Genomic DNA, 72,089 nt, shown 5'->3' with positions numbered 1-72,089 from the left:
CTGGGCAAGTGCGGCCCGCGGAGCAATTCTGAACGGCCCGCAAAAATCTGCTTGGAATCCCAAACATGAAACCGTTACAGCGATTGATACGACGTTAAATACTCCAAGAGTGACGGGGATCAAGATTCGACTTCGCCGAGACGCTCAATGGCGTCACAATGAGTACGAGGTGTTAATCGACCATTCAGCTCAGAATAATGGAAATTTCGAACTTCAAGGTCGATTTTGGGGGGTTCCAGTGCCCTGACAAGATTTTAATTTATATTTTCGGAATCAGTATGAAAATATCTTTCGATTAAGACCGGTTCAAATAAATTTTGCGCTCTGGTCGCCAGCTATAAGATTACCCTTATCAAGTGCTCTGAACGCAATGCGCAGTGTTGGGATCAAGTCGCTACCTTCGAGTCACGAGTCATTTCGAGTCATTGCACATTTTGACTCGAGTCAAGTCAAGGCAATTGATTTTCGAAGGTGACTGGAGTCAAGTCAAGTCAGTCGATTTTTGGAGGTGACTCGAGTCAAGTCACAATTCAAGTCAAGTTGCCTTATCGGAGTATGAGGCAAGATTACGTCATTGCAATTTGCTAGCTGTCTGAAATACAGATCGAGGGGTCATTGATTCTGTACCGATGAACTAATACAGAGTTGAATATACACCCGAATAGGCGCTATATCGTTCACATATACGTAGAACCGTTCAAATACGTAAGTAATTGCATAATCTCAGTTTATAGTTACCAGCCAAAATAAAGAATAGAGAAATGAATTCATGAGATGCAATATATATCCCATTTACATATTGATATGATACAATGGTTGAAGACTAGGGCTGGGCACAATGATTCGAGTACTCGAATCGAATCTGAATCCGAAGTCATGATCCTCCCACAACATTGTCACAAAGTGAAATGAAATCGTAGGATCAAAATAATACCAAAGTATCTTTAATGTGATGGATAACAGGCATTACATTCTTTGTGGTGGCATAAAGGTACATATTTGAACCTTGGCATCTTATATACTGATATTACGTCATAATGAGTGATACTCGAATACTCGACTCGACTCGAAGCAAATTACGTGATTCAGAATCGAATCACTCAAGTCCTCGATTTTGCCCAGCCGTATTGAAGAGTACATAAACTATATTCGAAATCAATTTCAATAAAACAAGAGGTTTGATAACGTAAAAACAGAGATCAGGAATATATATTTTGCTATTATATTTCTTTACTATTTGTTTACGACAAGGTAAGCTGTAAGCTTCGACAACTTCGTTTGTGGTTAATTTATTTGTGAAAGAACGTTGCAGGCTTAGTACAACACACGATCATGGAATGATTGTTCGCTCTCACGGTTTACACCAGCGTTTCGCAAACAATCCGAGCATAAGCAAGATACAGTGATTATTATCGACACCAATTACTTGATGACCTGAAATTGACTCGTGAATTTTGCTCCGAGTAACGAGTCAATCCAAATTTCTGATACGCCGAGTCAAGTCAAGTCGAGTCATTTTAGCATAGTGACTCGAGTCAAGTCATACGAAAAAGGTGACTCGAGTCATCCCAAGACTGGTAATGCGTACTACCGGTCCGTTGATATTCTCATGCTAAGCCTCGAAAGAGTGTCGTTACCCCTCACCGAATCTTTACGTGTTGTGGTTATGGCTTTGACATCATTTGTTAGTGCATTCATTAATGTGGGCTATGCATATCAACGAAACATGGGACATGCTTAAACCATCAATTGTCTCTGTCTGCAATATCTGTGACTGAATTTACAATCATTGATGTTCGTTACAACGGTTGGCATTTCAACTGTTCAGCCAAATACTATATCTTGTAATAATTCCTGATTAAAATTTGTGATACTCATTTCAGTTAATCTACGAGTTATTTTGTTGCTATATTTAGCCTTAATTTTACGATGGAGACTGAAGCCTTAAAGTGATCGCGATATGCCCAAATATCCGTATAAATCTGATGGTGAATTGAAAAGAATGAAGCGTTGGCGAAGGCAACAGTTTATAAAATATCGTGCTCTAAGCATTGGTTCAACCTGCTGCGACAATGTCCATGATCAGCCGATTATCACTACTAATGATATCTGACTGACAGTACACCGCGCGAATATGAGGCCAGTGGAATTACCCAGAAATCAGAGACAACGCCAGGCCTATACACATGGGAGAAATCATTCACAATTTGGCTCTAAATAAAGTTAACGTGTTACACAGTGAGCTGGCTGCTGATGGTAGCTCCGCGTTGCCTTGATCCTATTCTTACCGCCAAGGCACAGACTTGTTTGATAAACCAGATCTTGTCTGTATTTCAATTCAAGGTCGGGAATAGTTGTATCAAACTTGTCCCGGAAAGAAGATCTCACTGTATCTCGACCGAAATCAATATGTTGTTATATGCATTTTATATGACTGTCTGTCTGTATTTGACCGGTATTTTGAATGTATGATCGTAGTGGATTTTAATATAACTAACACACTAATGAAAACACATTTTCAAATTGTGATGTTTTGCAACATAAGGTTAATATATCTTCCAGAACGCAAAAATGATTCAGGTAGCGACAGGGTTACTAGCGGTTTTAAGCTGCATTAGCGAGAGGGTTAATGAACGGCAACCGAAGGGTTGATGAGTCCGCGGCTGAAGTGCAAAAATTGTATCTTCTGAAGCATCATTTTGACATCGAATACGTAGGATACGCCGGACGATCGCGTCCCATTTTGTTGACTGGGCACTTATTTACCATACGTTTCAAAGCTACCAAGAGCCGCAGCAGAAGCATCGAAGAGTGGCGGATTGACGATATTTAGTACAGGAGCTGCATCAACCTCTTTGCGCTGCAAAGGAGCTCCTGGTTAAAAGTTTATTTTTCATCAAACGATTTCTATATAAATAATGGCTGATATTGGATACATAACCCGAGAGTCTGCATAAACAAGTTGGGGTCTGAGAGATCAATAGATGGGAGTCATATAGAACTGAACATCGTATGGTGCTGACATTGCATGTAACATAACGGCGTCAACGACGGGCTCGTAATGATATTTTTGGAATTAGGCGCCTTAGCATACGGTTGAAATAACCGCAACAGGTGTGCAGTACAATCCACGTAATATAGTACATAAACAAAAACGTATCGTACTGTATGCATTACATCACTCACTGTAGTCGACTCGATTGCTTGTTTCATTCTAAATTATACTAATCTACGAAATAGTACCGATGTTCCCGACGAAATAGTCAATGCCCCAGACATTTTCTCGCTGCGAGATACAGAGATTCCGGTTCCACAATCCACACAGTCATCTTCTGTACTGTGTAGGTTTCTCTTTCTTCAGTGATATCACCCATGAAGAATGCTTTGGTTAAGATATTTCATCCATAGCTAGTTTCAACGCTCATCCGTCTGGTTTGGATGAGCGTAGTTATAGGCTATGTAGTATGTACCCAAAGGGTGAGAGACACATAACGATTAGGTGTCTTGAACTTGCAGATATGTTCAAGCGGCCTGCCACCTCGGGACTTCCATAAGTAAGCTCGCCTTCACACACTCACAATCAAAATTTATAGTGGTTCTTATTGTAATGCACGATCGGTGGTGAATTGAATCATCAAATCTACGGGCCTACGGGAGATAAGTTCAAGTTTGAAAATACATAGAAATCCTAATATAAATGCATCTTTGCAGATAGAACAAACGCCAGAAATAGATTATATACGGTGGTTTACCACATGTCCTCATTTAGTAGAATTTGTATTCCCATTTCAGGAAATAGAAAATGTCTTCCGAGGACGCATAAGTGTCATCCTCTTTGAGAATACGTCCTCTTTTTTAGATTTGACAGTAAGTTAATATACAGTCAGCGCCATGAATGATGCAAAATGTACAATCCGGAATTCGGCGGATCTTTCACAGAGGTGGTCAGTAACGAAGTACTTCTACTTTTTCGAAGTACTCAAGTAGTTTTCCTCTACTTCTGGTAGTTGCTCAAGCAGATCTGATTTTCTCTACTTTTACTTCTACTTCGTAATATTTTGTGATACTTTTGGCTATTTTCAGTTTGTCAAGTTGAAGTTGTTAAAACCTCCAATAAGAAAGATAGCCTGAGGAATTCCGGACTTGTTTCAACGGAGTACCAACTTTTATTATTTCTAAAAGTCATGTAAAGCCCAGAACTTGTGTCGCACTTCGCGCATAGTAATTATGAAGTGACAAATATGTTTTCACGAAAGTATTAGTGAATATAATTTAGGTACCGGATTGCGTGTTCCGCTCACGCCGCATTGTCGCCCATATCAAATATTTCATCACAGAAAATATGGCCACCATAATGTTTAAAACTGCCATTTTGCAATCTAGCAATTACCTATCATATCGTAATCTAGCAGCCCATGACGTGTCCTGCTAATACGGAAAAGTGGAATGCGGCCTTTTTATGAACGTTATAACTGTTTTGACAGACCACCTTTCAGGCTTTCCGGACAAATGACAATAAATATATTTTCCTATTTTTAGAAGTAGTATTTGTATTTAATTTTGAATGCCGAGCATCATATATTATTCAAATGCATAATAAAAATCTCTGAAAAAATCGGGGGTCAATTCGTAAATTCAAGTTGCATGTCGACGGCTGCTCAGTAGTGTTGTTCCAAAATAACTTATTTTTCCAAATTTCACTCGCTTAGTGATAAAATCGTCAGGTTGCCTGAAAAACGATCTACACCTAATTTGGGTGAATTGCAGCCAGTAAAGGCCGTGCAATCTTAAATTGAAATTTCGGCCATTTTTGAAGTTATAGTATTTATGGTGGCTAATTTCGACACTTCGATATGACGAAATATCGTGTTCCAGGCATGCCTGAAGGGAAAGTGAAGCTTTTTTTCACGGGTTTACATCTTGATACTGGTCTGTGATAGAGTTAAGATAATGAAATCGCTAATTATTGAAAAATTAATTTGACACCGATTTGCTGGAAATGAGTAAACAGCACCGTAACTGCCGCACCCCAAACCCCCCAATTGGGGGGGGCCGAGCTCGACGGGGGCCCAAAATTATTTCGTGAATTAGCAAAAATCATAGAGTATTTTTTGAAAATTTATGCAATTTTTCAAAATTTTTTCGCGCTGCGCGCGAATTCACGTAGCCGTTTATCATTCCTGTTGGGTATTGGGCCATTACCGCGCCACGACCCACCAAGACATACAATCAAGTTTTAGCCCATATAACATGCGACTCCAAGAAGTGTGCCAGAACGATTGGCAGCGAGAAAAGCTTGGCCGAAAAGGTCTATGCCCTTATGCAGATCAAAGACTTCGCTATATATACAAAAAACATATAGGTTAAATTGTCCATCGGCGCCTAAATGACTGGCGCCGAATGTTTCTGTCTTTGCAATCTGAACCTCACAAGACAAATACCATCCCGCTGGGAAAAATTTTTTGCCAGTGCAGAAATACCAATTTTAAATCGTGTGCTTCTCTTAGTTTAGAAGCCTACGTTTGGGCGGTTCTATATTTTTTGATATAGCAGACTTGAAGTCACGAAATAACATCATGTAACGAAGTCATATCAACGGTTCCGCCCGCCCGAAGATGTTTAATCATTATTTACGGGCCCTCCCGTTTTCAAGACACTTCACTCAGCTCTACCGGTAAATCTAATTACGTGAGTAGAGAGGACAATAAATTGATAGCATATTATATATGCAGTCGCCGATCTGTTTTACCGATTTTATCATAAATTATCGAAAATTTTCGCGCTTCGCGCTGGTTCTCAATACCGTACGGGTAATTTCGTGACAAACGCGAACAACGTGATGGGGGGGGGGTCGTTTTATCACCCTATGGGAGCCCAACACCCACGTTTTGGGGGCCTGACGAGGTGCTGTTTCGTTCCTGCCAACGGGTATACGCCCGAAGATGTTTAATTATTATTGAGTGGTCCTACCTTTTTAAACACACCTCACTCAGCTCTACCGGCAAATCTGATTACGTGAGTAGAGAGGACAATATATTGATAGCATATTATATATGCAATCGCCGATCTGATTGACCGATTTTATCATAAATTATCGAAAATTTTCGCGCTTCGCGGTGGCTCACTATACAGTACGGGTAATTTCGTGACAAACGCAAATAACGTGATGGAGGGGGTCGTTTTATCACCCTATGGGAGCCCAAGACCACGTTTTTGGGGGCCTGACGAGGTGCTGTTTTGTTCCTGCCAACGGGTATACGCCCGAAGATGTTTAATTATTATTGACTGGTCCTACCTTTTTAAACACACCTCACTCAGCTCTACCGGCAAATCTGATTACGTGAGCAGAGAGAAGATAAAAATTGATAACAATGTATGCAATTCCCGATCATACTGACCGATGAAATCATGAATTCTAGAAAGTTTGCGCTTCGCGCGCTTAGGCGTCAAAAGCTAACTCACTAAAGAAACTCCCAATGAATATGATGAATAGTGGTAAACAGTGTATCGCCGGAGGGGGGTCTGGGGGGCGAAGCCCCCCAGACGTTCGATCTATAACACTATGGGGGGCCCAAGACCAAAGTTTTGGGGGGGGGCTGACGAAGTGCTGTTACGGCCCTGTGAGTAAACGAAATTGAAACAGTGTTGTCAAATCAATGGTGATATATATTAGCAAATAAAATACTTTTAGGGCTGAAATCGAGCACCATGAAGAGTGAATGGACTGACGCACAGGCAAAATACAGCAAAATATATTCCCCATGTTAATATCGATACCCGAGAGAGAGAGAGAGAGAGAGAGAGAGAGAGAGAGAGAGTATTTATTTCATCCAACCAAAATACATAACACACGGCAGTGATGGTGGTACAGAAAATATGCATGCACAGTATTCGGTATTAGATAGGAATGATCGATAAGACCGTTAAAGTCATCTAGTCTGATCCCACCAGCATCAAACAGGTACACTTGACTCCAAACAGTTTGGCTGTAAAAAATGTTACTTAAAAAGGAAAAAAAAATTTGTGTGTTTTGATAAAAGTCGACCCCGCACACTCTCTGACAGCACAAGAAAAGGCACATAACCATTCCTCCTTAAAGCGCTGCCAGCTGGTAACATGACATACTACAAACATCCCATTGTTGGTAGGCGCGAGTGCACTACAGTACATATCTATGGCCTATGATGATGCAGATCCGCTAAAAATCGAAAATAATGCTACAGCATTCGTAATCCGCCTTGTAGAGGTATATAGGAGTCGTCAAAATCAAATATCATAATTAATTGCGAAGAAAACAGCCGCAGTCAAATATACATCGGCACGACAAAAGATACTTTCGGGACCTGTCATCTGGAATGCATTACCACCACATATCCGTGAATTGCCTTATAATAGATTAAAAAAAGACCTACTTGATCGCCTCTTGTCGTTATACTGACACTGTTTGTTTCCCCTGTTTCCCTAGACTAGATGACCTTAACGATCTTATCGATCATTCCTATGTAATACCGAATACTGTGCATGCATATTTTCTGTGCCACCATCACTGCCGTGTGTTATGTATTTTGATTGGATGAAATAAATACTCTCTCTCTCTCTCTCTCTCTCTCGGGTATCGATATTAACATGGAGAATCTATTTTGCTGTATTTTTCCTGTGCGTCAGTCCATTTTCTCTTCATGGTGCTCGATTTCAGCCCTAAAAGTATTTTATTTGCTAATATATATCACCATCGATTTGACAACACTGTTGCAATTTCGTTGACTCATTTCCAGCAAAGCGTTGACTCTATATAACAGTGGTCGGGAGCCTATGGCTCGCGAGCCATATATCGCTCTTTTAGGTGTGCCTTACCTCTCGTTTCGCGCTTTATTTTCGAACAATAAATATGTAAATTGTGTGATTTTGGGAGGAAAGTGATAATAATCTTTTCATTAATGAACTGAACATCGATAGAAAATACCAATATAGTAATTGAACATTTCACAATTTTCGTTCACTCATCCTGACGACAGGTGAGGTACTGCCTCACTTGCCTCCCCTGACCCGACGTCACTCATGTATTACAGCTTAGAGTAGGTATGGACATATACTGCTGTAGTGACCATGTTTGGCTCCACCTACGTATGTGACTAAGATTCTCCCATTTAAAGTATAACGCAGGGTTGTAACCAAGTCACAAGGCTCCGAGTCACAAGTCAATCTCACTTTTATATTTTTGACTCGAGTCAAGTCGAGTCATTTTCAATTCCCACCGAGTCAAGTCCGAGTCCAAGTCAGAAAACAGAGGATCGAGTCCGAGTCATGGTATTATGACTCGAGTCCGAGTCCAAGTCATTGTGTTGACTGCTCAGTTTCCAGGTAAAGTCTTCCTAAACACACTTTTATAACTCTGTTTGGTGATATTGAATGGTTCGCATTTATAATATATCAATTTTCCTCACTTTTAGCAGTTTCTGGTCGCATTTTCAAGCACCAGTACCAACAAACGAAATCCCAATAGTTTGTTGGCTTCGATATTACAATGAAATGTCGGTCTTGGCCGTCTGAATCTCGAGTCAATGACTTGCTTCGAGTCATGCGCAATGACTCGAGTCCAAGTCTAGTCAATACACAGATTGACTCGACTCGAGTCATTTCCGTAATTTGAGAAAATGACTCGAGTCGAGTCATCTGAAAATCGTGACTCGAGTCTGACTCGAGTCGAGTCATGACTCGAGTCATTACAACCCTGGTATAACGACGAACCTACGTTCTTGTAACTCCACTTTCAAGCTCAACCATAAATAAGGCAACCAGCAGGACTACTACGAATTTTTACAGAGAAGAATGTGGCGCACACGACGAATCCTATGTAGCAGAGATGCCACTGAGATATTTTGGAAAAACCCAGATTTGGACGTTAAAAAAACCAGAAAAACCCAGATCCTCTATTTCACTCAAATTTCTATGATATAGCTGTAAAACAGTGACTGAGAGTCATCAATGACAGTTATACGGACATAGAAGAAGTTTTAGCCCTTGATATTGAAATCCCAACGGTTCATTTCCATACTATAATATGCATGTTGCTCAGTTAACTGAGCGAATCCATCGAAATATGATGTTTTCCTCTCGACACATTGCTACCAGGCATTCGGTATGGGGGGTCAATACGTAGTGTATTATATATTCGTAATGTTAGTAACAATGCTAATCCCCATCTATCGTGAAGATGATTGTAGGGTGGTTCTAATGACTGCAAGCTGACCAGATAGATTGTAAATAGCTTTCGATTCATTAAACCTGGGACAAACACTTTTATCTGGGATGTTAAGTCGAAAAAGTAACTGCCAAATCATGAAATTAAGAGTACATTTGCATTTAACAAACCCCTCTCACTCTGAATAACTTGCCAGGTTGCCCAAAATGTCTCTCATTAAGTGTCCCTGTTGAAAGTGAATATACTCTGATGTCAACATGGTAAATTAGTTCGATTAACAACTGGTCTTTCCAGGTGCATAAATTGGATACTTTACAGCAGTTACATACTATTTACTGACACACAACGAATTTGTTGCAGCGCTACCGGTAGCATTCAAGTCCTAAATCAGAGTTGCCCTGTGAACATGAGTTTCAGCGGCCTAGTAGTCAGTATTCAATGAAGCTCTATCGCATCACGCCAAGACCTCTATTTTAATAGTAAATGGGTCTCTTTGGAGTCGAGGTCATGTCACCGAGGTGATGCTCGAAAAACCCAGATCTGGGTGGAAAAAAACCAGGAGTGGCATCTCTGCTATGTAGTGAGTTCGAATTAGTGCTACCATGACATCACGGAATTTGAATTGTGACGTAACAGTTGATTGACATGTATGGCTCTTTGGGAGCTAAAATAGAAAAAATAGGACCAATATAGCTCTTTAGACAAAAAAGATTCCCGACCACTGCTATATAAATAATGGCTTGATATTGGATACATAACCCGAGAGTCTGAATAAACAAGTGCTGTAAACAGAAGTAGCGCTTGTTTTCATACGGGATCTGACGGAATGGGTCATAGAGAACTGAACACCGTATGGTGCTGATATTGCATGCTACATAACGACATCAATAACGGACTCGAAATGATATTTTTGGAATAGCGTACTTCAGCCTACGGTTAAAATAACGGGAACAGGTGTGCAGTACAATTCACATATTGTCGAACGTAAACATACAGCATTACATCATTCAATTTCGTGACCTTCTACAGTCGACTCTAATTGCTCTTTTTATAATAATTATAGTGATCTAGGAAATAGTAACGATGCTCACGACGAAACACACATTGCACACAGGTTTCCGCTTCAAGATAACAAGGATTTAAATCTCACAATACAAAGAAAAGTATTCTCTACTATTTGGGTAGGTATTCTTTCAGTTATATTGTACATGAAGAATGCTTTGGCAATTATCTGTGTTTCAACCATCACCTTAGGACAAAAAATGAAAAATGAGCCCTGAGTCCTCTACAGCGGATGCTGGGAACGTTCTGCCCAGCCACCAATAGGTGTTACCTACATATATGCCAAGGGCAGGACCGAAACAGCACTTCGTCAGCCAAACACGGAAAACTTAATGCTTGGGTTTGATGGAAGAGGGCGACGCCCAAATACCCCTCCTTCCGTGCTTACGATAATGTTTATCCCCACGACATAACGTAACCCAGTTACCACGCGGATCAATGGATTTCACACGTAGATGAAACCATTGTGTAACTATGACCTAGGTCCTAAACCAGGATTGGGCAAGCTTTTTAGCTCGCTGACCGCATTCAACATTTGTATCCATTCGCGGGGCTCAGTATATAAAATTGGGATACTAAGCCAAAATTCAATCTTGGTTTTTGATTATACAGTGACCGACGACATGGAAATACTATATGTGTATTTGTACATTTAAAACGAACCAAAAATTGATTTGATGATAACGTATACACGCGTTAGAAACATTGACGAGAATTGATAAGCTGGTCGTCCTCATGGTCAAAATTAGGGATGAGAGTCGGTTTTCCCGATTCTTAGAACTGGGTGTAAATTTGAATCGGTGAGCAGCAACCTGTTTATAGATTTACTGATTGTACTTTTGGTTCAACTCCAGGACACACAATGCTGACAGCGTCATTACCATTCTACTTTTAGATACGCTTTACAATATATAAATATTATAAATATAAATACTCCCACACTTACAAGGAACAAATCTATCTAGCTCACTCTCGAATCGTTTTTTTCCAAGCACAGCACTAAAAGTAATAAACTTGGTCGTGTTACCAATCAAAAATCACACTACTGGTCCAGATTTAGTTATTTGCGTTTCGCTACCAGTAATATTTAGCAATTGAAACCATTCAAAATGCTGGGGCCTCGAAGTCTGGCTGTCGTGCCGTCAATAAATTAAAATATAATATGGTAAGAATTTAACTAATCATCATCAGGTTGAAATGTATCGGGAAAAAGTTTAAGCAAGTATGCACAGTTAGTTGATTTCTAGTACACATTTTATCAAAATTTTTCAACGTTTCTTGAGGCTTTCGCGGGCCGACAAAACGGTGTTGCGGGCTGCATGCGGTTCGCGGGCCGTAGTTTGCCCACCCATGTCCTAGACCATACCACACCGATCTTTGTTGAATCCAAACAAACTATTCTTGGAAACGATGGCGAAGTAATATGGCTTAGGGTTGCATCTAAAACAAAAACCATATTTGAAACAAACATGTTTAAAACAAGGCTCTTGTTTAAAGCATGCTTTTTATTGTTTTGTTTTTAAAGCCATGACGTCACGAATATTCAATTGTGATGTGATCGCGGATTGACATTGACAATTGAAAATATAGGGTAAATATAGCTCATTTGACGAAAATTCTACGTACTGTAGCTGTTGAACCGACTATTTTGAGGGTTCCCGCCATCCCATATTGGGTTATAATCAGAGCTGGTCAAAGTAGTCAAGAAAGCTACTCAAGTAGAAGTAGAAGTAGCGACGAAAAAATCTACTCAAGTACGAGCACAAGTACTTCTTCCATGAGCAACCTAAATCTACTTGAAGTAGAAGTAGAATTTGCTGACTTTAAAAGTACTCAAGTAAGTAAGTAGTTGTGAAACTATCCTAATTCGTTCACATGGATTGTCAAAAGGTGCAAATTGAGCTATGCCAGGGGCGGGCAACTTCTCCACCCGACGGGCCGGATAGGGGTACATGAAGATAAGGCGGGCCGGATTCCTGAATTTTTTTATGAGTTTGGAGGCGCTCCCGCCGTGGGTACCCTTTGTACATACAATTCAGAGGCGCACGCATTCTAGAAGATGCGAACTATATCTGGTATTAGGCGACGAACTCACGGCCGAGCCTGAATCGGTGATATAAATGTGATAAAAAATCCGAGTGCATGTGGCTTCCAGTCGCGCCAAGCGCGAAATTTTTTTGAATAAATGAATGAATTTGATCAATGATATTGGTGATTGTATAAGCAAGTGGTTTCTTCGAAAATTTATGGCACGTAATTATAATTTTGAGCATTAATCATGCCATAAGAATATTGTCGCAGAGTATTCACTTCGGGAGGGTTAATTCTTAATAATTACTTCATTCAAGACTTCTGCAACCCCACGGCCTCGGGCGATACTGGTATATCTATAATACTGTATTCTCACTATCAAGACACGTACGTAGAGACACTAAATCGCGCATAGCACGCGATTTTTTTTAGTTTGAATCCATCTGCCCGGAAATATTCTACTATTTATGGATATTACGAATATTCTCGAAAAAAGTGGGTGTGGCATTGCCCGATTCGCCCCTGGCTACGCCAATGCGGTAGCCATCAGTTGTATTAGAACGTTGCTTTGTTTTGCTAATGTTGATGGTCGAAAATGTTTGCGCCCAAATGCCTGCAGACGGCGACGCGGGCCACATCATCACGTAAGACCGCAAACTGTCGGTGGGCCGCACAAAATCTCGTCGCGGGCCGGATCCGGCCCGCGGGCCGTATGTTGCCCGCCCCTGAGCTATGGGAAAGGTGACGAGCTTGAATCATATTGATGCATACCAGCAGTAATCCAATTTTCCATAGCATAAGCATTCGTCCACATCATGGGATGAAAATGATAGTATTGATATGGAAATGCGATACTAATCCTCTGTTTACTCAAAGAGTACGTTTTGGAAAGGATCCTGGTATTGCGCATTCTCCCATAATATAAGGCCTGTATTTTAGTCGAAGAGCAATACGAAGAAGTTGTGTTGGATACGATGTAAACACTTTGTGCGATTTGTAAACGTTAATAAAAATATGGTGGACCATAAAAATGCTATATTGTGTAGCTTTATTTCTGGAAATTGAAGGGATTACTAAACTTTCTTTTATACTTCAACATGTACGTTATCGAGACAAAAGTACTGATATTAATTAGAAATCAAAATATATGGTACTGGGTATTGAAAGTGAAATATATATCTAAAAACGGAACATGTACTTGAAGTCTTTAGTCCGGGAAGTTTGGAAGGTTGATATGCTAAAACAGCTCTAAAACTCAAAAAGAAGTCAGAGTCCACTTTTCAGATGAGGACACGACATGGACAGCTAGACTACGATATGATAAGTAAATGCTAGATTGTGAAACATCATTTTCAAACGTTATGATAAGCCATATAGGCTATACTGTGATGAAATATTTGATATGACGAAGGGCGACAATGCGGTATGAACGGAACTAAGCCTAAATTATATTCGTCGATACTTTCGCGAAATCACACTGGATACTCCGCATTGAGCGCGCGCGAGGCGCGACGAAAATTATGGGCTTAACTCAACTTTTATGAAAATTAAATGTCGATAGTCCGTGTAAACAGCCCCGTAATTTCTCAGGCTATCTTCATGATTGGAGGATTAAACTACTTCTACTTGACAAACTGAAAATAGCGAAAAGTAAGTAAGTAGATATCAAAATATTACGAAGTAGAAGTAGAAGTAGTGAAATTCAAATCTACTTGAGTAAGTACCAGAAGTAGAGGAAAACTACTTGAGTACTTCGAAAAAGTAGAAGTACTTCGTTACTGACCACCTCTGGTTATAATATTCCGTAGGTTCCTGATCCGCTTTAGCCACATCACCATTCTTAGTTATTGCTGACATATCACAAAGCTTATCAGATAAGATTTGCATAATGCAATTTCGCAACTTAGCCTTGATTTGCATATTCTTATAGTATTGGCATTTTGGCAGGTAGAAGATCATTCATATTCCAAGAAAACACGCACAGACCATCGTCGACTTGTTGGCACCCTCATAGAATATTGCCTTGCAACCTGGCCAATAATATCCCTCTGGTTTCGTTTCGTTATAACATTTAACAGTCACTGGTTTCTTGTTTGTGTTGTTTCTGAAGGAAACAGTTACCTCCAGTTGAAGTGAACTCAATATATATGTGTACAACTTCGATCTCTACACTGGCATCTCGCCGTTACGCTTATAAACAAGATGATAACTTTGAAAAGTGTGGCTACATTAAGCTGTCTGTGTTCCTTCTAGTCCTGGGTAGGTTCAAGCAACTTTTGACAATAGTGTCAACTGGGACTTCGTTTGCTTCTCCAGGCGTATACAACCACATTCACGTAACGTTGTTTCAAGATGAATTACATCGGACTCTTCATATTACTATGCTTGGCAAATGTATAGATTATAGAAGAGGTGTCCTGTCCTGTCCTTGCCTAAATATGAGACGCCCTTGTACAAATACTTGGTAGCAGCAGCGTCCACCATCTGACATTTTACCCCAATTATTTGCTGGCATATCGACCATGTAATGAACGAAAACAATATTATCTTTATCGAGTTTACACATTTTTTACTCCTTATGTCAATAGAAAGCTCATGACTTCCATAAACCTGTTCCTCGAGAGGGTCTGACTAAACATAAGGCACTCAGTCCTCATATGCATTCAATTTACTAGATCCAGCTCCCTCCCCCCCCCCCCCCGAAGATCCATTTCGTAGACCAGAGCAAAGGCCCTTTGCCCTTGTACAACCCTAGTATATTAGTATGGACAATACAGATGTCGGCTTGGTCTAAAGCAGTGGTTCCCAACGTGGGCGATATCGCCCCCAGGGGGCGATTTGGCGGTCTAGGGGGGCGAAAATAACGAAGGGGGCGATAGGGGGGCGAAAATGGACAAAGGGGGCGACAGGGGGCGAAAATAGCGAAGGGGGCGATAGGGGGGCGATGGCGTGTTAAAACGGCTATATTGGAGTCAAGTCGGAGAAATGACCTTTTTTTATTTTTTTTAGTCAACTCACGAAAATTTAGCTGCAAAAGTGTATAAGATCGAGGTCGAGCCGAAAAGTTGACTTTTTTTTAGTCAACCCGCCGGTGATTACAGTTTGTATGCCCATTTTTCGGTTCACAAAATTTGGGGGCGATGATCGGTGTGGAGCTTGAAAAGGGGGCGATGAGTCGAAAAGGGTTGGGAACCACGGGTCTAATGGTAGATTTCAGATGTCATGTCCTGTAACACGCTGAGCTTTAGAAATATAATATTGCAGAGCTTTGGTGACTCGGAACGAGGAAGATCCACGGCCTTCTATTACAAGGGATGTTGTTGCTAACACAGTTAGACCAAGTCGATATTAACAAAGTTCTGTTGTTGCAAACGACTTTTCTGCGTTTAGCAGATACATAACCACTTTCAAGAATATGAAACTGCGATGCCTTAAGGTAGAAAAACTGTAATGCGTCAAAAAAGCCACTCGGTAGTTCTAAGTAGTTCTGTGTATAACTTTTTTATTTGTACTAGATGAGTGATGAAAATCATAGGTAAGGTGGCCTACATAAAATAAATAAAAGTCAAGAAGTTTCAACCGAACAGCGTGGGATTTGACTGAATGCCAACTCTTCAAAAATGAAAATGCGTCAAAAAAGCTACTTGTTCGTTCTAGTGTTAAACAAAGTGTTTTAAACAACCATTTGTTTTAAATGCAACCCTAAATATGGCGCACGTGAGTGGCGAAATAGAGTAGTGGCATAGTCCACAGCTATAATAGGGCCGCGAGGTCGATTCCAGGATACCTACCTCAGTGTTGGAGGTTTATCTAGGCTCCTCTCCGCAATCTCATCCTCGTAAGCGGTGTCTTAGAAAAAGCCTGGAAGTGGGCCGTGCTACAATTCGGCAGCTACGGAATCAAAGTAAGGAATATCGGCCAGGTGTAAACGACCATTGTAGTCGACAAACACCACGAATCCCACACACAAACAGCAACAATGACGCACATGAAATCAGTCGCAAATAATGATTCTTATCCACCTAAGGAAAGCCTCCTTATATAGAAGGAACTTTCCAGTATTGTTAGCTTTTAGCAATTGTAGCAACGATCATATTCATGATTTTATCATAGCTGTATAAATGCTTACGTAATTAGAGTCACATCTTTTTCGACTCGAACTTATAGTTCAAAACCCAGTCAAATGAACTGCGGTGGGAAACAAACAGCGTGAGTTCACATCTGGATTCAGAAGTCACACCTACGAATCCTATTGGACTGATTATGCAGGAAGATGACAGCGTGGTCAAGTCCCCTTCAAATACTCATTGACTTACCTCCCTTTTTTCGAAGCCATTTGCTTGACGTAACCCACTCAACCCGCTTGCATTTCTTGCTTGTTTTGGGACATCGGTGCATAAATACAGTGGGTTCGCGGCATCAAATTACTTCACTGTTTATCGCTACTGTGAAACATTCGCCTTTCGATACCTCAAGCAACGAAGAAAGATGCAATTCATTTTGATGCTCGCTATGCTTGGCGTGACTTCGGCTGCCTACTACTCTGGATCGCGTAAGTTGAACTTATGATCGTTTTCAAAGAACTGTATGCAGTGACTGCATGCTATCAGTGCGGAAGTATGACACTGACAAATGTGTATCTTTATCAGCTTATGGCTGCTCGTACGGATCAGGCTATGGCTGCTCGTACGGATCAGGCTATGGCTGCTCGTATGGACATCAATCACCCTACGGCTATTGTTCTGGATATAACTCTCCCCGATGTGCCTACAGCCCCTCTCCATACTACTCTAATCCATGTTATGCTCCTTCATACTGTGTTCCGCAGCCAGCTTATTGCGCCCCAACGCCTCCACTGAGGAATTTGATTTGCTCTGACCCGGCGCCAGTTATCGAGCCATGCGCCCCAGCCCCTGTCATCGAGCCATGCGTACCAGCCCCTGTTGTGGAACCATGCGCCCCAGCCCCTGTTGTGGAACCATGCGCTCCAGCCCCTGTTGTGGAACCATGCGCCCCAGCCCCTGTTGTGGAACCATGCGCCCCAGCCCCCGTCGTTGTGCCATGCGCACCAGTCCGTGCCGTCAAGCCATGCGCTCCAGTCAGAGTGTTAACTCCAAAAGCTCCTCTTCGTAAGTATCCTTCATATATTTCAATGTATCCGCTACTTGAACTCGCATGCTCAATTCCTCTCCACAAAATCAATTTCGATCGGTAGACTAAATGCTCAGCGATTGAGACCAGTCATTCATCGTATTCACCGTAATCAGAGTTGTAATGACTCGAGTCGCGGTTTTTCATTGACTCGACCTGACTCGAAATGGAAAATGACTTGACTCGACTCGACCATATTTGCGTATTGATTCGAATTGTACTCGAGACATTGCACATGACTCGACCATGTCATATAATTCCAGATACATAATAATTGATTAAATGCTCATGTATCAGGGCCGATACTAGTAGAATAGGCGCATAAACCCTAATTTATATGTTTGTATAAACAATAAAACATGTTGAGAGTGAGAAAAATGAGTATATTATTAATGCGAAGCCTTCGATCTCATCCGACTGTTTCACAGAACCGGTCTTGACCTCGATAATTAACAGTGAACACCATGACTTGAATTCGGTCTTGATTCGAGTCAAAAATATAAACGTATAGAATTTACTAGTGACTTGGTTACAACCCAGATATTAATAGAATCGGTTGGTGTTAAATGACGAATATTTTTGTTCCGCAAGGATGCGTGAGACCAGCCCGTAGACCTCGTCGTCGTCGTGTTAGGCGTATCAACTTCGGTGGTGTGATTCGCTGCTAGGCTCCTCGGTAAGTAAAGTTGTTGTTTTAGCTGCATCCGACATTAATGCTGCATTTATTTCGATCTTCAGGATACGACGATTTTATCGAGATTGGCGGAAGATTCCGATTGAATTTACTACATTCAGATTTTGAGAAACGAATGATGCCGATAATGAAATCAAATAAAAAATTTGCCCACTGCATTCATTTATTCGTACCCTTTTTTGAACTTATAGCAATGATTACGAAACGCTCGTAGCACATTTTGTGACTTCTAGAAATGAGTAAGTTAGCACATTGGCCTAGCGGAGTCAGGAATCAGAAGCATACGTGATTGCAGGACTGACGTGACATCATAGGGAATGAACATGCGGTATGCTATATGCAGGGTTGCCATACCGTCCTTATTTCTAAGATTTGTTCTTATTTTGAAGGACCAGGTCATAGAAAACTCAACTGTTTTTTTTTTAGAAATGTCCTTGTTTTTGACTTGCTTCCTTATCTCGTCTTATTTTCAACAATTACAGAACCTCGATCGTTTTCCTCTGGTATCTGTGTTGCATAATGTTCTACAATTATGCTTTTGCGTCGAGATTTTGTGACATCATAAATGAAACGAGACCCAGGGGCGTATACACCGCAGTGTTTGACTTTTAAGTGGTGAGATAGCTTTGACAGTGACCCGGTGAGTATAGCAGTTGCGGCTGTACCAGGGTATCTCAGCGGACTTCATTTTAGCAATAAACAGCAGTCCTAGGTTTTTGCTGTTCAGTGTGCAGCAGAATCAGTGTGCAGCAGAATAAGGTGCGGGAAGGCAGCATTTATTGCATAGTGAAAACAGGCGCGTTGTAGTCGACACTTGGGTTGAAAAGTAGTACAGCTATAAATCATTGATAAATTTATTTAAATTATACCGCACATATAGTTTAGCTACTATAAGGCTATATAGCTATAAGGCTAAGTCTGATTAGTTAAAATGAGCAAACGTAAAAGCGTTTTCGTGACGATTATGAGAGAGAATTCAAAGGTATTAGAAGAAGCTTGAAGGGCGAGTGTATCGCATGCGCATTGTAATATCTGCAATTGTGACATTAACCTATGGAGGAAAGACTGTTAATTCAAGTCACATTGATACCCAAAACACAAGAAGTGTCATCAGCTCAACCAGAATATCTGATTATGTTGGCTGAGAGAGAGTAATACAGAAATAACAGTAATTTAAGCAAGAACATTATTGCCTAAATTCATTAAATATAATGCCCGGTTAGCGCGTCTGCATAACTAATGCCCACTGACATTTAAAATCAATAATAATTGAGAATTTCACGCGTAGTAAACCAATAGAAAGAAAGAGCTTGAGTGCTTCAATGTGCCATCTTTTATTCCATCCTGAATGTGCCAATCATTACGATGACAGACAATTTTCTATGTTTGCTCGTGGCCGTTGACTTTCACATTTGGAGGTCCTGGAACATGCGATCATAAAGCCACGAAAGCCGATTCGCTTTCGCCAGAAGGAACGTCTCTACAAGTCTAGTTCGAATACTTCAATAATATTATTTGTTTTTTTTTTCGGGTATTTATAACCGAACATGTAGGCTACTCGTCAACGTTTGTTATGTATCTGTTATGTTCTTGATCTTGTTTGAACAATAACTCAATGCGACGAGGTTGCAATAAGAAATCAGTATATTATCAGCAGTATAACTTTAAGACAGGCGACACGATCCAGAGCTCAGTTAAACGAAAGATGAGTAAATGACAGAACACAGGGTATAAATACAACGCAAGGCACACGAGGAAATAATGATTGGCGCTAATTACTAGTCCTATACAAAATAGAGTGAAACGATACCAACGTAAATACACGAACATAACAGTATCGTTGACGTTATGACGGTGTCCCGCCTGTCTATAGCAGACAGTAAAGTCTCATTTCTTACAAATAAATACAATCACAATCAAGTTTATGGTCTTTACCAGGACCTTGTCACATATAAATATCTAATAACAAAAACACCGCATTACATGAAGTTTCCAATAGTACATATGAGTTGAGTATATATTTGTCGTAATTAAATTTGTAAAGCTTCTTGGGGGTACAATTGAATTTGTGGTTAACTCGGATCTTTCAAAGTTCCCCGGTTCGCAGCATTTGTTTTGAAGTTTTACCGGTCATCGAGGTCAAAAAGGTTGAGAGCCACTGCTCTATAATCTATATTTTATTGACGAAAAAATCGTGGGTCCATTCGAGCTCGCGCCTAAATTGGGTGGTTTGGGGTGCGGCAGTTCTTACGACCCTGGATGTGTATTTTGGTGTATTTCTGTTTTCATGACTCAGCTAAAATTTGGGGTTACGTGAATACTTTCGGATTAGGGATAGCGCTCAGAAGGTGTTGAGAACCATTGGCCTTGAGAGATCAATGGAATTACACAAATGCTCCTGGTAACACACCTAGGCGAATGGTATAATAAGTCGAATGCAATCGCTTTCAAGCTCGTTAATTTATCCCGACAAAATATGTGGATTCTAACATATTCATATAGACAGCTCCGACTGTGCATACCGCCATGTATACGTCACTGCGAAATCCCAGTTATTGGCCTTGAATTCCGAAAAAAGACGAACCGTTAACATCGCTGGTCAACCTATTTCTAACTCAGAAAATGCGAAATACCTTGGGGTTTTACTAGACTCGAACATGTCCCGCTGCAAAAACTACAACATCAGGTCCCCCGTATCATAGCTAGCGCCCGAAAGAGACCAGGTTTTGTGTGCAACAAATCACTGTTCAAAAGATTCGGTGTCCTAAACACAAAAGATATGTTGAAACTAGGAATTGCCAAGTTTATGTATCATTTCCACTGCGGCACTGACCTGAAAACTTCAATTACTTCTTAACGTCGCTATCAAAAGTGCAGAAGTACGACACACGCGCGTCCACGTTGTCCAACTATCATATGATGGACAAAAAAGCTCATCGCTCCATCAAATATCCCGGACCTGATTTGGGGAACAGTATCTCACCGGCTACTCGACGACAGTCATCGAGTATGTTGATTTGAGAACAGCATTGTCATACAGGCGCCGCCATGTCTGCTTCTCTCTGATCAAAACACGGTGCAATCCCTAATTAAGATTCCAAGGTGTTCTATAAGCCCGGTACTCCAAATTTACCAAGATATCCATTCATTAGGATTAATATATGGTAAAAGCCGATAATGCCAGGCTTCTCATTCCGACGAACTTGCACGTAAGCTCAACTCCCACATGCTGCGCACACACGTATCGTAATATCATACAGTCACTAAAACTGGACGTTTAAGCAAGTAGTGGGTAATTTCGGCAGACTGGGGCCATGGGCCACATTATCATGTAAGACCGGAAACCGTCCGCGGGCCGGACAAAATCCCGTCGCGGGCGTATGTTGCCCATCTCTGTTTAGGAAGTGCAGCTCGCCAGCTTTTAACAACAGCTACCCAGGGCACCTAGCCTTGGGCTACTGCCAAAGCCATGAAGTAATGATTGACTTACACGTGCGAATTGCTCTAAATCTTGGAAAAATATCAAAAATTTACTCAAATGAAGTTGAAATCAGCTTATACTCCGTTGAGCGTGGCTGCTGGAGTTTGTATTTCTTGAATACGAAATTAGTTTCATCTTCAACAATCGCATTCTCAGAATGGTTGTGAAACGCATGTTTCGTTACAATTTATATAGACTTTGTCAATTTCTCGCCCCCCCCCCCTGAGAGACCCCTCCGACCACCAAGGGGGGCGCGCCCATCAGGTTGACAACCACTGTTCTATACCATACTTGACAAATTTCCATACCATAGAAACATTCTTCCATACCATATTTGATACTTTTTCTATACTTTCACAATTTGCCCAACCTCTCAAGTGATATTCTATTTTTGATATGTGGAAATGTTGCGGCGTTTTCATTCTAATTATTTTGGATAAAATTATCCATTTAAACAGCCCTGATCCACCAATGATATTCCCAGTTTCTTTATGTCATATGTCGTCAGAAATGTATGGTGCCTAATCATCGAAGACGGAATGTATAATATATAGGCCTACACACGGGATTATTTGGAAATCACAGCAGAATCTCGTGACATGTAAATTTAGTGTGGTAACGGACTGCTAGCAGTAGCATCATCTGTAAAATTACATAAACCAAAGGTATGGTGAAATTAGAAGATTGGTTCGCATCACTTTATTTTTGTTTATTCCCCACAACCTGAAATCGATATTTCCCCCTTTAAATTGCTCACTCCAATAAAATTTGGCGAGACTTTGTTCTGTAAAGACTTGAGATTTGTGAAAGTTAAGACCCCCAGAATTGAACTGCACGCAATGGAATGAATGATCAGTGAACTGGTAAACGTAAAGGTAATGTTGCGCCCCCGTCATATGTATGTGCAAACCGACAGAAAAATAGGAAGGGTTTGAAATAGTTCCAACTGCAGCGAGGTAGCATCAATTTACATGTACAAATGCCAAACAATGCATGGAGCTGATAAACTTCCTGTTGTTAGATATAAGCTGTCATAAGCTAGACTTTCGCACGCTACATGGCTCGAAAAGAAATATGTCATCTCATCTGTAACGAGTCCGGCTATGCTATCAATTAGCGAGTCCGCGATCTCCCTGTATACATATTCAGTTATTCACATACATATGAACTCTTGTTATAATGAATCAGGTGATTTCAATCAGACCGTTTTGCATACGACTGAATAACAACGTATATGGGGGGAGATCGCGTGCCGCTGTCCTGTCGATTCTCGCTAATCGGAGGCACTGATAATGATAATACGAATTGCTGAATGGCAAACGAGCTAATAGGCCTAAATATTAGAGATACGATCAAGGTTAATAATGTGATTTTTTTTACAAGTGAGTCCATATACTAGGGTTACCATACGTCCTCTATTAAGAGGATTTGTCCTCTTTTTTTACTTTTTTGAAAGTGTCCTCGGAGGACGCCCTTTTGTCCTCATTTTGAGATTTTGTCCTCTTTTCTGAAAATTTAGGTAATATTTAGAGCAAAATGCGAGTGATATGCCGTAAATTAGCACAGAAGAGAAGCTCCGGCTGGGCGAAAAGTTTACCTTTCTTTTTTTTTAGTCGACCATCCGGCAATGTGGAGGGAAAAACGGTATTTTGAGCTCGGAGCGGAAAGTTGACCTTTTTTTAGTCAACCGATCACAAAGTGGGAAAAATTCACCGATTTTTGAGAATTCTTATCCGGTTTTGCAAGCCTCAAATTTCTGAAAAAGTGTCCTATCTTTTTAGATTTCCAAAATATGGTAACCCTACCATAATATGTTCGTCGCATCTGCACTGATTTTCTTTTGTTGTTTTGGTGGAACATTTCCCCTTTCTATTCCCTCTAATCAACAATATTGTCAGAAAATATATCAAGATGACTGTAGAGGAAGTGAGATTTAATCCTCATGTTTGCTCCAAGGTTTCGATATGCAGATACCAATTCCCGGACCAACTGTTTGTAGTTGGGTGCGTTGTGATCTTCCAAAATGTTTTATTTACTACATCCTAGAAGGAATTCCATGCAGTGAGCACCTTTCTAAATATTAAATTGTAATTCTTAATCCGTATTCGAACCTGAGATCCAGCAAAGATTCTACATTTAAGCTTCTCGTTTGATATGGATACCATGTATACCCACTTAGTTGCTTTACGAAAAATTATCCATTTACAAGTGGATGACATGAGATGAGATGCATATGAGTATTTTAGATAAGCTTTCCAGGGACAAACTTGATAGCTTTATACTCCTCTTTCATCTTTGTAGATTGTAGAATGACCAATTGGTACAGGAGGAAATATATTTATATTTTTAGGCTTGAGAAACTATTTTTTTAACAGACAAAGTTCTCGTATCAGGTCATGTTAATATTGATGGAATAACCGAGAACGACATTAGTGTTCATCATAGTCTATTATCCCTTTATGCGCAATATAAAAGTAGAAAAATCTAAGATTTACTTCCTACCAAGTGAAATATTCAGGGGTAAATACAGTGATTTTAAGCCTTTTTGGGGGAAATATAAATATCTTATCTACTAGAACCAATCTGGTAAAGTATTCAAAATCTAGTTATTCATGATCATCATTAGAAAATGCCAATCAGCCAACTCAAGTCGCGCACAGTAAAATAAGGCAACAAGCATGGTTAGTACGAATTTTTATATGGGAAATATCGCGCACACGACGAATCCCATCTAGCGTCGTGGCTTCGAATTAGTGTTGGAATAACGTCACGAATTTTCAATTGTAGCGTTACAGTTGATTAACGTCATTGGTTTTTTTGGAAGTCACATAGTTAAAAGGACAATTGGACATATAGCAGGGGCCGACAACCTTTTGTATGCAGCGTGCCAAAATGTCAAAAAATGTCAAATTCTTACCAGCTTGCGTGTCAAACATTCAATTTATTATTATTTAACGTTTCAAGCAAGGAACACCACCAACCGTTTTTCTGCAGCTGGCAACGGCATCCGTTACGCCAGTGATTCTTGAATTATTGGTCGCGAAGGACATAAATTTGGCGACCTATTGCTTACATGTACGTAATATTTTCATAATTTATTTTCAGTCGCGCAATGATACATCTTCTGTGTTCTCGGAGGACGCCCAAATGTCCTCTTTTTTGAGAATTGAATTTGTCCTCTTTTTTAAAAATTTTGGTTAAATGTATGTTAAGAAATCAGTACTGAAGTGACGGTCCGGCCCGACTTTCGAGAGATGAGCCAGAAAGTTGACTTTTTGTCAAGCATTTAGAAAATCGCAACAAATTTGCCAATTTTTCCGGAATTTATTCCGATATTGTAAGTCTGGAAATTTTTGAAAAGTGATCTCTTTTCAGATTCCCAAAATATGGTAACACTACCATATACCCGACCAGAAACGCCGAAATTACCCACCACTGCATTAGAATATATCTTGGAATATAAATTTACATCACCACAATCATATTGGTACAGTGGGTCGGATGTCCATTTTCCCGCCAATCTGTGGGCCACACATTAGACTCATTAGCCAAGATCAGGGTGTCTATTCATTTATCAGAGATAACCAAATTTAATGAAGTTACGATAAGTCTTGAAGGCCGGCATATCGTAACGTCGCTTCAACAAAAGCTACTCATTTTTTAATTACAATGATGGTTATGTCAAATCGATATTGCGTGATGATCATCCTACCAAAGCGCAGAAAATTATTTCCAAGTTCAACAAATTGATAAAAATATTCTTGTAACTGTTACATTATCAGAATTTACGATTTTAAAACTCCCTTGGTAGTTTACGGAGTGGAAGTTACGATAAGCGAAATGCAAGTTGTAACGCGACAGCGGTGGAATATCATTCGATTTTATGATATTTAGATTTGATTTGATTTGAATATTCATTATTAATATTATTTTCCTCCACATATGCGTAGCGCTACTTTGTTGTTTTCAAATAGATGTCGACCGGGGTGGGTGTGTGATAAATCGCAATGTCATATATGAACATAGACAGTGAGCGATTTTCTGAGGTATGCAACCAATTTGGCAAATCGAAAGTAGGATTATTGTTATGATTCTGGCTAAACTGCCAAAGTAAGGAAAAAGTATAGAAGTATGGAAAGAACATTGCATACCATACTTGGGAAATTTCCATACCATACCATACTTGTACTCTTCCATATTCTATACCGAAATTTCGTTCCATACCATACCATACTTCCATGCTATACTTCCATACCCTACCATACCATGCCCTGGTCAGTAGCGAGGTCGGGGAAATATAGTTCCATGTATCCCTCAACGAATTACATCTACTTTTCGAATTAGGCTACTCCAAATAGGTTTTGACTGCTTTCATTGCCTACTAAAGTTGTTGTTGTTCTGAGGTGGTCAGTAGCGGAGTACTTCTACTTTTTGAAGTACTTGAAGTAGTCTTTTGCCCACTCACATTACTTTTCAAGTAGTTATGATTTTAGACTACTTCTACTTCTACTTGACAGTTTTCAGTTTTGTACGCAAAAATAAGCGTAGGATACCTACTTACTTACTTACTTGTGAAACACCACTTCTACTTCTACTTGAGTAGAAATTCCGACGTAACTTCTACTTCTACTGGAGTAGCGACCGTGACTACTTTGACCACCTCTCTGGTTGTTATTATTCTTATACTGCTTTCACTTAGGTCTTTTCAGATAGGCAAAACTAAGCCTAGAATACTGACTTTTTACTTACTTACTTCTACTTTTACCCGCGTAGAAACTTACGACATACTTCTTATTCAGGGGTGGGCAACAAGCGGCCGTAGAAGGAAATTTGTGTTGACAGCACTGAGCAGCCGTGGTCACTTGCGGCCGTCAACATGCAACTTGAATTTACGAATTGACCGAATTGACAATTAAAATAATTGTTATTAACGTATACTAATCGCGTAAAGTGTTGAAACCGTATCCGATACAACTTCACCGTATTGCTCTTCGCCTAAACTTGGGGCCTTATAATATGGGGTACAGACATGGGGTGATTACTTCATGAATGTAATCGGTTGCGATTACGATTACTCTGAATCACGCGATTACGATTACGATTACAGCAAAATCAGGAAGTAGTCGATTACGATTACGATTACATTGTAAAAGTAATCACGATTACTCACGATTACATTTATTTTGCATCTTAGTAGTTATATTGGAAGACAATACCTGGATTGCGCTGAAAAGGTCTAATGAGAAAACAACTTTATTTAAAAAAGATGCGACATTTGCTTGTTACGTCATAATTTACCCATTGCCCATTCTATGGACTATAGAGGACGATTTATCGCACCCAACGATTTGCATTCTTGCTAGGTCCATAACTCCCGAACCCCAAATTCCTTAATAGGGTGGGGAGCGTGCTCGGAGAGGACTCAAAAGTATTTCGTAAACCAACATAAATTAGAGAGTATTTTTGAGAGATTTCATTAACTTGAAAATTCTCTTTGAGTTTTGCGATTTAAATGTCTCCAGATAGCTTGATTTTGAAATGCATATGTGTCCCCCTAAAGAAATGAAGCATGTATAATTCATAGCAATACGCATTTTTGTGCCAGTCAATACTGCGCCCCCAGGCACCAAACGACATATGCAGTTTCGGCCAGCATGCGACTCCACGAAGTGTACTACATTGGTCGAAACTTAGGGTATGTGTCCATTGTCAATAGCCGCGCCGGGTGGGCGTGACTAAAAGTCCGGTCCTTTCAATCTGTGCCGACGATGCACTTGGACACCCTCTGAGCATTAGACATGACAATTTGTGTGTGCGTCTCACGCAAGTTTTCCTTTTAGTCTGCTACGTTTGGGCCCAGGGTTGTAATGACTCGAGTCAGACTCGAGTCACGAATATTTGGTGACTCGACTTGAGTCGAGTCGAGTCATTTTCCCTTTTCAAGAAAATGACTCGACTCGACTCGAGTCAATATTTGGATTGACTCGACTTGTACTCGAGTCATTACGCATGACTCGACCCAAGTCATTGACTCGGCATATTTTATATGACTTGAAGATGAAGAAATTTGCGAATCGTACTGGCTAGATCAACGCATATGACGACTTCTGCCGATATCGCTATTTGTCGCCACTGCTTTCGTTGCACTCGTCTGATATCAGATATGCCGCCGTAAAAACAACAGACAATGGCACAGTAGCAATGCATTGTACAAAATCATCCTGTGATGAAGATCCTCCGCAATCAAAGTACTCGAGACTTTTCAATTATAAAAGCAAACAATCGAAGCAAAGTTCAATTAGAGGCAATGAAATGACGCAGATGGTCAAGTACTTGGAAGAGACTGATGAGCTCATGTGTAGATTTGAAGGCGATGATTCTTTGCATTATTGGGCGACCAGAACTAATGAGTATCCAATGCTCTTCAATGTGGTTCAAAAATGCGTGTCAATTCCTGTATCTAGTGCACCAGTGGAACGTGTTTCAGTAGATGTGGATTTATTCTAAGGCCATGCCGCTATAACATATATGAGGATCTCCTTTCCACTTTAGCATTTTTGAATTGTACCTCATCATTGATTTGATCTGCTGTCAGTGAAAACACACAATACAATCCATCTATTTGACGTATTGTTAGGTATGTGCATTGTGCATGTTGTGTGATGTTTGTACAAGGGTTGTTAAAAAATAACTTCTTATTTATTTTACTGGGTGCCTACTTGGTAAAATTGTTATGTTGCATAAAAGGAACACTGAATCTGGCTTAATTTTAAAAAGTAGAATCAATGATATGAGAGGAGAAAATTTTATATTTGAAAATAAGGGAGTGTTTTTCGTGAGAAATTATTTCATATAATATAATTATATGCCAGTAGTAAGCCGACTATTTTTTCATATCCAAAATATTCCACTCTAATAATTTCGCTTTTTCTAGTTGGAATTGAGCCAAATTTGCTATGAATCATATTATACACAATATAACAATATCATGAGGCGACCGGTAAAATTCGAAAATCTCTATTTGTAGTTAATCCAAAATCTCCTCTCATATTAGTAACGCTCCGGCGGCTATTTCGGGAGCTGAGCAGGAAAGCTGACCTTTTTGTAGTCAACCAACTGATAATGTGAAAGAAAAACTGTACGTCTACATAAACATGCATCTGTTGATTCTCTATCAGCTGGTATCTAGACGTGAATTCGTTGGTTCTATATCAGATAGCATGTATAATGAATTCGTTGATTCTCTATAAGCTATAAGCTAATTCAGGATTGAAAACATGAGTTGAACATGACTTCAATACTGTGACTTGGACTCGACTCGATTCATAACACTATGACTCGGACTTGACTCTTTAAACGGTGACTTGGACTCGGACTCGACTCGGTGATGAATTGAAAATGACTCGACTTGACTCGAGTCAAAACCACAAAAGTAAGATTGACTCGTGACTCGGAACAATGTGACTTGGTTACAACCCTGTTTGGGCCACTACAATATCTTTTGACTACACAACAGACCGGAGGTCACGAATTAACAACATAGAATAAAGTAATTATTGCAAGATACCAGACGTTATAATTATGAATTACGCACCTCCTGTTCTTCAGGTAAATCTGACCATCGGTGGTTGAGATAGGATTTAAAATGCCATATAAATGCAATTACCAATATTATTGACGAAATTAAATCTTCAACTTGAAAATTGACTACCCAATGGGGGCCCAAGACCAACGTTTAGAGTGGGGTACGATTTTGCTGTTTTGATTATGATTCTAGCTACGACCCACACTAACACGGTAGCCTATATAAGCCGATGGCTATGACGGCAGGTACAAATGTTCAGTAAAGAATTGTGAAATAGCGATTGGCGCCCGTTTTGAGTAGAATGATATGAGAATAAGAAAAGGTGGACATAAAATTCTGCCTTCAACCTAATACAGATAATGCAATGCAAGGTGTCATTACGAGAAACGGCAAAAACAAACGACTCGGTTATGATATATATCAGCAGCTGTTGATTTTTGATGCTTTGTTGTGGAAACAGTAATGTTTTAATTGACGAGTTGGCCTACAAAATTTTGTACCATTGTCTTATGTACGTTCGTACCACATAGGCCTACTGCTCGCCAAGCAGCAACGGTCAAACTGCGTTTAAGTAAGAATAATCAAACACCAATGCAGAAGCTGCTATTTTAAACTAGGGAGAGAGGTGATTAATCATCCTGCTGCAAGGTAGTGGCGTCTGAAATGTATATTGATAACCCGATATACAGCACGGTGGGTGTTCTTACAATCACACAAATGTACATCGAAGATCTAATTACTATGTGTGGAAACTGCTTACGCAAAGACGAGGAGAGCTAATAGGCTACTTCTGACGTAATAATGAACAGTGGCATTTGAAAATCAGACGTTTGTGCTCTCAATAACGGGTATATTACCTCTTCCTTGTTCACGAATGTTCAGTTTATGGCACAGTCCTTGTACAAATAAAAAGTAATCGTTCTTTCACAGAGAAATCGATTAAATATGGAAAGTAGTCGATTACGATTACGATTACTTCGGATTTTTTTCGAATGTAATCGATTGCGATTACGATTACTTGAAAATGCTGTAATCGTCGTAATCGATTAAGATTACTAATCGCGATTACCCCATGTCTGATGGGGTATAGGGTGCCATGCCATGATGTTCTCTAAAACGGGGCCTTCCAGTAAACAAAGGGTTAGTATCGCATTTTCATATCAATTATTCTGTCGAAAACTGATACCTCGTGGGATGCATCAATGCGAATCAAGCTCTCTGCACCTTCCGCATAGCTCAATTTGGAGCTTTTGACAGCGGTCTATGCGAACGAAAAAAAAACTGTTTTCAAATCTACTTGAATTGATTTAAAGTAAGTGAAGTTTACTTCTACTTCAAGTGGTTTTAGGCGTATTATGGAAGAAGTACTTCTACTCGTACTTGAGTAGATTTTTTTCGTCGCTACTTCTTGACTATTTTGACCACCTCTGGATTGGAACAGAGCCTTATTGTCTTGTTTATGTTAATGGTCGAAAATGTTTGCTAGCAAATATATATGTAGACCCGAACAGAACGAGTAGTTTCATGAACATTTTTTATCAGATTGGCAAACTTGGATACATTCTGTGACGCATAATAATTTTCAACACTTTCACGTTCACAATTCCATTTGTGTGCCTTGGAGTCGACTTTTATCAAAATACACCAACCAAAACTTTGTCAACAAAAGGAGTTCGTGTACGACCTAAAATAGTACGTTGAACGCTCTCTCATTCACGAAATTTCATGCTGGTGATGTCATATTTTGTGATACGATTGTTGATATACAATGTTCTTTCCAATTCTCTACTAGTTGCTGACGATTACCCCTGACGAGTGTCAGCCGAAAATATTCGGGTTTATTTCAATATGAATATACTGTTCAATTGTACACTTTCAGATTATAGAATTGCATTTTCAGGCTAGAAACTCTCTGCGGGACGCTCAATATCCCATAGCGGGCCATATGTTGCCCACCCCTGCAATAATGGCTAGTTATCATCGCCATGATTCCGAGTCTGAGCGGAACATTCCTTCAATATCTTTTTGGCCTCATCTTGTGAGTATTCCTCTTCAAGAAATTCTTCTAAAGTTGTATCATTCTCGCTAAATTCGATAGGATTGTCATGTCGTGGTCTTGCCTTTGTGATCTTCAATTTCCCCAATTCGTCCCTTCGAATCCCTGTGCATAATGCTTTTGCCGCAGCGAACCGATGAGGACCGCTACTATATTCCCTTGAGAAAGCGTAATATAAAACCGAGCGTTTTTCCTGGTCATCAGTTGTTGCGTCTTCAGTCTTTTTGAGATGGATATTTGTCACGATATCTTGAACACTTCCTGGGTCGCAAAATCGTAGCAAGTTGACGATTAATTCGTTTGATACTTTGTTATCTTGGTACATTGTACGGATGATCTCTTTCACGTTTTCTTTAGAATCTTTATCAGTCAGTGGACATTGCCCGGCTTTTAAGGCTTTTATCATACCAGTTAATGTTGACGGGTATGTATGATGACATAGCCTCTTGTGGACCGCCGCTATTACTTCTGGTGTATCTCCAAACAATATGTTTTTTATTCGGATGAGTTCGTAGTCTTCAGCTTCGACAATGGGTAACATGTTCGTGGCAAGATAATTTTTGAATTCTGTCGAATAAACGTAACGGACCATCTTGCTGAAGAGGCCCGATTGAACTGGGCTGGCGCTTTCCCAGAACATGACAAGCAAAAGTACGGACCGGTTTCCTAGAGGCATGTCGTGTTCCGCTATTTTCTCCAAGCCTTTCCATTTTAGATAAGGAGCTGCAAACACGACAGTTTGCAAAAGCAGCGTTACACAAAATATAACGAGGAATATTAGAATAGTTTGCGCGCAATCAACGGCGCAGAGGAACTCATTGGGCGAATTCACATACTCGCTTTCTTTTAAGATACATGTCGATGTGTTTTTCCAGTGTCCTAACGTCGCCATCAGAAAAATAAACACACCGAATATAATCCAAATCGTGATTGACATGGCTATGCATCTGATACGGTACCAAGTGAATATCGTTGGCTTTCCAACGTGATATGCAAGCGAGCGCATAGTATCCCGCACGGATTTATGGGCTGCTCGCTCATGCTCGTCGGCGTCTACATTTTCTGTCAGTCTGAAATTATCAACGGATTTTTTCACTTTTATTTGTGGCTGACGACACAGCCTCTTCATTCCTTCAAGAGAAAGTACTTGTTTTAGAAATTTCTCTCTTGTCTCACTGAATGTGGTTATGCCATCTTTTACGCTTTCGATGTGAAGCCAAAGTGACGACCCAAGAAGAATAAGGACAACTATCCCCAGCATGATGGCACCGGAATATCTTAGAAAAACCAAATGATCTTGTGATGCACACTGCGAATTGACGTATGCTGTTTCCGAGACGGACAAATCCAAGTAACCATTCGTTTTTTGTACCTTTTTTTTCAATAATGTGTTCAATTGTCGTGTGAGCATCGTCCCATATACACCAGTGGCATTTTGCGATGTCCCATGCATAATTTTCAATTGGGAAAGGTTTAACGATACGTAGTTTAAATTCATGTTCGAAGTCAGTCGTACATCCCCTGTATTATGTTTAGGAACGCAGTGAAGCACTAACCCGTCCAACGTCATGTAGACTGGGAAAAGGCTGCAAGCGATGCTTCCGGCGAAGAAATATCCGCGCCATTTCTCCCATACTGGATTAAGGTTCAGCTCACCAAGCAAGTTAGTGGAAATGATATCACTTATAGCCAAGACAGACATACCAGACGTGTCAAGGTAATACTATCTATTTAACCTAACTGCAATGGATGGAAATTTTTGATCACCAAATTACAATATGCCAAAGTCTCATTGCTACTAGGGATGGTGTAAACGTGAGGTTCACGTTGGCGTTCTGTGTGTGAACCTCGGAAATTTAGAGGTTCACGTTCACAAACGAATCATGGTAGGTTCTGCACTGTGAACCTTTTTCATATATTACAATTTTCGCTTCATCATAACATCGCTGGTTGAAATTTATTGCATTTCAACTGCGGGCCACTCTATGCATGGTGCTGACAGCATAAAAAAAAGTCAACACTAAACGAGCATGCACCTTGACAATCTCAAAAATTTTACCTGCTTTGTTACAAAAGTTTGCTCGAAATATCCAGCTTTACGTTTGTGAATATTTAGTGACTCTCTGGTGTGAGCTTGACCCGCATTAACACAACATCAAGAGCGAAATACACTACATGTAGGTAGGGCTGGACAAAATCGAGTACCTGAGTGATTCGATTCTGAATCACGTAAAATGCTTCGAGTCGAGTCGAGTAATCGAGTATCACTCATTATGACATCATAGCAGAATATTATTTGTCAAAGTTCAAATATGTACCTTTTAAGCGACCACAAAGAATATAATGCCTGTTATCCATCATATTAAGGATACTTTGGTATTTTTTCGACCATACCGATTTCATTGCACTTGGTGACAATATTGTGGGATGATCATGACTTCGGAAATGTGCTATTTCCAGTAACGTTCGTAGCTTTGTACTTCATGTTTCGTATGCTACGATACGGCCAATCAAGGTTTCAAGGCTTCAACAGTGAAATTAGTATAAACTCGTTGATCGTTGATAAACTCCTCGTTGATAAATCAACTTTCAGTGGCGAGGAGCGTATAATTTCAGTACTCGAAAAAATCGTCTTTTATTACTCGACTCGAATCATTAAAATTAATACTCGATTCAGATTCGAGTACTCGAATCATTGTGCCCAGCCCTACATGTAGGTAGTCAGCGAATGATGCTTATTCAACCAATTAATGAAATTGATATCGTTGTATGATGTAAAATATCCAGTGGCGGCTCGTGACAATATGGGGTGGTATGGAAGGGCTGCGAGCGATTTTTATCAACATGACGTCACAATGGCGTTTTCCAACGTAAAAATGTAACTTTATGATGGTTACATGAATTTCCCGACAACAGTGATTTTAACGAACGTAGGTGCCGCGAGAGGTTTGCCGGTGAGCCGTGACTTGAAGTGTGGTAACAAATGTTTTATTCATTTTTTTTTTCAATCAAAGGATTATTTTACAAAATATGCGTGAACTAAGAATCGTCCCTATGCCACGAATCAATTATCAGGTCATCCTTAGTAGCATGCGTTGTGATTTCATGGTAGAGTTAGAGATTAAGCAAATCGATAGGCCCTAATTTTTCTAAGCCCGTCCGAAAGTGTTTCGTACACGATCCTCGGTGTGTTACGACCACTGAACTGGTGGTTACGACTAGGGCTGGGCAGTAGGCACAATGATTCGAGTACTCGAATCTGAATCGAGTATTAATTTTAATGATTCGAGTCGAGTAGTAAAAGTCGATTTTTTTGAGTACTGAAATTATACGCTCCTCAGCACTGAAAGTTGACTTATCAACGAGGAGTTTATCAACGATCAACGAGTTTATGCTAATTTCACTGTTGAAGCCTTGAAACCTTGATTGGCCGATGGCCGTATCGTAGCATACGAAACATGAAGTACAAAGCTACGAACGTTACTGGAAATAGCTCATTTCCGAAGTCATGATCATCCCACAATATTGTCACCAAGTGCAATGAAATCGGTATGGTCGAAAAAAATAACAAAGTATCCTCAATATGATGGATAACAGGCATTATATTTTTTGTGGTCGCTTAAAAGGTACATATTTGAACTTTGACAAATAATATTATGTCATGAGGTCATAATGAGTGATACTCGATTACTCGACCCGACTCGAAGCATTTTACGTGATTCAGAATCGAATCACTCGATTTTGCCCAGCCCTAGTTACGACCAGGTGATGGGCAACCAAAGCGGAGTACCCGGCGTACGATTGGATCAATGGACTGGACAATTTCTAGACCTCTAATTTTCGCTCTAAAGGCAACTGCGTAAACTACGTACGGAGCAAACATTCAAAACGATTCATGTTCGCACTTGACTTGACCAGACTAATTCCAATGACTAGAACTCGAGAGATTGCGTAAGCCTAACAGCCAAGGTCAACGAGTTCGGACACATACGCAATTGTTATCTCATAGATTGGGCCTGTCATATTGAATCCCGAACATCAATTTGAATGGTCTTTGAAGAACTAAAGGCAGCAGCCTCGGAACTTCGGTCTCGGAACAACATATCACATTTTGGCCTTGAAACTGGAGACTGTGACACAACACATACGGCTTACACTCTATAAGTCTGCTGCGAAATCGCCGTTGGAAAATATATTAATCAATAAATACATGAATGAAAGCCGTAAACTTAGTTTACTGTTACATGAAATCATCGAGAAGTAGCATTCGCAATCTCATAACCCATTCCGGCATGGTACACTGTCAAATCAATACAAACAGACGAACACCGAAGTTTGAGTAAAATTTGAAGGCCACAATTTCACAGTGAAATGGACATTGGCGAACATAAAATTATGTGAAAATTTGAATGCAAACCGAGAATCTTAGTTAGCTGTTTCATGCGATCATCGAGATATACCATTGGAAATATCATCACCGATCTCGTTATGGAACTCAGACTAGATTAGCACAGACAGACACCGGCTTTTGCGTGAGATTCGCAATGATGTAGGTAGGCTAAGTATCAGATCAGCGCGCATCTCTACCATATACTCGACCTCGAAAACGAAATAACTGCCTCATCCTTGAGTGTCAACTTTAAGACTTGGCACCGCGCTCGATACTAAAATCAAGACATAACGTGCAAAAGCTCATGACAGATCTAGGTATGGAACATCGTTAAAATCAATAGAGACCAATAACGGCTTTTGCGTAAATCTGTTAGCGATAAATGAAGAGTCAGCTTTCACTCGACTTTGGAAACGAAATTACCACCCACATAGCTCAGTGACAACCTTCAAACTTGTTACAGCGATCGATACTAACATTAAGACTTACCGTGCCAAATGTCATGACCGATCTCGGTATGGAACATCGTCAAAATCAATGGAGACCAATACAGGCTTTTGAGTAAAATCTGTTTGCTGTACAATGTACATGACAGATCTGCACACACTGAACTTCGGAAACGAAATAACTACCCTTATCTTTAAGTAGCAAGCCTGAAACTTGGAGCAGTGCTAAATACTACCTTCACGACATATCATACCAAGTTTCAAGAATTATCATGGTGCGAAACACCGTCAAAATCGACCTATACCAGCAAAGGTCGACTCAACGCATATTACGGTAACCGAGTTCAGATATAGATACGATTGCTACATCACACCTTAGGGGCAAACAAGCAAACAGGTCCCACTTGCTCGGCCATTTTACGAATAGGAGAGAGTAAATCAGCGTTTCTTTATTGTGCGCGGCTTTGAGAGAATAGACAGTGAAAGCTTGTTATGAGCGCTACCAGGGCAAGCCCCGGCTAGGCATTCACAAAGCGAAAACACAGAAGAGAATTAGATTTTCGCAGAGACTTCGCCATGTATGGGCATTTGCAAGCGAAAGCACAAGAAGAACGCGGGTTTCGCTGTGATCTCGGTATATATTGATCGCTGCATGTGCGTCTATAAATGGTTAAATTGTTATTGAACAGAATTTTAGGTGGGGCAATGCCCCAGTTGCCCTATAGGACGAGCCGCCAATGAAAATATCTAGCAGGCGTACGGGGTCAATCCTGATGTTTATTGTATCATAAAAACCAAATCCGTGCCATTGGTGTGTTGGCTACTGCTGTAACTTGTTGAGGGGGTAATATCGGAAGCAAGTAGGCTACAGAATCCCGTTTTACACTCTGCTCAATATCAACGTAGCAATACTCAGACTAGCTAGAGCAGTGGTTCCCAAACTTTTTCGGTGTGAGGGCCAAATTTAGCATTTCAGAGTACGGTCGGGGCCGCACGAATACTACGGCTATGAAACGGACCCAAACAGTCATCATGGCTATTTCGGAGTAGTTTTATTGCCCTGGCGATATTTCAAAACTGTACACTGTTTACCGCTACGCCTAGTTATCTGCTGCATTGGGTGCCCGTTGAGTGAATCAGCTTTTCTCGCCTGAACGCGCGAAGCGCGAGAAATTTCTTTAGTTTAATGACTGAATCGGTCAATATGATCGGGAATTGCATGTAATAATTGCAATAATCAAGATATGCGACAAATTGAAATCGCGCAAAGCGCGAAAAATTTTTGAAAAAGTTGCATAAATTTTCAAAAAATGCTCTATATCATTTATGCTAATTCACGAAATAATTTTGGGCCCCGTTCGAGCTTGGCCCTTTCAGTTGGAGGGTTTGGGGTGCGGCAGTTGCGGCCCTGACTCTAGGACTACCAATTATGCTGCTTTTAGCCGGCCAAGCAGTATGCATCTCGGCGTATTCAACCTTGAGTCACGTGTTGCACATCTAGTTATCATATATGGTTACCATACGTCCTTTTTTAAGATGATTTGTCATCTTTTCTGATTTTTTTAAAGTGTCCTCGGAGGACGCCCAAATGTCTTCTTTTTTGAGGATTTTGGTTGCATATAGGGCCAAATTCGACTGATATACATAAAGTCAGTACTGTAGGAACGCTACGGCGGCTATTTCGGGAGCTGGACCGGAAAGTTGACCTTTTTTATCAGTCAACCACCTGTTAATGTGAAAGAAAAACTGTATATTCCGGGAGTTGAGCCTCTTTTTCTTTTTTAGTCAAGGGACCACGAAGTGGGAAAAATTTACCATTTTTTCAGGATTTTCCTCCGGTTTTGAAAGTTATCAATACCTATTTATATCTATAGCTACTGCTCGTTCAACTGGAAAGTTAGGGCACATTGCTTTGAAACAGCAGTGACGTAACGTTAGCAGTCTATACTCACAACTTTCCTGCAATTCTATAATTAAAAACTACAGAGGCCAAGCCAAGCATGAGTATTGTATAAATATAAATTTTATTTCTTGTCATAAATCGGTTTCTTAATATATTTTGGGGGCCGCAAGAAGGCTATCTGGGGGCCGCGCTTGGGAATCACTGAGCTAGACCGTTAAGGCGTAAGCTTATATTCCCTTGCAAGCCCTCGTCGAAATTGTTGGCACACCGACGGAAGATATGCATTTTATGGGTTTATTAGATCATTTGATTGCCCCAGTTGATACACTTGGCGACATTTAAAACGTCAATATGTACTTCATTATTGCGGAATTATGTGGCCCGAGTCGTCGCTAGGTATCGTGCACATTAATATAGGCTATCACTTCACTGAAATGTGGGGTTGGAATTAGCAATATGACGTCACGCGACGTCATGAGGTTCACGTTCGCTAGGGTTGTTCAGAACTGACCGACTTTCAAAAAGTCATGGTTTTCAGTCCGTTTCCCACGCCTTATCCCTTAAAACATATTCTAGCTACTTTTTCTGTAATTCGTCCCTTGCATCTGCGTGCATGTTGAGCTGGAAGAAAATGGGCTGGAAATGGTGGATTCCCCTAAAGATTGAGTGCCTCGATTTTACCTAGCCAACTAAAATGCCATATATGTCAGGGTTTAAGCAACTGTTTTGGATTGAGGTGATGCAAAACCTCACTGTAGATATTTTTCCGAGTTCAGGACATCATTTTCATATTGCACATTGCCTTGGAAATCCTCAAACTTACCACTTGGCATAATTATACACGAGTAACCATGTAAAAGAATATAACTGTAAATGCACCATCCAATTGCACAGCAACATTGTAAATATTTTATTATTCAATAGAACGCAAGAATAGGACTGGGAAATGGATAACGGAACGAAATAACATAGCAAAGAAATAGATTAATTTGACAAAAATCCAATACCAATAAGGTGGATAAATGGGTTGATTGTACGAAATCTTGGAATCTTTGCCGGAGATCTTCCACGGCTTGTAAGAGACTGGCTTGTGTTTTCTGTCGCCAGGTATGTACGTAGCGTAGTCGGTATTTATTTTCATCATATGCGCTGTTGCGCCGTTAAGTTCTTGACCCCTATTCACGACTTCCGGAGCACTCGTGAAACGCGTATCACTATCACCATTCTGACATTGGAAGACTCGACCTGATGGTGTTCCAAGGCTATAGCATCAATAACAACCACGATTCTGTCCAAGTCAAATACATAATTAATAACATGGCATGGCATATGTCTCTGTATTGAATAGGTTTACAGGAGCTTTGAGAGTCACAAATGTAGATGAATGATCAGATCACATCGAAATCCATGCTGGGGATGGGGTCAGCTGCTTGTCTAGGGAATATAGATGTGCTCTAGCTGTAAGTTCACATTCGTTACTTCATGCTGATGCAGGTCGTCTTCTGGTTATGTTCAGTCTTATTCTTGTTGTCTGATTTTAACTTTCAAGACTGCATCTTTGCCGTCAATCGTTCCTAATCTGGGACCTCCCTAACCAGGGTCGAAGATACTGTTTTATTGTTCTTTAATCGTCTCAAATGAGCATTTTTGCATCAATTTTCGAAATAGCTTCAGGAGTTCTTTCCTATAGGCTATATCCCATAGCTTACGCAGTAGGCTACAAGTCACTTTGTGATGTTGCCACATATATTTGGTCAGGGGATGTTGAAGCAAACAGCCTTTTTGCAGATGGTAAAGAACTTTGAAGTCATAGCATTTTACCTTGGACAGGGTTCCCAGATTAGGAACGATTTGTGCCAAAGATGAAGAATTGTTAGTTAAACCCGGGCAACAAGAAGAAGACTGAACTGTTAGAGGTGTACCGCAGCAGCAAGTGGCCAAGTAAACATACAGAGAACTCTTCTATATCTGCACAAGCAGCTGATTCTCCCCATAGCAGAGACTTTGAAGTTGCGCAATATTTATCCAATCATCCATCTAAATTTATTACTCTGAAAGCCACTGTAAACCAATTAAACGACAGAGATATATCCCAGGTTTTTCATCGTTGATTTGTTTGAGACGGCTTCTGCGTTCATGCTGATGGTATGGTGGTAAACACCATTGGACGAGTCTTCCAGTTTCAGAATGGCATAGTAGTCCTGTAGAATTTGGTCTAAAAATGGGTCAACCTAGAAAAAATTCTTATAATGACGTATTATATACCGTTGGAAAGATAATTTTACCAGCTTTTCAATGATAGGTTTTGTCACTTTTTTACCTTGGGGAAAAAAGTTATGACCAAAAACGTGCCAAGGGGTAAAAATTGAAATTAGGGAAAAATTAACATAAAAATATGAACAAAAGGCTAGAAACTAATGAATTATCAACAGAAAAGCAGGATATAGATGCAAAAGGAGTAAATGAAAACAAAAATATAATTATATATCTGTTTCAGGGAGTAAGAGTGAGCAGGACAGGGGGATATGGGGGGGGCGCAAGTAGAGCTGTCGTTGTTCGTTATAACTTCATTATGTTGTTGTTTATTTACTATGGTCCGTCTCATTTTCCTTGCTTGTTTTTTTAGATAGTGCTTAGTCAAAAAGAAACAGCAATTTGCGTCAAGGGTATAGAAAAGGCTTTCGTACTGGAGATTCAATGTGTCCCATTGGAGCTTATTTCTGCGAGAGTGATAGTACCACACACCCTTTGGGCTAGAGTTGCATTTAAAACAAAAATCAATTAAAAACAAACATGTTTAAAAGAAGGACCTAATTTAAAACATGTTTTTTTGTTTTTAAACCATGACGTCACGAATATTCAATTGTGACGTCATGGATTGAAATTGACTATTGAAAATATAGGGTAAATATAGCCTCTTTGACTAAATATCTGTACTACAATTGTTGAACCGACTATTTTGAGGGTTCCAACTTCCATCCATCCCATAACGATATACGTCGGCTAAATTAGGTGGTAATTGTCCGTGTGCTCATACAACATGATTTTGGAGAGTATTTACACAATTATGGCATAATTTTATAATTTAAAAAAATACAATTTTGTTTTTTTTAATATGGCTTTTGTTTAAAATATTTTTTAAACATATTGTTTTACAACAGTGTTTCTTTTAAATGCAACCCTACTTTGGACACTATAATTGGTCATACATTGAAACTGGATTGTGAAACACTGATCGCAACTTTCCAGAAAAATTAAGAAAATAACCATATTACGTACATCCACACATCATGCCGTAATTTATTGGGAAACAATGCGAGATCCAAGAAATGTTTGTGGTGGATTTATAGAAAAATTGGTATTTCTTCACTTGCAAATGATTTTTCTCTGAGAAATGTTATTTGACCTGTCGGGTTCAGATTGCCACGATAGAATAATTAGACACGAGCCATTTAGGCAGCTATGGACAATTAGATAGGCTTATATTTATTTCGAAGTTCACGGTCAACATAAGGGCAATCCTTTTCGGCAAAGGTTTTCTCGCAGGCGATCTATTGGCACACTTTTCAGATTACTATATTGGCCAATACTTCGCATGTTTTTGTGCATCGCGGCGTGGTAATGGTCAAAGTCGCAATGCCTATTTTTATTTTCTATAAATCATGCTTTTTTCGTGGGGGAAGGGTACTCAATAATCAAATATTTGGCAACATGAAATCCCGTCCAGCGCGAAAGAAATTGAAAAGAGTTGCAAAAATTGTCAATAAGAGATGTATAAATAATTTATGTGCATTCACCGACATAATTTCGGGCCCCCTACGAGCTCAGGACCCTCAATTGGACGATTTGGGATGCGGCAGTAACGGTCCTGGTACGAGATCAAAGTTCGGTCGCCGTTTCCTGGTTGAGATTTTACTATTGGAAATATTTTGCGCTTCAATCGCATATATATATATTATTTGCATGTGGAATAGTCGGGGTCAAATCAAAGTTGTTATAACAGCCATCGCGGTCGGGCTCATGCCATGTGCTTCGAATCAGATGTACGCAATCCGAATTCCCATCTGTGATTGGCAATACGGGAAATTAAATGTATTGGGTTTTGTTTTAGTGCTTTGTGTGACTATATAGTAAATCAACATGGGAATGTCATGGAGATATCTGCCCACATTGAATTTGGTACTGCACCTAGTTATTCATTTTAACACGAATGTATTCCAAACAAAGCTCCGCTCCTCGATGATGTTGACTGCGTATGATTTCTTAAATATAGTAGCCTTAACAGCCCCTAAAGCACGGTAACTGAATATATTTTCGAATATTCTACCAATGCATGGGTATTGTGTTATTATAAACATTTTGCGTTAGCCGAGAAGATACATGTTGCGATTTCGTATGTAGCCACCTCCGACTAACTGTCGAAAGTATGCAACCACCCTCCCCCCGACCAAATATAGCCTACTTAGATATTTCTGCCACTTGAAGTAGTTTTCACGTGTCTTAGAAATTACTACTTATACTGTTAATTGAGTAGAAAATATAGGGCGTTACCTGTGGTACCTTTAGCAACACCAATCACTTTTACAATCTCTAGTTCAGTGGTTCTCAACCGGGGGTCTGCGAAGCCTCTAAATTTAAAAAAATAGTTGATAACCTAATTCATATTTTTAAAATTAGGAAAATCACGAGGCTGCAGTTTTGCTTCATTGCAGTAGAACTCACATCAACAGGAAGGCCGTCTGAGATGGAATATCCTGCGGTGTGGACTCATTTTAGTTGCTAAATTGCCAATAGCCCACTGATACAAATATTTGGCTGTATAAACGTGTTTTGTTGGGCATTGTGCAAAAAATAAATGGTTGGATTAGTAAAGTCAATCACGAAGACTTCGTAATATTCGCAAAAATCCGTTTTCGCCTGTGATATAGGCCTACATAACCATTTTCCCTAATAAGTCCAAGGTGAGCTGCTAGATATAAATTAACAGGCTTGACGTTATATGTTCAATAAAAAAAATTGTTTGTCAATTTTGGTGTCATCATTGTTGCGATCATACCCAAATGTGTCGTCGGAAGCTTTATGCCCTATTATTACATTCGCCACCACCTTTCTTTGTCTAAATGGATTTTCAGCACTCGTTGATATGAAATCGAAGGCGCAGATTTTAAAGACACGACCACGTATTTCAAAAAAAGCAGTTGGATAATTAGCTTTGAAATAATTAAAGTCAACCTAATTTCTGCATACATAGAATGCTGTTATTTTCAAGAAAAACAATTTTGTTGCGGTTTATCACTAGCCTACAGTTATCATTTGCACATGACAGATGACGATTGTACGATAATTGAGCTAAATTGGAACTTGAACTTCGTGGGGTCCGCGGGGGTCCGTGACGGTCCAAAAGGGGTCCGCGAATACAACAAGGTTGAAAACCACTGCTCAAGTTCATATTAAAATATTACGGCAAATCAGAAACCGCCAAAAAAGTAAAGCTTCTTGTATATAGAATTGGCGTTTAATATTGCAAAACACAAACAAAAAGCCTCGATACCATTTAAAAACATCTCTGCCTCTGTTCCAATATGGTATTTGGTGTGCGTTGTTGAATTTGTTTACCAGTGTAATTTTATGTGTCGAAAACAGCTTCTGATTGAACGATGATAGCGAATCACTGTAGCCAAGTTCACCGAAAACTCACTCATTCTGCATTACAACAACCCATGTTTCATGATAGATGATTTCAATAACAATATTTGAATTTTTGCTACTGTATGCTGACCGTGATGTCACTAACGAAAGCTGAAATTTGATTAATTTATGAAAATGAGAAAATTTGATACGGAACAAATCTGACGTGATGGAGAAATTATTAGCACAGAATCGGATTCAGCAACCATAAATTAGCCTATATCAATCATTGAAATTTTTGACCCTAATTTTTGTTCGAAATTTGTAAACCAGTGTTATCTCCGTCTCGGTCAACTTTTGCCCCCTTAACGTATCATAAATACCTCTTACATAAAGTTATGTTTCATTGTTTTGCTGTTCGATTGTTAGTTTGCTTTACTGGGGGTGATATTCCAATTTATGGTGTTGTATTCTGATACGAAGGTATCGTATTTTAGCTTATAATTATATTTTATTGTCAGGCAAAATAGTGCTTTATCCCCTGGCACGTTTTTGGTCATAACTTTTTTTCCCCAAAGTAAAAAAAGTGACAAAACCCATCATTGAAAAGCTGATAAAATTATCTTTCCAACGGTATATAATACGTCTTTATAAGAATTTCTTCTAGGTTGACCGAAAATTCTACAGGACTATAGTGATCCACATTTCACGAGTGCTCGGGAATTAGTAAATAATGGTCAAGTACTTAAAGATCCAGCGCAAAGTATTATAAAATTAAATACCGATCACGCTATGTACATTAGGGTTGTTCAGATTTGGACATTTTTTTTGGAAACTTGTTTTGCGTAGTTCCAAATGATAGTTTAGTACATAAAAACACCTCTGTAAGCGATTTTGGTCATTTTCATCGCGATCTTCCTTGCCCGCAAAGCCCCCAAATACCCACGAGTTGATTCTCCTTACTACTGACGATTCACCAGAGTGTTGACGTCATATCTTTATCTGTAGTGATGACCGTGTCACTGGTTCGCAGCTTTTGTGAAGTGATCAGTTCAAAACGGCTGTGTACGGATGGGAAATATATCTATTTCTATCAGTGTTGGGATGACTCGAGTCACCTTTTCGTATGACTTGACTTGACTCGAGTCACTTTGCTAAAATGACTTGACTTGACTTGACTCGGCGTATCATAAATGTGGATTGACTCGTGACTCGAAGCAAAATTCATGAGTCAATTTCAAGTCATCAAGTAATCGCGGTGTCGATAAAAATCACTGTATTCTGCATATGTTCGGATTGTTCGCAAAACGCTGGATGTAACCTGTGAGAGCGACCAATCATTCAATGATCGAGCGTTTTACTATGGAAATTAAACATGGAACGGCAACGACCGATTTTGCAGCTTCGTTCCGCTTCGCCAAGGCCGGAGTGGAGAATTGTTTTGCGTAAGCGGCTGTAGGATTTCTGGCAATCCAAAAGCTATCTTCCCGAGCGCAGAAATAATTGAATCTGGTCTTGATCGAAAGCTACTGTTAAACCGATTCCGAAAATATTAATTAAAATAGTGATCAGGCACTGATCCACCTAGAATCCGTCCTCCAATCTGAAATATCGGCATTGTTCGAACAATCGGAGAGTTGCAACGGGTCATTGTTATGGCCATTGTGTTGCGGTTACCCGATTGTTCTGAACAATGCTGATATTTCAGACTTGGAGGACAGATTCTAGGTGGATCAGTGTCTGATCAATATTTAAATTTGTATTTTCGGAATCGGTGCAACAGTAGCTTTCGATCAAGACCAGATTCAATAATTTCTGCGCTCGGGAAGATAGCTTTCGAATTGCCGGAAATCCTACAGTCGCTTACGCAAAACAATTCTCCACTCCAGCCTCAACGAAGCGGAACGAAGCTGCAAAATCGGTCGTTGCCGTTCCATGTTTAATTTCTATAGTTTTACTGAGCCTCCATTGTTCTCCCACAAATATATTGAGCGCAAACGAAGTGATCGAAGCTTACAGCTTACGTTGTCGTAAAATAGTATATTAAAGTAATTTAATAGCAAAATGTATATTTCTCTACTCTGTTCTTACATAACCAAACCTCTTGTTTTATTGAAATTGAATTCGAATATGGTTTACATATAGTCCTCAACCATTGGTGCAGGCTCGAATTGTATCATATCAATTAGCAAATGGGTAATGTATTGCATCCTATCAATTCGTTTCTCTATTCTCTCTTTTGGCTGGTAACTATAAACTGAGGCTATGCAATTACTTACGTAGTTTAGCAGGTCTACGTAGCCCATATGTGAGCGATACAGCGTCTTATTGTGTGTATATTTAACTCTATGTTCGTTCATCGGTTAGGAATCAATGACCACTCAATCTGTATTTCAGACATCTAGCAAAATGAAATGACGTAATCATGATTCATACTTCGAAAAGGCAACTTGACTTGAAATGTGACTTGACTCGTGACTTGACTTGACTTGACTCGACTTGACTCGAGCCACCTCCGAAAATCCAGTGACTTGACTTGACTCGAGTCACCTTCGAAAATCGATTGACTTGACTTGACTCGAGTCAAAATGTGCAATGACTCGTGACTCGAAGGTAGTGACTTGATCCCAACACTGATTTCTATAACTGCACTGAAATGCAGTCCTATAAATGCCAGATGTATCTTCGTTCTACCAAAAACAACCAGTCTATCGTGTTCATGGGAAACATGTATTGGTTGCGCGTTTGTTATGAATCGTATACCGAAGAAGCACAGTCGTGCTGTGAGTCGAGAACAGATGCGCAGATATTTTCAGCTGGTGTTAAGCTAGTAAATGTTACTGAAATGTATGTAATATGTTATGTCAGTAATATTTGCCTCAATTTCAGTGTTACTGTAAGATACCGGATTATCTAATTTGATGGTAGACTAGAACTTGGTTGAAGGAGAATGTTTGAAACGTTGTCAGAAAGGTTGTGCTGGACCCACCAATAACAAGATCGAAATCTGCTCATTATTTGGTCGGAGATTCATCTGAGCGTATTATTCACTCCACGTTACCTACTCTACGCCAGGTTCTACAGTATTTGCTGTATCTGAAAGAGGAATGTCCTAAAACTACCAAAACACAGGATTGTCTTCTTCAAACCGTTGAGGCGGTTGTCGAAGTATGGAATATGGCAAGAATAATACCTATTAAGCAAATGCATCACATGACATGTGGATGGTGACTATTCTATATTCTCATAATATATTCAAGTGGGCTGATCAGATGCAATACTCGTCAAGTTTCGTTACTCAACTGGAGCGCATGAACTTGTTTATAAGCGTATTTTATGTTCCTACTTCGCAGGACTGCAGCATTGGCCGTGACGCGCCGGGAAACGACTTGCGGTTCATTCAGGAGATACGCGGTTACACAACTTCCAATAAAGATGCTGCTGAATCTGCTCTCAATAAGTTGAAGAAGCATCCACGGTACATTGTGGAGGAAACTGTGTTTTATGCCCTATTCTCAGAAAAATAAAGTTACTATACCAGAGAAAGCATTGCAAGCCGCCTACTGAAAGTTGAAAAACCGCATTCTTATCGACACAGGCCACCCATTCTCTGATCAGAAAGGACTATAAAGGGGAACACCACTTTGGCTGATTTAGTGGGCCCTCAGTCATGGCATTTGTTCAACTAATTTGAGTGTTCTGGAGAATGGTTGAATCAGCCTGTGAAGCAATGGCCTCAATATGAATCATACAATGTAATGAGCGATTTTGTAAGTAATGTCAAAGTCGCCAATGACGCTGCTGAACGAGGAGTTAAACTCACACAGACTTTGCTTCGATCATCACAGATGATGAACTCCAAAAGGAAAGTCTGCTGCAAGTTGTTAAGCAACATCGTCAGAAGTATCACAACTTCAATAAAACCACACTGAAATCCTGGCGCTTCTTCGATATACGCCCGAGATCGAAACAGTGTTTCACGTAACACCAGCACGTGCTTCCCATGAGCACGATACAATTTTATAACCGTCAAAATAATTTTTTTTTGCCTTTGGAGAGACAGATATTAGGGTTGGAGGTGGGTTAGGGTCGAAGTTGGGGTTAGGGTATCCCAAGATTACGGTTGGGGAAGGGGGATATAAAGGTTGGGGGAGGGGTATAAGAGTTGGATGCGGGTTAGGGTCAAAGTTGAGTTTGGGGTATCCCAAAATTAGGGTTTGGGAAGGGGAATATTAGAGTTGGGGGAGGAGGGTCTTAGAGTTGGATGTGGGTTGGGGTTAGGGTTAAAGTTGAGGTTAGGGTTTCCCCAACCCTAATTTCCCCCTCTCCCCCAACCCTACTCTTGGGATACCCTAACCCCAACTTTGACTCTAACCCACATCCAACCCTAATCTTCCTCGTTTCTCTTCCCTAATACCCCCCTCTCCCAACCGTAATCTTGGGATACCCTAACCCCGACTTTGACCCTAACCCACATCCAAAACCAATATATCCATTCCACCAACCCTAATATCCGTCTATTCAAATGAAGAAAAAAATATTTTGACGTTTATAAATTTATATCGTGTTCATGGGGAAACATTTACGGGTGTCATGGGGAACACTGTTTTGATCTCGGCGTATATCGAAGAAGCGCCGAAATCCTTATAAGCCCGCCTGAGACTAGAGCCTGTCGGTATCCATTTTTTGTTTTTATGCCTAACTAATTCTCAACATGTTCTTCAATGATAATAACTTCCGTTTCATCTTTCACAATTGTCTCAAGTCATGTAAATGGTCGGCCTACTATGTACGGATTTGTGTTTTGCCTTAATTCTGCTTTTCAAGTTTGATAATGCAAATTTCCTTACAATAAATTCATCAAGTTTCAGAAACATAGTCTGTGCCAAATATTTGTTTTTTTATGTGAACTCAGTTGTAAGAGCATACCATAGTGGGTGACGACGATGACTAATATGTGTTGAGATTATTGTTTCTGTTTCCGTAGGAGCACGTCTACGTTTTCTGACAGAATGACATTGGTAGTTGAGGATCAGGTCCCCCATTTTGGCGCCATGGCTTAACTGTCATGATCTTCTGAGAAGAAGCCTAGTACCATGAGCTTGTGCCTAGGTATTCTGGCCGTACTCGCTATGAAAACGTCTTGAACAGGGTAGCCCTGAGTTTTTGTGGTCGGGGGGGGGGGGCATCTTTCTTGCAGACGTATCAAATGCTGCAAAACCTGATGTAGAGTAGGTGAATTGGAGCTGCTATTAAGGTGACATTACATTTATATACAATATGTCTTTCATTAACATTAACGAAGTAAAAACCAGATGAAAATGCCGGTATTCGTTCATACATACAACCCGGCCACCTGTACCAAATACCTGAAGGTGAGACACATTTGGCAGGTATAGGACTGTAGGTAGGTATGTTTAATCGTCAAAAAGACAATTCAGCCTGATATTTACAACCTCTACTCAGCCGTTTTCTACCGCAAACTTCACAAAAGCTACGAACCGGCAGTGGTGAATCGTCGGTAGTAAGGAGAATTGGCCCATGGATCTTTGGGGGCTTTGCGGGCAAGGAAGATCGCGATGAAAATGACCAAAATCGCTTATAGAGGTGTTTTTATGTACTAAACTATCATTTGGAACTACGCAAAACAAGTTTCCAAAAAAATGCCCAAATCTGAACAACCCTAATGTACATTGTACATACCAGACGACAGAAAACAGCAAGCCTGTCTCTTACAAGCCGTGGAAGATCTCCGGCAAAGAGTTCAAAATTCCGAAAAATCATCCCATTCATCCACCTGATTGGTATTGGATTTTTGTCAAATTAATCCATTTCTTTGTTGGCGGGTTAATAAAATTAGAACAGAGTTCTGTCACGGTAAACGAGGATGCTTGTCTAGACTGGAAATGCTGCAAACTAGAGCTCAATGGTTCTGAACCGTTGTTTCGCGGAACACCAGTGTTCGCTGGATGTAAAGAAACACAAAACGCACACATATGATTTGTGGTGGCGCGCCATTATTGATTGCAGGCAATTATGCGCGATTAGTATCTGAATTGTCTGCTGTCCTTTCAGAATACCAATTATAAATCTAATATTTTTGCAGTTGTTCTTGACTGGTGTCGCATGGAACACCAGCACTTTCCTGAACCAGTCTTAGGGTTTCTCTGGAGGTAAATACACGCACTCCCTTCATCCAAATTATTTGTGATGATACTCTTGTCTTGGCTCGATCAGTAGCCGAATTGTGACTGTTGTGGTGGTACGGCATGTACAGTGGCGTGCGCAGGGAAGTTTGAGGATCGAAATCGATACCCAGTCTTTCTGCACTACCAACTCTATCTTCAATATATGTAAGCGCACTTGTAATTAGGTAATTGGTGTGACGCTTATGTTTCGGACGAACAACACGACTACTGAAGCCTCGGATTTCTGAAATGGTATCTGAAATGGAACAGTATCTATGCAATGAATATTCATTATAATGCATCAGATTTGTGTGGAAATCATATTAAAATGCTGATGCACAGTCCATTTCGCGCACCAGTAATCTAGAACAGTGGTTCTCAACCTTTTTGAGCTCGCGGACCGGTAAAACTTCAAAAAATAGTCGGCGGACCGGCGGACCTTCAAAAATGGAATAAACCCGAAATGCAATTGCGATAAAAGCATGCAACCATTTTTTGCAAGAATGCTACTGGAGAGTGACATTTTGAGAGTTTTATTTGTGTTCATGACGGCATTCATGAAATTCTGCGACAGTGTGTCGAAGTCCGTGGATTGACCGACTACACGACTACCGACTACTTCACGAAACGGTCCCTTGGCAATCTTTTGTATGACTCACGGTCTCTTATCAAATTTACACAAAACACCTAAAAACGGAGGTCTTGCTCGTCATAAGGCGATCAACATAATTTCTGGGGAAAAAATCCTTCAGACCCCTCGTACCGCTTCCGGTAATTTCAACACTACTCTTTGTTCATCCAATTCACCATCGGTATTACTACGCGATTCACGAACGAGCCGAATTAGCTAACGGCATATGTGAGACTTATTAATTTGTTTCTTTCGGCACCAAGAAGTGTTATGAAAATCAGTGTACACAGCTACTTTCTTGGGTGAATCGCGAAGTTTTTGGGGAGTAAATTTTGTCAATATTACAGCAATTAATTTGTTGAAGCATGTTGCTATCTCGTGAACCCAGGTAATGATTGTTGCTACTTTAATATTATATAAGTCACTTACACGTAACAGACCAAAATAAAGGAAAAATCATTTTTCAATTTGCATTTTAACACGTGGAGAATGATTTTCCTCCGCGGGTCGCATTTGTACCGCGCGCGGCTTAAATTAAGACTATCCGGTGACGACTATTTCGGTTCTTGAACATATCAACATCGATGGTTCCGGCCAACATGCCGCCGGTGATCTTTTTGCCAGCGCACTTATGGCGAAGTCGCGCGTTGGTCAAACAGCTCTATCTCTTGGTGTGTCCTGGCGCGGAAACGTTCAGCGCCGATAATGCAGCCGCTCTTTACGCGCGCCCAGATGAAAGTATATCAGCGGCCTTGAGCGGTGCTCGCATAATTGTGAATGCAGGAATATTCTTTAGATTTCAATTCTGTAAATTTATGCGTATTTTGTTCCTGGGTGCGCATACGCACAACAAAATCGATAAATGCATAGTGACACTAAAGCGCGCGAGGCGAGACTTAAATTTAAAATTGAATAATTTAGCACCAAAATATTCCACTTTATGTTCATTAATGATATTATTTCGCCCACCATCGAGTTTGATTTAACAAGAAGTTGCCTGAATTTTGTTATATTCTAAAAATTTGATTTTTCTGGATAGTTTGAATTTGTCGGAACGTGCTTCGCGGTCCAAAAAATGTCTCGTGGACCCCAAACGAACCTCGAACCCAGTTTTGGAACCACTTGTTGACACATAGCGCTATCGGTCACTTGTAGTTTTCCTGGAAGGAAAATTGCCATCCCATTGATTTCTATAGGCTCACGACATTGTAACTTTAATAGAGGTGGCCAGACTCCAACTGTACGTTATAGTGGGTGGCGCTTCAGAACGACGCATCGACTGATCTGATGATACCTTGTATGCCTGGATCGCATTTTTTAGGGGTCGTTTTATTTTCTATTTTGCAAAATGAACTAAAATATTCAGAAATGAACTGCAGATAGCAGCGGGTTCAATGACATTCTTGTAATGGTCATTAGTATTCCATTTCTGTCCCCGCGACTCCGTAGAATAGGCAAACTGACCCGTTCGGGTCGTGACCCCTAGGTTGGGAACCTCTGGAATACATCAACTTGAATGTTCTTCTTCTCTTCGATAATATCGAGAAAAGAAGCGTTTCGGAGTCGCGACAAGCACCTTTTCTCATTTCCCACTACCACACCAACAGACGTACTACGAAATGCTTGGTACGAATAAAATGAGGATGTTTTTATTCAGTTCTAAATTGATGTGTTGCTTCTTTTATCAATTAGGATAACTTCAACTTATTTTATTTTGCAATTGAACTATAAAATTACAAAATGTCTGGCGGACCGGCAGAATAGTCGTCGCGGACCGGCACCGGTCCGCGGACCGGCGGTTGAGAACCACTGATCTAGAATGTGTTAGATGTGTTAGATACTAAAGGTGAAGTACAGGATCAGGATTTTGGATTCTAACCGGATAGAAATTTCGCAAGTCTTTCTCAAACAGGATCGGATCCGGATTCACTATTTGCCCGCATCCAGATATGGACAAAATTCTAAACTTCTAGTACATGAAAGTTTGTATGAACTTGGATTCAGCTGGCTTCAGCATTGCACCACCATTTCGAAAAATTCCTGACAGAAAACCTTATCCCATTGACGACATGCTACCCTACATCACTAGCATTACCATATTGCACTTGTCTGCCCTCGAGGCTAACGGACCATAATCTGACATATCGACCTCGCCTACCATGCACATCTATCTTTTCATGACATTGCAATCGTGTGGTGTATTGATTTGATAAAAAAAATATTACAATGATGATACTGTGACGTCCCAGAATAATTGATCCTAAAACCTCAATAATTCATTTTTTGCATTGTACAATAGAGTTGGATCAATTGTAATTTGCAATTGAGCTGAATGTAATTAATTACATTTTTTCATGTAATTGTAATTGTAATTGAAGTATTTCTGTTTTGTGTAATTGTAATTGTAATTGAAGCATTTCTGTTTTGTGTAATTGTAATTGTAATTTGATAAAAATTTTGCTCAATTACAATTTCAATTACATTGTTATGGAAACCTGACAATCACAACATAAAATAATCAATCAATTGTGGCGACACCATGCGGCACCACCACTGCGGTCATCGAAGCGCACAGTGCTTTCTTCTATTTTCACGTCGCTTTATATATAAAGCCGTTGATTGTGCTTTTGGTCAGTTCGCTCAAATGCTGCTTACAATAAACTTGTTGCCCGCTTAACAATCATTTATTCGCCACACCAGTGAAAATCCGGTACGGGCCAGGATAGCGACGAGGGGCAGCACGGCCTTAAGGCCTTAGTACACAGTCGCCACCTGTAATAATTAGCCTATTTACATCGGTGTTATATGCGTGTCGTGTTATAACTAGATAATTCAGTCATGCTAAACTGTTTCCCATACTTCAGTAGCAACGCGGAAAACTTGGCCCTGTGGATAATACAGCTAATACAGCTGATACAGCTGTATATCCACAGGGCCGGAAAGCTTCGTGAATCACAATATAGGCTAACCCAGTGGTTGTCAAACTGTCGCGCGTGCCCCCCTTGGGCGGCGTGAAAGCATCTGAGTGGGGGTTGGAAGCTCCGGTAAACCTAAATTTTTTCACGCTTGGCGCGATTCACCTCCATTTCATAGTTGTTGCTCTGTGTATAGTCGGAATTTCATATTAGAGAATTCTCTCAACAACAGTCATAACCTTCCATAAAATCAAACTATCAGTAAGGAATGCTAGCATTCTGGTTTCATTGTGTGATATGACGATAAGGGGGACACGAAATATTTCACTGTCATAAAGGGGGGCATGTCTAAAACAAGTTAGAGAACCAGTGGACTAAACTAAATCTTGATATTTCAAAAATGGATTAGCAGCAAATAAGCTCTTCTGAAACCTGTGCTGAACAATTTCCTACACCGCGGTCAGAGTTTTATTTTTAAATCTCTGACCAGTACCGAGGCTTTCTGCAACAATTGCAAAAAAAGAAATTCAAGTTTCCAATCAAGGCTTCATCAAACTTGATCACGCATTTGTTGAGATGTTATCCCAATCTTACCTCGAATCTTGGCCAACTTTACTGGGACCAGATATTTTTACACCGTAATGTTCATCAAATGCAATCCAACAGTTTCCGAGCAAGTTTAAATGTAAGTGCGAACCAAAATGTTGTTATTCTTAGTTATCAGGAGGTACAATTATTGTAATTTTACACATCTTCTCGGTATCACCCTTATCGCTGATGCCTTACCAATTACATTTCATTATCCTCACTCAGCTCTGAATAGCCTAATCGGTTGATTACATTTCATTGACTGTCCTGTAGCCTATTCGATGTTAGTCGCTTAAACTTTTGGTTGTTAACAGTCGCTTGAAACATTTTTCTGTGTTTGTAGTTTTCAGTACTCATGATTAGGAATAGTTCGAATACGTTCGAGTTTTTTTTAATTAAAGGGTATTCTACGTATCATGACTGAAACATGAATACTGAATAGCTCGAGATTGTTGCTAATTACGTCACTACGGCTGTCAAAGAACACCTCTCTACCGAATCAATTACATGTTTAACAGTAATTGTAATTCTAATTGTAATTTGACATTTTTAGCATTGAGTAGTTATAATTGAAATGTAATTGAAACATTCAAGAAAGTAATTGTAATTGATCCAACTCTGTGTACAAAACAACTTTTCTCTTACTTGGAAACTCGTTAAGTTCAATTTAGTTCTATATTTAATAATAATTCCATAATCTTAAAACACGACAAGTTTGCGATGGGATATAGTCTTTCAATGGCACACGTACCCTGACCCAGAACATGGAAATAAGAGAAATGTACACTGCATTATTATTATCATTAATAATATTATTATATTTGAAACTGTCCTATTATGGACTAACGCTTTGACATCCTTCCACCATTTGGTTAATCACGTTAACCAATACGATTTTGATGGCTGTAATACACATAAAGAATCACTCAAAAGGACGACGCCGAAATCAACTCATCATTCCAAATTGCCTATGAAATACTTTCGACTAAGTATTTGAAAGTCCGATAGCTCAGATCATTTGCTTTTCAAGTCTTGGTAGCTGTCGTAAATATATTTTAAGTGGAATCTTACTACCGACTGCTTGCTCCCCTAACAGTGACACCGCTGGCATGGACCTCATAAAAAGACGATATTACATATTTGGATAAGCCACTCGGTCAAATATCGATATATATTTGATACAAAGATTTTGAAAATGGAACTCATCCTATATTGATGTTATCGAATTATGAAAGCACGCGTGCTTTTCTACGGACACGGAAGAGTAATAGCAACTGTTTCTACCCCTTGAAAGATTTCCCATTCATAATAAAGAATGCATAGCGCGTTCAACGCCCGCATGAAAAGACATTTTATTTATCCAGAACAAATTGTGGGCTCGTTCAGCGTTATGACGAGACCTTGATTCACGCATTCCGCGCTATGTGATGACTAATATCTTATATGCCCTCGCAGTAGAGCAATAAGCAGTGATTTAATCGCAAGCGTGTCCGACCAAGTAATGCCTGGATTTAGATGTAGTTCAACAAAGTTTTGCCTCTGACATACCTGCAAATTGTTGCTCTAGACCAGCGGTTCCTAAACAGGGGTCCACGACCCCATTTGCAGGTACGAAACATCAAAGTAGGGCGTACGAGATGCAGTGTGCAATTGTACGCTATTATACGATACGCTAAATTACCTCGATATTACTTTGCTAATTACCATGAAGTGGAATATTATTGGTCGGATTTCTTCAACTCGAAAATTTTATTCGTACTTCGCGCGATTCATTTTCAAGAGCATTCTTGCTTGGAATTTGGGTATGGCATTCCCTCCGACAAAATAATAGTAGAGGGGTGGTGTGAACGTGAGGTTCACGTTCGCGTTCTGTTTGTGAATCTTACAAATTTAGAGGTTCACGTTCACAGAAGAACCTTGGTAGGTTCTGCTCAGTGACGTGCGAACCTTTCTCATGTATATTACAATTTTACTCGTCATAATAACATTCTTGGTTAAAATTCTTTGCATTTTAACTTCCGGCCACGGTATGCATTGGGCTGGCATCATAAAAGATAACACTGAACGAGCATACACCTTGACAATCTCAACAATTGTACTTGCTTTGTAGCAAATGCTTTCTCGAAATATCCAACTATCCGTCTGTGGATCTTTAGTGACTCTCTGCTGTGAGCTTGACCCGTAATCGTACATCAAGAACTAAATACACAACATGTAAGTGGTCAGCGAAAGCTGCTTATTCAACCAATCGATGAAATAGATATTAAGAATACATCGTTATCTAATGCAATATATCTAGCATGAGTACGGCACCCATCTTGATTTGATACGTTTATTGTATCATAAAAGCCAAATCCGTGGGATCGGGGTATTGGATAACTTGGCCAAGCGACGGTGCGATTGGGTGTTGGCTACTGTGTAACTAGTTAATTTGCTGATATCGGTAGTAAGTATGGAAACTCGTTTTACACGCTGCTCAATATCAACATCAATATTGTGATACGCCGTAAACATTGTCCGGTGTGGCCTAGCTAGAACCTTGAGGCGTAAGCTTATATTACATTGCAGTTCCTCGTCGAAGTTGTTGGCAAAGCGACGGAAGATATTGATTTTATGGGATTATTATATCATTTGATTGTTTCAGTTGATACACATGGTGACGTTAAAGTCAGCATGTATTGCAGCATTTTTGTGTCCTAATATGGCCTGGATTTCGCACCATCCCTAGCGTGCATAATATTTCGCACCCCGGTATCAGGGCGACCACTAGATTAATCTCTGAACGTTATTTATGGCCTGGCGTATAACTCTCATTGATTATCCCGATTTAATTACCATTGCTTTCGCTGATTCGCATGATAGGCCTGCCTCTTGTTATGTTGTTCTCCATTGTGCCATACGCTGGCGTGTTAACTTTATCCTAAATGTATCTTAACGCGGACCTAGCAGAGCGCTCGCCGATTACAGGACACGCTATAATCTATTAATGTATTAGATGCGTATTTTAGTAGGTTTTTGATTTCATGACTCAACTCAAATTTGAAGCTCCGTGAAGGCTTGCAGATTGGGGTTGGTGTTCGGCAGGTTAGCAAAGGTTAAGAACCATTGGCCGAAAGAGGCCAATTGGTAGATTTATTAATAGATTTATGCAACTGCTCGTGGTCTAGTTTGTTTTCCAAATGCCACACAAATGCGGCCATGTCTATAGTTCAATGTTACATTGATTTTTAACTTCGTATGAGAGTACAGCCGGACCAATATATGATTATGGTAGTTCGCAAAAGAGTTTATAGACCTATCAAATCGGCAGGCAGTGTTATTTTTGGCATATGCCAAACAAAACACCAAATATAGCTTAATATTCGCAATTTTCAGATTTTATTTTTACAGTTGTGCCATCGCCAGGAATTCATGTTTGTATACTCGAATTAACGATGTAAAACGATGTTTAGTTTAATCTTACATATAACACGTCACAAGTCACAAAACGTGCAGCATCCACTTTGTGCCATCAAACAGCGAGAGTAAAAACCGAATTGACAACGGTGTTGGAAAGTCAATTCATCCCATACAAAGCCGACCGGTTGCTAGTGCAATATCTATTCCGATTAGTCGATTCGACATGCATGCATAATTGCCTGCATTCACACAGATCACAATACCATTTATGATTACAAATCATAATCGTTGCTGACACGTTTCAAACACAGGCTCTCACTCTCCATCCAATGGTTAGAAATCGAGTGGCTCACGACTGGCTTCAACATTCAATATAATATGAAAAAAATCTCCAATGAGCAAACAAAAACGGGACACAGTCTAGCAGTTATTGCACCAAATACTGACATTTCCACAAACAAGTTGAAAGTAAATGGAATTCGCGCTTGTCGGCTATACATGAGGTAGTAATATGCACGACCGGTGACAACAGGAAAATGCCTAGTCATTGAACTACATGTAGGGTTGCATTTAAAACAAAAATCAATTGAAAACAAAAATGTTTTAAACAATGCCCTTGTCAAAAAAAACCATGTTCTTTATTGCTTTCTTTGTTTTTTTTTTGTAAGACATAACGTCACGAATTTTCAATTGTGACGTCATAGTGGATTGAGATTGGCAATTGAAAATATAGCGTGCAGCTCCTTTCACGAAATATCTACGTACTATAGCTGTTGAACCGACTATTTTGAGGGTTCCAACCATACCATATCGTATACGTAGGTTATATCGACTGGTATAATTGTCTGTAGGCTCATACAACATGTTTTCTGGAAAGTATTTACAAAATTGTGACATGATATTACAACTTTAGGAAAAAACTTTTTTTTCAAATAGGCGTTTGTTTAAAACATGGCCTTTGTTTGAAAGATGTTTTATTCAATGTGTTTTAAACAACCATTTGTTTTTAATGCAACCCTAGCGATATTCCTAATTGCTGGATATCACTTACTACCCAGGTTGATCGATACACATTACATCGAAATTCCAGATTTCCTTGCTTGACTTTTTGAATCGACTCTAAGAGTTTCACTCGCATTATATAGATCCTTGGATGGTAGACTGCGGCCTTACGAAGGGTTCACGGACCCCAATCTAGGAGTTTAGCGTTACACACTTGTTTTGTTGCTGCATGTAGACACATTTCAATACGTATCGACTTTTAAAGAGCTTCTTGGAGGTACAGAACTTCAATATACAATTGAATAGTGTATTCATATTGAAATGAACTCGAATATATTCGGCTGACACTCGTCAGGGGTAATTGGTAATAGTCAACAACTAGAAGAGAATTGGGAAGAACATTGCATATCAACAATCGTAACTCGGAAATATGTCAAATGGGACAACGCAATCAATCCTTCGCAGAACTGATTTAACTCGGCGGCTAGTATGACTGACTTTGAGATACGAAGGTTGATATGCAATGTTATTTCCAATTCTCTACTACTTGCTGATGATTACCCCTGACGAGTGCCAGCCGAAAATATTTCGGTTCGTTTCAGTATGAAATACTATCCAATTATTGACTTTTCTACCTAAATCTTTCACAAAAATATCTATTTTCAAACAGCCTTTGTTTCTGGCGTTTTAATTTGTTTGAAAGTTTTGGCATTTGGTTTTTGAAATGCCAAAAAACACGACCTGACTATTTCCAATGAACACTGAACATGCAGGGTTGGCATAACTACCAGGTTATTCTTCTGTTGCATGTCGAGATTCCAACATATTTAACGCGTCGACGTGACCTAAGCAATGTTCCCTCTAATTTTTCACAAGTCTGCGGGCACGCATCAGCTCACAGCGCGGTCTCTTGGGAAACATGTAATCGGCTTTTTGTGCGCGCCACACATTTTCTGAGCACGCAGACTTTGTCATCAGAGCATGCGCGCAGCTTAGAGGGTACATTCCACCAAATTCTACATGACTTAAACGAGTTTGACTTGAACTGAAATTGGTCCCGAGTATATCCCGTGTTTACTGCCTGCGCACCCTCTCAACCTCAACTTTCCTCATGAATCCCAAGTATATATTGCAGCACAGAATGCATTCACAAAATATTTTGATCAGCTATGATCAGGCCTGTTTATTTTTGGATGTTGGGTTTCATTTTTGGAGATTCTCCAAAAATAAGATTTGAAAACATCCAAAAATAAGCTTTTTTTTTATGATGTTTTTTCAAGTTTTTTCGTGGAATAAACGAGTCAGAGCAGTGTAAATACTTCTGAAACAACCTGGAAACTCATAAAAACACACACACACACACACACATAAACAACATGTGTGTGAGGGAGGGGGTCTCCGAAACGCTAAAAGTACTTCCACTCGCTAGACGGATCAGAGGCATGGCGACAAGGGTTGAAGAAGAGGCACGGTTGAAATCGTGCCAGTGTCGTGCGGGCTGCACCATTGGACCTTGTATCGCAGGCCGTATACCGCCACCTCTATACAACAATTACTTTGTCCACACGATCATGGGACTGAATGGCTACCTCAGACGGCAACAGAACTTGATCCAGGAGATGAAAAGTACGTGCCCCAAGTTGACAGCAGTTATGGTTGTCAATGAAGAAGGTGACGGCTTGGTTGACTGGACACCGCACCACACTCCTCGAGGTTATGAATGGGATAGGTCCGGCCTGTGCACCTTTGCCGCAGTGGGGGATCCAAGTGATCACCGTCGATCGCATGGTCAAAGAGCTGGAGAGCTGAGCACCACCGTCACGAAGCTTCAGGGACTTGGCCTTCTGATTGTGGAGCAACATGAGGAGCTCCATCGCCTGGTCGAACGCCTTCGAGCTCTGTTCCCAGCTAAGGACTGGGATAATGTCAGGGGGTGCTGGGCTGTCAAATTCCCTGAGGCACCCAGCTTCGTGGATGATCAGGGGTTTGCAGTCCTCGGTCTTATCGGGAACATCGATGAATAGGAGAAGCAGCCGGTTCGAGGTTCGAGGTTCAGCAGTTTGGGGCAGCCGGGAACGTCATTGCAGGGCTCATCGACGTAATAAAGAAAATATAAGTTGCCGACAATGAAAGGGACCCGCTCTGTCTACCACACCAACTGGTGCAACTTCACGGGCACTAAGTGAGAGGACACGACAAACACGACTTCCTCTTTTAGATTCTAATAATATAAACAACAGTGATACATATATATATAGACTACTTTATTTACAGCTCAGTGAATTGATCGACAAACACCAGGGTCGGCTGTCGAACAATTGGAGGAGATACATGATATGGAAGATCAATTCCAATCCATGTCTCTCTGATACAAAATGGACGTCACTTTCGGACTCATTATTTACGTGCGCTTGTCAGGAGCAAATGGCTTGGAAGATTGAAGAGAGTTTGAAGCCATCCGGCGGTTCTTTAGACCCATATAGGCCCGATATTTCCCACAACTGCGATGGTCGAAGCCGATTTCTCGAAAATCTAGTGGGAGAATGGTCTCGGCCGTGCGTCGCTCACTGATTTTTCTTTGGAGGGCATTTTCCAGGCCAAAGACTTTATGACGAAAGTATTGGAAAGTTAGATCAAGATCAGAGATATTGTCGATGTGTTGGAGGACATGAAAACATGATAATAACATACTTTCGGTGACATTTTCTAGTAGTATTAGGGCTAAAAACACCTTCATTTCTTATTTTTGGAGATTCTCCAAAAATAACATTTGAAAACATCCAAAACTAAGCTATTTTTGTTATTTTTGGAGAAATCCGAAAATAAACAGGCCTGGCTATGATTTATTATTATTTTCAACGACTGTTTCTCATGATGCGGTTTTGCAACAAAGAGAGAGAGCAGAAATTCGAAATTCGTCGGGTCTTGTCGAACTCTGTAATGCGAATAGACAGAAAACATAAATTATACCTGATCTTAACCTAGAAACGTTCTTATGCTTACCTTTAAGTCTAGCATGTCGAACGCAATTGGATTCTGTTGCTTTGTTGAAGGCGGGAGCTTGTGCATTCTGTCAGGTGGAAATCGTCACGAGGTAAATGGTTTATCATTTTGATACAGAAGAAAAGAGAAGTCCGATAATTTGTACATTAGACTTGTCACGAATGTAATGGCGACCAACAACAGGAAAAGATCAGATGTGCGACAGCACTGATTTTCTCGATGACAAATCGCCTTCGCCTTCAATGTCGTCGGCTGAAGCCAGTGGACGGAACCGGTAATTCGCGATAGAAATCGCCGCGTCAGCTCCGTCAAGTTGCATATAGATTCGACAGTACTCGACTCATACATATAGTTAAGTAGCAATGTCAGTAACGACAAAAGCTGATATTTCGCTTCAAGATTGCGATACCGCCATGAGAAAGATTCTGATCCAAGACGACAGTGAATCAGATGTGCGGGCCTACTTACTGGAGTTGGTTCATCTAAAGCTGAACTTTTTCTTAGGTTGTTGTGGCGCGGGGCAAACTGGTCTTTGGACCCTGATACATTCATATGATCCCGGGATGTAGATACACTTATTGCTGTTCGCGGAGACGCAACTCACGACTGGTGGTGGAGTGTGACACGGCCTACACACAAAAAAATCTGGTAGATTTACAAAGAAATTTCTGTAAATTTTACAACGAATTACCGGTCGCAGCTAATAGCAGCGTGTAGTTTGTCATTTTACATTTTGATATGTAATATTACATTAATTTAGCTGCTAAGTCAAGTTACCAGAATTTCTTCGCAAGGTTACTGACAGTTACTCGCTACGGCATTTTACCAAGCTATTGGCAAAATTGATTAGCTTCCAAGCCCCAGCAACCAGTGGATACGTGGAAGTGCATGTCACTGTGATATCATTCTCGTTGCGATTTGACCTGATTCAACCTCGTTCGCGAGACAGGATTAGGTCACACGGAACTGATTGACCCTAGTACCAATTTCGGTATAGTGCATAGTTGGGTGCAAGAAGCAGCTGACAATGTAGTTACACCATATAAATTATATTATAAGGCTATGGCTACACGGTCGGTCTCGGCGTTTAGATTTGTTGTAACAGATAGGGCTAATGAGTTACAAAAATCAGTTTAGGATATATAAAATTATTCCTGAAACTAGAAATATCAGCACATCAGCAGGCTCAGTTGACCATTTCTTAATGGCGGACACGGCGACCTATAATAGGTTACCTTATGTTGCGCGTTGCAGGTTATTCTGAGATTCGTAGTAAACAACCAACAGTCAACTGTGACATCACAAATAGCGTCCGGTTAGGTAAGTAAGTAGGGAACCACACGTGGAGCAATAAATATCAATATATACGAAATTAGATGCAAAAGAAAGGGACTATAGGTGTTGATAGATGTTTCTGTTTGAAAAACCAACCTGGATTGAACATTATAACGTGGACAGTAAATATTATTGGTGGCATATGTGAGCGGATGAATATCACTTATTTCAAAGTCGTCTGCGTGTCGAGCCGAGTAGCCGACTGGTCGGCCATTAATATTGAGCTTTGGGCATGCAAAGGCTGACGGTGCGAAGCTTGTGACTTGTGATTGAAGAAAGTAGAGACTTTCGTTGAAGATTGTCAGGACTGATGAATGGGATGCACATCGTAAAAGGTACAGTAGCCTACTGTATAGTATTAGTTACCGTGAATATCTACGACTGTGCACACCACCCGGATGACTTTGGTTTCAAGATTTAAATATTTCAGTCGCCCCATTCTCAGTTCTATTTTGGGATATTAGTCGACTTGTGTAATGGCCTGCGACACCACATACTCTGCCGCCGAGTAGTTGAAACTGTTAGCTTGTTATTGACATTTATCGGGTCATAGCTTAGATATGTTTTCATCCACTGCTCGATATGTTTGGCTCACATGCCGCATTAAATGAGGCACCTTTTCTTTCAACACATTGATCATTTAAGTCATGAATCTCTGCTATATCATGTTAAATGAGGAGTCGTCAACTCACAATGTTCCAGTACCGGTACCTCAAAACTTGTTATATTTTTGTTAGCCTATTTTTCTTAGTCTTTATAAGTCATGTCTAGGTTAGCAACTTGGCTTAGTATAGCGACTTACGCATGAATTATTTTTAGTGGAACTGCAAGATACCAGTCACACAGAAGGAATGAAGACGAGAAAAAGAAAGAATTGGAAGTTTATCCGGCGTTGGAATTAATTCATCTTTTCTTGGGACCACTCGTGCTATATTTGCATGCCTCCTAAACAAGAATTATACCTCCAGCAGCAATACTTTTTCATCGTGAATCATGAATGAATATACAGTTGTCCTAATGTCGTCTTGAGGGCGTGAAGAAACTTTTGCGGTATTTTGGCATCGCGTTGCTTTGGGATAGGTATGGATGTAGGCTGAGACGTGAATTTACAAGCTGGCATGTAATCTGATTTACAAGGACAGCATGTAGGGTTGTAGGTAGGTAGGTAGGTAGGTAGGTAGGTAGGTAGGTGAGGCGGTAAAATTACAGTCTCGGTGGTAAATGTACACAGAAGAGAATGTAGATTGAATATACCAGAGGTGACTGTAACATTACAGTCTGGCATGTAAAGTTAGATTACCGGACGGTTGTAAGTTGAATTTACATTGAGTGACGGTAATGTTATATTACTGCCAAGTGGCTGGCCACCCTGCTTCCAGACATTTCGCGGTAAATCGAGGTAAATTTTTTATTGTGTGTACACACAAAAAAATCTGGTAGATTTACAAAGAAATTTCTGTAAATTTTACAACGAATTACCGGTCGCAGCTAATAGCAGCGTGTAGTTTGTCATTTTACATTTTGATATGTAATATTACATTAATTTAGCTGCTAAGTCAAGTTACCAGAATTTCTTCGCAAGGTTACTGACAGTTACTCGCTACGGCATTTTACCAAGCTATTGGCAAAATTGATTAGCTTCCAAGCCCCAGCAACCAGTGGATACGTGGAAGTGCATGTCACTGTGATATCATTCTCGTTGCGATTTGACCTGATTCAACCTCGTTCGCGAGACAGGATTAGGTCACACGGAACTGATTGACCCTAGTACCAATTTCGGTATAGTGCATAGTTGGGTGCAAGAAGCAGCTGACAATGTAGTTACACCATATAAATTATATTATAAGGCTATGGCTACACGGTCGGTCTCGGCGTTTAGATTTGTTGTAACAGATAGGGCTAATGAGTTACAAAAATCAGTTTAGGATATATAAAATTATTCCTGAAACTAGAAATATCAGCACATCAGCAGGCTCAGTTGACCATTTCTTAATGGCGGACACGGCGACCTATAATAGGTTACCTTATGTTGCGCGTTGCAGGTTATTCTGAGATTCGTAGTAAACAACCAACAGTCAACTGTGACATCACAAATAGCGTCCGGTTAGGTAAGTAAGTAGGGAACCACACGTGGAGCAATAAATATCAATATATACGAAATTAGATGCAAAAGAAAGGGACTATAGGTGTTGATAGATGTTTCTGTTTGAAAAACCAACCTGGATTGAACATTATAACGTGGACAGTAAATATTATTGGTGGCATATGTGAGCGGATGAATATCACTTATTTCAAAGTCGTCTGCGTGTCGAGCCGAGTAGCCGACTGGTCGGCCATTAATATTGAGCTTTGGGCATGCAAAGGCTGACGGTGCGAAGCTTGTGACTTGTGATTGAAGAAAGTAGAGACTTTCGTTGAAGATTGTCAGGACTGATGAATGGGATGCACATCGTAAAAGGTACAGTAGCCTACTGTATAGTATTAGTTACCGTGAATATCTACGACTGTGCACACCACCCGGATGACTTTGGTTTCAAGATTTAAATATTTCAGTCGCCCCATTCTCAGTTCTATTTTGGGATATTAGTCGACTTGTGTAATGGCCTGCGACACCACATACTCTGCCGCCGAGTAGTTGAAACTGTTAGCTTGTTATTGACATTTATCGGGTCATAGCTTAGATATGTTTTCATCCACTGCTCGATATGTTTGGCTCACATGCCGCATTAAATGAGGCACCTTTTCTTTCAACACATTGATCATTTAAGTCATGAATCTCTGCTATATCATGTTAAATGAGGAGTCGTCAACTCACAATGTTCCAGTACCGGTACCTCAAAACTTGTTATATTTTTGTTAGCCTATTTTTCTTAGTCTTTATAAGTCATGTCTAGGTTAGCAACTTGGCTTAGTATAGCGACTTACGCATGAATTATTTTTAGTGGAACTGCAAGATACCAGTCACACAGAAGGAATGAAGACGAGAAAAAGAAAGAATTGGAAGTTTATCCGGCGTTGGAATTAATTCATCTTTTCTTGGGACCACTCGTGCTATATTTGCATGCCTCCTAAACAAGAATTATACCTCCAGCAGCAATACTTTTTCATCGTGAATCATGAATGAATATACAGTTGTCCTAATGTCGTCTTGAGGGCGTGAAGAAACTTTTGCGGTATTTTGGCATCGCGTTGCTTTGGGATAGGTATGGATGTAGGCTGAGACGTGAATTTACAAGCTGGCATGTAATCTGATTTACAAGGACAGCATGTAGGGTTGTAGGTAGGTAGGTAGGTAGGTAGGTAGGTAGGTGAGGCGGTAAAATTACAGTCTCGGTGGTAAATGTACACAGAAGAGAATGTAGATTGAATATACCAGAGGTGACTGTAACATTACAGTCTGGCATGTAAAGTTAGATTACCGGACGGTTGTAAGTTGAATTTACATTGAGTGACGGTAATGTTATATTACTGCCAAGTGGCTGGCCACCCTGCTTCCAGACATTTCGCGGTAAATCGAGGTAAATTTTTTATTGTGTGTACACACAAAAAAATCTGGTAGATTTACAAAGAAATTTCTGTAAATTTTACAACGAATTACCGGTCGCAGCTAATAGCAGCGTGTAGTTTGTCATTTTACATTTTGATATGTAATATTACATTAATTTAGCTGCTAAGTCAAGTTACCAGAATTTCTTCGCAAGGTTACTGACAGTTACTCGCTACGGCATTTTACCAAGCTATTGGCAAAATTGATTAGCTTCCAAGCCCCAGCAACCAGTGGATACGTGGAAGTGCATGTCACTGTGATATCATTCTCGTTGCGATTTGACCTGATTCAACCTCGTTCGCGAGACAGGATTAGGTCACACGGAACTGATTGACCCTAGTACCAATTTCGGTATAGTGCATAGTTGGGTGCAAGAAGCAGCTGACAATGTAGTTACACCATATAAATTATATTATAAGGCTATGGCTACACGGTCGGTCTCGGCGTTTAGATTTGTTGTAACAGATAGGGCTAATGAGTTACAAAAATCAGTTTAGGATATATAAAATTATTCCTGAAACTAGAAATATCAGCACATCAGCAGGCTCAGTTGACCATTTCTTAATGGCGGACACGGCGACCTATAATAGGTTACCTTATGTTGCGCGTTGCAGGTTATTCTGAGATTCGTAGTAAACAACCAACAGTCAACTGTGACATCACAAATAGCGTCCGGTTAGGTAAGTAAGTAGGGAACCACACGTGGAGCAATAAATATCAATATATACGAAATTAGATGCAAAAGAAAGGGACTATAGGTGTTGATAGATGTTTCTGTTTGAAAAACCAACCTGGATTGAACATTATAACGTGGACAGTAAATATTATTGGTGGCATATGTGAGCGGATGAATATCACTTATTTCAAAGTCGTCTGCGTGTCGAGCCGAGTAGCCGACTGGTCGGCCATTAATATTGAGCTTTGGGCATGCAAAGGCTGACGGTGCGAAGCTTGTGACTTGTGATTGAAGAAAGTAGAGACTTTCGTTGAAGATTGTCAGGACTGATGAATGGGATGCACATCGTAAAAGGTACAGTAGCCTACTGTATAGTATTAGTTACCGTGAATATCTACGACTGTGCACACCACCCGGATGACTTTGGTTTCAAGATTTAAATATTTCAGTCGCCCCATTCTCAGTTCTATTTTGGGATATTAGTCGACTTGTGTAATGGCCTGCGACACCACATACTCTGCCGCCGAGTAGTTGAAACTGTTAGCTTGTTATTGACATTTATCGGGTCATAGCTTAGATATGTTTTCATCCACTGCTCGATATGTTTGGCTCACATGCCGCATTAAATGAGGCACCTTTTCTTTCAACACATTGATCATTTAAGTCATGAATCTCTGCTATATCATGTTAAATGAGGAGTCGTCAACTCACAATGTTCCAGTACCGGTACCTCAAAACTTGTTATATTTTTGTTAGCCTATTTTTCTTAGTCTTTATAAGTCATGTCTAGGTTAGCAACTTGGCTTAGTATAGCGACTTACGCATGAATTATTTTTAGTGGAACTGCAAGATACCAGTCACACAGAAGGAATGAAGACGAGAAAAAGAAAGAATTGGAAGTTTATCCGGCGTTGGAATTAATTCATCTTTTCTTGGGACCACTCGTGCTATATTTGCATGCCTCCTAAACAAGAATTATACCTCCAGCAGCAATACTTTTTCATCGTGAATCATGAATGAATATACAGTTGTCCTAATGTCGTCTTGAGGGCGTGAAGAAACTTTTGCGGTATTTTGGCATCGCGTTGCTTTGGGATAGGTATGGATGTAGGCTGAGACGTGAATTTACAAGCTGGCATGTAATCTGATTTACAAGGACAGCATGTAGGGTTGTAGGTAGGTAGGTAGGTAGGTGAGGCGGTAAAATTACAGTCTCGGTGGTAAATGTACACAGAAGAGAATGTAGATTGAATATACCAGAGGTGACTGTAACATTACAGTCTGGCATGTAAAGTTAGATTACCGGACGGTTGTAAGTTGAATTTACATTGAGTGACGGTAATGTTATATTACTGCCAAGTGGCTGGCCACCCTGCTTCCAGACATTTCGCGGTAAATCGAGGTAAATTTTTTATTGTGTGTACAAGAACGGACTGGTACAGCAACGGCGCAGGCTGCCACATTACTTGTCGGGATAGAGAAGCTTCGAGCTGAAAGAATGTAGAAAACAAAATGACCATACATACAACATTACTGACGTACCTTCCCTACGAATTCCACAAAAACATGCGGAATTTCATCTTACCTGGTAGGTTCAAGCCTAAGCTGTAGAAGCAGCTGGCTGAAGCCATACCGAGCATAGCGAGCATCAATATAAAACGCATACTTCTTCGTTGCTTAATATCCGGGAGGATGAATGTTTAACTGCTGAAATCGACAGTTCAAGTGATTAGATGTTACCAACCCGCTGCTTTTATGCGAAACTATTGTCGAGCAAGATAGAATCTCTCTAGTAGGAGAGGATATAGCTTCCACGTGAATGACCATGAAAGAGAGAGAACGGCCTCTTTACTAAAGCCCATGAATAAAAATTCCTCCTGTGTGTTATTGAAAGATGAAATAGTCGAGAGTTAGTAAAATGTTTGGTCGCGACAGCAAGAAGGTATGTTCGTATTGATGATATAACTCACTATAGATATGTTGGTTTTTGTGGTATGGGGAAGGAGGCTGGGAACGACTCTCATATTACGATATGAGCAATGAAATTCCCTCTCGGATTTCAAAATCTTCCTATCATGCAATATTGGAAGACTCGTGTTTCACGGAGTCAGAATAAAATCGCACTAGGATTAGGACGTTGGGATATTTAGCAGAGACTTATCAAACACCATGGCCAGACTTGGAAATCTACATAATCTAATTCTAATTTAATTTTTAAATTGTTTCGTCGCTCCAATTCAGTAAGAGTAATTTTATTCTAATTTGAAAAGAAAAACTGACATGCTGTACTTCGAGTTGGAATATAATTTGTGAAAATAACTTTGTAATTCTCATGTAATTTGGAAAAGCTGAAATTTTATGAGTTGTACAACTTTGATCGTGATATATAATAACTGTCTAGTACAGGGGTTCTCAACCTGGGGGGCGCCCCCCTCCCCTGGGGGGCGTGGGAGGCTCTCAGGGGGGAGCGAGAAATTTTTGTCAATTTTGTCAATGTCTGTATCAGACTTGGACAACTAGATAATTCTAGTTGTCTAATTTCACTAAATTAGAGCGAAATGCCAGTAATCTAATTCTAATCTAATTTGTGAAATGTTTCCATGCTCTAATTCTAATTCTAATCTAATTTGCGAAATGTTATTATGCTCTAATTCTAATTATGATCTAATTTGTGAAATGACCCTATGCTCTAATTTTATTTCTAATCTCCTTTATTGTTTTCCTGAAAATGCCTCTTTATCCGAGGCATTCTGCAACGAGTTAACAAAAATACCCCTCTCGCGTAGGGAAATCCAGCGACAAGCCGCCATCGCCTTACTTAGACAGTGCAAGTGCAGTCATAGAAGTTATTGTGACGAATAACAGCCTGCTAACATAGTAGCTTGTAGTCTGCGAACAACATTCTAGTTTTTAAAACTTACGTTAGTACAACGTCGTTCTGAATGACATAGGCGGTGCTCATGGTTACCACAAAAGAAGTAATATTTTATTAAAGTAGTACAATACAACAAGAAATATCATGATCATAAACGACATTTTATTTTGAACTATATGAGCTGTGCACGATACCCGACAACACTTTCGATGTTGGGGCTATCCTAGCGAGACATCTTACTGGCTGAAAGACTATCTCATTCATAAAGATTGATCTTGTGGGGAAGTCCTATACCGTTTTCTAATCGTCTCTGTCTTGGCAGTGTCTGGGCCAGCCATTGCACGTCAGGGCAATATGCTTAGTGATACACAGCAGAAACCGACTTGCCAGTAGGGGTAGGCCTACATGAAGTGAACACTGTATAGACTGATATTGTTTCTATCAAAACTTAAACCCAACATGACGAGAATGATGATATTGATCCACCAGCTTCATCCGTCTCATTATTAGCTGTTTTAAATGCAGATCAAGTTTCGTTTGTGATAAGGCGTGATGAGGGGGGTGTCGGGGGTGATGGCACTTTATTCGTTGTCCAGGGGGGCGGTAGCTCAAAAAAGTTTGGGAGACACTGCCCCGAAACAAGCCAAAAAACACACCCAAACGCCTAGGTCTGCAAACTTGACCCAAGGCGTTGCAGAAACACTCACTCTTTGCGACTTTAACAGAATCAACAGCCTGAATAAGGTGACCCAGTTAATATGTGAATATTGGCGTTCTCGCCTGGGAGTTCGTGAAATGGGAAACTATCTCAACTTTAAACTATAGAATTTATAAAGCGATCTATTCATTTATATATTGTTCGGACGCGTTCGTGCTTGATAGGGGTAGCTGAACTTCTTACTTGCAAGCCATTGTATCATAGATAACAGTGAGATGCAGGGGTGGGCGAACTACGGCCCGTAACAACATTTTGTGTGGCCCGCGAAGGCATTGAGCGACGTAATAAAAATATTATTAAATATTTTATTGTTGGCGAAATAGCCCGTCCCTGATGCCAACGTATTTTGAAACGTTTCGATTGCTAAACATCAGAGAATATCAAAACAAAAATGACTTAGTTCGGGTCACAACATCAGTAGAAATCCAACTTCCACGGCTGTACTTGAAAAAACGGTTGATTTTATGGAATTATCATAGCATTTGTTTGTTCCAATTGATACGTTAGGTAATGCTTATAAAGTTGGCCTGTACTTCAGCACTGAGATATAACGTGACCTGAGTCGTCGTATATTGTACATAAATATATGACTTTAGGGAAATGTAGCGTTAGAATTAGCAATATGGCGTCATATATAATTCACAGGTTCGTGAACACCCGTATGTCTATTTGTGGCCAGTTTACAAGTTTTCCACCTGCAAACTGCGTACCATCCCCGCGCCAACATGGTGCAATATGTCAGAGCCAATATTTACTAACCCGAACTCGTATATACGACGTAACTCGAACAGCAGGTTTCAATATTCTCACGGTTCGTGCTTGTCTACACGACTAAACGCGGCCTATATAATTTACAGGCACCTCCACATAACATATGCCATTCCGCCGTTCGAGGCCGCATTCGTCTCTGTGCCGACGACGTTGAAGAAGTCATGAAACAGTAACTCCGATATTATAATGATCGTGCTCAGCGTATTTTCGTTTTGCAGACTGAGTATTTGTTTAGATCTTTTTACCAACGCACCAAAGAGAAATGAGAAAGTTTGTCGTTTTAATGTCGGTGGTTCTGCTGATCGGTGAGTAATATTGTAAAACTATTGGCTATGCAACATCGAGGAAACCTTGTCAATCTCACTAATGAAGGAGGGGTAGGAAGAGTATAGGAATCGCTTTCTACTGCAAACATCAAATGCAGTGGTTATCAACAAGTGTTCAGTTGTACAGTAGGGGTTCCCTCAGCCAGTGTCAGTGGTTCACTGGGAGTCAAGACTCAACTCGACTGATACATATGATTTGTGATTCGCCAATCTTGGCAATTATTGGTTGCAGGTAATTAGACCCGATCATTAGACGAATTGTGAATAGTCTTGAGCATGCTATCACAACCTCCCTCAGCTCTACTAGTATATGTGATCATGTGGACTGGGAGACGATGAAAAATTACTAGCAATATATGCAATTGCCAATATCATAGACCGAATTCAGACTATAGTATGATATTTCTTGCGCTTCGCGCAATTCGCACAATCATGTACAATTGTACATATTTGATACAACAGCAAAACGTGCTACTCTGTTAGTGG

The 72,089-nt window shown here is 40.1% G+C and overlaps 2 protein-coding genes and 4 long non-coding RNA genes across 7 annotated transcripts in view; 5 read left to right on the top strand and 1 right to left on the bottom strand.

Annotated features, from left to right (window-relative positions):
* Positions 1–16,685: 16,685 nt before the first annotated feature.
* On the top strand, positions 16,686–18,298 carry LOC145440811 (uncharacterized). Its single transcript, XM_080318562.1, has 4 exons — positions 16,686–16,847; positions 16,945–17,424; positions 18,038–18,122; positions 18,185–18,298. Exons 1-3 carry the CDS (start codon positions 16,784–16,786, stop codon positions 18,112–18,114), a joined length of 621 nt encoding a protein of 206 aa, XP_080174688.1. The 5' UTR covers positions 16,686–16,783; the 3' UTR covers positions 18,115–18,122; positions 18,185–18,298.
* Positions 18,299–61,193: 42,895 nt separating this feature from the next.
* On the bottom strand, positions 61,194–62,015 carry LOC145440573 (uncharacterized). The gene is made up of 3 exons (XR_013915560.1): positions 61,824–62,015; positions 61,356–61,422; positions 61,194–61,287 (listed from the first exon to the last, which is right to left on the bottom strand). It is a non-coding gene; the product is annotated as an uncharacterized LOC145440573 (long non-coding RNA).
* A 490-nt stretch (positions 62,016–62,505) lies between these two features.
* Positions 62,506–63,732, top strand: LOC145440576 (uncharacterized). The gene is made up of 2 exons (XR_013915563.1): positions 62,506–63,025; positions 63,510–63,732. It is a non-coding gene; the product is annotated as an uncharacterized LOC145440576 (long non-coding RNA).
* An 896-nt stretch (positions 63,733–64,628) lies between these two features.
* LOC145440574 (uncharacterized) lies at positions 64,629–65,855 on the top strand. The gene is made up of 2 exons (XR_013915561.1): positions 64,629–65,148; positions 65,633–65,855. It is a non-coding gene; the product is annotated as an uncharacterized LOC145440574 (long non-coding RNA).
* An 892-nt stretch (positions 65,856–66,747) lies between these two features.
* Positions 66,748–67,974, top strand: LOC145440575 (uncharacterized). The gene is made up of 2 exons (XR_013915562.1): positions 66,748–67,267; positions 67,752–67,974. It is a non-coding gene; the product is annotated as an uncharacterized LOC145440575 (long non-coding RNA).
* A 3,453-nt stretch (positions 67,975–71,427) lies between these two features.
* Positions 71,428–72,089, top strand: part of LOC145440572 (trypsin inhibitor ClTI-1-like) — a 3,015-nt gene continuing 2,353 nt past the window's right edge. Inside the window, exon 1 of one of the 2 annotated variants that reach the window (XM_080318220.1) lies at positions 71,428–71,582. In XM_080318220.1, coding sequence (XP_080174346.1) covers positions 71,540–71,582 — 43 coding nt within the window. In that variant the 5' untranslated portion in view covers positions 71,428–71,539. The remainder of the gene's footprint in view (positions 71,583–72,089) is intronic. The other variant, XM_080318219.1, reaches the window with a different exon arrangement.

This window comes from Botryllus schlosseri, chromosome 6 (genome assembly GCF_051294905.1).
Source record: "Botryllus schlosseri isolate E-star chromosome 6, Bs_hap1, whole genome shotgun sequence".
NCBI classification, from domain to species: Eukaryota; Metazoa; Chordata; class Ascidiacea; order Stolidobranchia; family Styelidae; genus Botryllus; species Botryllus schlosseri.
This window is presented reverse-complemented; position numbering and strand designations above follow the sequence as displayed.

Bases quoted from the DNA above. Each gene is read 5' to 3' on its own strand.
- LOC145440811 (XM_080318562.1), top strand. From the start codon at position 16,784: ATGCAATTCATTTTGATGCTCGCTATGCTTGGCGTGACTTCGGCTGCC. The intron at 16,848-16,944 runs GTAAGTTGAACT...TATCTTTATCAG, and splicing joins TGCCTACTACTCTGGATCGC to CTTATGGCTGCTCGTACGGA. The intron at 17,425-18,037 runs GTAAGTATCCTT...TTGTTCCGCAAG, and splicing joins AACTCCAAAAGCTCCTCTTC to GATGCGTGAGACCAGCCCGT.